This window comes from Coptis chinensis, chromosome 9 (assembly GCF_015680905.1).
Source record: "Coptis chinensis isolate HL-2020 chromosome 9, ASM1568090v1, whole genome shotgun sequence".
NCBI lineage: Eukaryota > Viridiplantae > Streptophyta > Magnoliopsida > Ranunculales > Ranunculaceae > Coptis > Coptis chinensis.
The window spans coordinates 3,760,553-3,832,641 of NC_141464.1; the positions used below are offsets into that span (position 1 = coordinate 3,760,553).

General features: G+C 37.0%; 1 protein-coding gene, 1 long non-coding RNA gene, 1 other non-coding gene and 3 pseudogenes across 4 annotated transcripts; 4 read left to right on the forward strand and 2 right to left on the reverse strand.

Moving 5' to 3' along the window:
• The first annotated feature begins 4,481 nt into the window (after positions 1 to 4,481).
• Positions 4,482 to 37,741, forward strand: LOC147474439 (uncharacterized). Its single transcript, XM_086585083.1, has 7 exons — positions 4,482 to 4,749; positions 24,428 to 24,570; positions 24,665 to 24,726; positions 24,795 to 24,855; positions 24,947 to 25,001; positions 25,083 to 25,141; positions 37,528 to 37,741. The coding sequence occupies exons 1-7, from the start codon at positions 4,482 to 4,484 to the stop codon at positions 37,732 to 37,734; spliced, it is 855 nt and encodes a 284-aa protein (XP_086441209.1). The 3' UTR covers positions 37,735 to 37,741.
• Positions 27,596 to 27,699, reverse strand: LOC147474440 (small nucleolar RNA R71). The gene has a single exon (XR_015209972.1). It is a non-coding gene; the product is annotated as a small nucleolar RNA R71 (small nucleolar RNA).
• Positions 37,742 to 38,042: 301 nt separating the features above from the next.
• On the forward strand, positions 38,043 to 41,627 carry LOC147474441 (putative 26S proteasome non-ATPase regulatory subunit 3; annotated as a pseudogene).
• A 3,161-nt stretch (positions 41,628 to 44,788) lies between these two features.
• LOC147474442 (uncharacterized) lies at positions 44,789 to 48,333 on the forward strand. Its single transcript, XR_015209133.1, has 3 exons — positions 44,789 to 44,971; positions 45,812 to 45,994; positions 48,252 to 48,333. It is a non-coding gene; the product is annotated as an uncharacterized LOC147474442 (long non-coding RNA).
• Positions 48,334 to 52,871: 4,538 nt separating this feature from the next.
• LOC147474443 (putative methyltransferase At1g29790 pseudogene) lies at positions 52,872 to 53,569 on the forward strand (annotated as a pseudogene).
• Positions 53,570 to 54,423: 854 nt separating this feature from the next.
• On the reverse strand, positions 54,424 to 57,971 carry LOC147474444 (10 kDa chaperonin, mitochondrial pseudogene; annotated as a pseudogene). Its single transcript, XR_015208386.1, has 4 exons — positions 57,386 to 57,971; positions 56,701 to 56,742; positions 56,226 to 56,563; positions 54,424 to 54,680 (listed from the first exon to the last, which is right to left on the reverse strand). The product of XR_015208386.1 is annotated as a 10 kDa chaperonin, mitochondrial pseudogene (transcript).
• Positions 57,972 to 72,089: the final 14,118 nt, after the last annotated feature.

Sequence of the window (72,089 nt, forward strand, 5' to 3'; positions counted from 1 at the left end):
GAACTTTTGGACTGCCAAAGTAAGGATGATACATACTATATACCATCCATTATTATAAATGACCCCAGATGATCGTTTGGCTCTCTAGTCCAGTGATCTGAGCATGTCGTTAAGGCCAGTTTCGTCTGTACTGCCAAATATAGATGGTACATAATATATACCATTCATTATACAGAATGTTACATACCATATACCATCCTGTTGAGCAACTAAGAATGTCGCAGTGAATAAAAGTCCAAAATCTATTACAAAAATCATGTCAGAATCTATTACAAAAATCATGGTAGTTTAAAGAAATGATCATTAGGAGCTTTAAATTGTTTAAGACTGCTTATGTAAACTCGATCTAGTAACTCTAATTTTCTTTTCTGTTGGATTAGGAAAAGTGGTAATTTCTGAGCTCATCAGTTGTGTACAAATTTTGGATTATGTAAATGGGCTCTAAAGCATGCTGGTATTGGTCCTCCACCTGTGAGGACTTACGAAGTTGTCATTTGTTAATCCTTTAAGAGTAGTTAAATACAGGGACCTAAAAATCGAATTCGAGCAATATATTGTGTACTCCAAAAACCGAGATATATCGGATATATTGATATATTAGTGGATATACATCCTTCTGTTGACCGGCTAAAATTTTTTTTTCTATGTCGATAAATTGGAAATATCATCGATTATATTAGAAATATCATTGACATATTAATAAAAATCGACCAAAAATTGGTAAAAGTCAACAATTTATATCGGATATATAGTATAAATCAGTCAATATATATCAACATATCATAAATTGTCATATATATCGGGTAAAAAAAATTCTATATTCGGTGGAGATATATCGAATATTTACATCTCTTGTACTCAAAAAAAGATATATATCGAAAATATTTATGGAATCTCGATGGTATTTTGGGCCCTGGTTTATATATCGAAAATATGGAAGGATTATCACTGAAAAAAAAGAGCACAAAAGAAAGCAAAAATAGAAAATTTCAAGAGTTTCCTTACAAAATGTAACAAATCGAAAACTGCCATAGCATGTGCATTGCATGTGTATTTTGCCCCAACCCCCTCAAGTTTAAACCAAAATCTTGCGGGACAAGCTTCTATTTAGTCCAACTCCACTACAAAACTCACACTATAGCTTCATATTTTCCAAATAACTTCATATTTGCCTGCGTTCCATCTTCTTCTGAAACCAGTTAAAAGGTTGCAATATTCAAAAAAAAACTTCCATTCAATCAAATTAAGTTAGTTCTTGAACAAAAATGGGTAAAAACAAAAGAGCAAGTGCAACTTTGGAGATGGGAAAGGGTGTCGTGGAGAGAAATCCAAACGTGAGGATGAAGAGGTGTCCTAAAGTAGATAAATTACAGAAACCATCCGCTTCTAAATCTACCAAAGCACCCACTTATAAATCTCCAAAATCATCTCATCGGTTACAGGCAAAATCTTTTATAAACTTGTTTTATTAAACTTTGAAGATTTTGTTGCATATATGGGTTGTTTTTTTAAACTTTGAAGATTTTGTTGCATATATGGGTTAAAATTTTATATAAATTTCACAAAATCCAACTTGAAATGCCATGTTCTGGAAAGAGATGTATGTGTGTTTGGTCTGCGCAAAGGAATCAAATAGCATATGTTAGAGTGTTAGACCCTTGCGTTATTTTCCTAACATTTCACAGCACATCCAAAAGGTGGTTCCAGATAAGAAATTTCGATTGGACTACTCCACTATGCTACTTAGTTGACCTTCCGGGATTGCCAATAAGGCTATGGGCTTCCTTTTGAATATACATAGAATTTAGGCCACTTATTTGACACACTCAATGCAGAATGTAGAAGTATATTGAACTCCCTTGAAGGGCATCTAGCAACTAGGTGTGCATGATTTTGATCACTCTCCCTTTTTGTGTCGGTCTTCCTTTTGAAAGGAAGGTTCATAGGCACTCAAACTTAATTGACAAGTGGAAAATACAATTTGCAATTCCTTAAGAAAATAGTCACGCGGTAGTCACTTCTCTCAAACCAGTAACAATTATACGTCTGGCCTTCTATTAATGGACTTAGCAGCCATGAAGATTTTGCTTTTGAGTGCTACCTAAAGAGCATCTTCCGTGGCCCTTAAATGTCATACAATTGTTTCCTTGTGTTATATTGTTCATTTACTGTGTGTCCCAACATTCTACACCGATATCCTGTTATAATTATTTCGCGATTGTAAACTTCTATTATACTTTGTTTATATTAGGATTTTATTCCCGTTTTTCTTTTGTCTTTGCATCCGTTTGATTTAATTATTGGTTTCATGCATTCTTATCGGCATTTGATTATTTTATGTTGCATCTTTATATGTTGTGCATGTCACAGAGCATGCGTGCATGAGTTATGTTAAATGCAACACGCTTGTAAGATTTTATTTGTGAGTTTAAGTGTCATCGATTTGTTATATGCTGTATGACGGATGATGCACCGTATATATTATGCCATGTGTATATATTATCTAATGTAGTATACAGTGTTTTTACAAAACTATCCCATGTCTTATGTTTTCTATTACATTGTTCACAACAAATATCTTATATCAGGAACTGAGAAAGGACAAATCTAGAGGGAAAGACAAAGAAAATGAGCAAGAGCAAGAGCAAGAGCAAGAGGTAGTGAGGAACAAAAAGAGAAAGGCAACTCCATTCCGGAGTGGAATGTCGTCTTTGGTGAAACTTATGGGTGAACACTCTTTTAAAAGTGCAATCAAAGAGTGTCACTTGGAAGAGATGAAGAAAACCCCTTTCTTCCCACTGTTCAAATGTTGCTATGATTCGAAGCAGACCGAGAAGATGGTTTCGAAGTCTAGTCAAGTCATCAAGACTATCATTGAAGCATTCAACGCAGAGGAGGGGTGTTTAATAATACACATAGTTAATGTGTGACTAATTCTAGAGGATGTGAGCCTGACTTTTGGGCTACCAAAGCAGGGCGAGAATGTTGTTGAAGCAGTAAGTAAACCAGACAAGAAGTTGTTGAGTGGGGATGCACTTGATTTTAAAGTGAAATACTCCAACGCTAGCATCATCACCACTTCTGAAATTTGGAGTGCACTAGAAGGAGTTGTGAAGAAAGAAGATAAGGAGTCAATAGCTTACTTTGCCAAGCTGATGGTGTTATTTATGCTCAACTCCGTCTTCTTCACAAAATCAAATTTTACTCTGGCTTTAGCATACGTGCACTACGTCTATAGTTTCGAAGAAATGAATAAGGTGTCGTGGGCAACAACAATCTCCGACCACATGATGAAGCAAATTAGAAAACATAGTGCTAAAAGCCCAATGAGCACTACTACATGTGTGGTACAACTACTTGTAAACTTTAGTGGTATTATAGGTTTTATTATTGAGTGATTGAATAATAACCGTGTTTTTTTTATTTCATTTTTTTCAATGATAGTACTGGTTCTGCGAGCATACGGTGGACTTTATCTCACCGGTCAAGGATTATGAAACGCAATATCCTAGGTGTGAAAAGTGGGATCTGAGTGTGCTCAATCACAAGTTCCCACAAGTAGTAGGTGAGGGTTTGGACAAAAAGAGTAAAGCAAAGGTAAGTTTTGTATTTGATAAGTTAGCACCTAAAGATGAGCATGTAAGTTGATAACTTGAATTGTAAATTGTAAGTCAGTTTTCTAACCCATGCACTATATAAGGGATAAAGAGAGAGAGAGTGAAATAACTCTTTCTATGTGAGAAAGTTAGAGTAAACTTTTCTACGGTTTTCTTGAGAGAGAACAAAAGAGAGATTTGTGAGTGAGAGAGATCATTCCAAGTGAGTGAAGTGAGAGATCCTTTTTGTAATCCTCTATCTTGTTCATCTAGTAAATCATTGATCTCGCCGTGTGGATGTAGGCACATTGCCGAACCACGATTAATCCTCCTCTTGTGTGAGTGGGTTCTTTACATAGTCTCTACACTAGTTTAAGCTTGTTTGTTGATATTGTTGATTGGGTTTAATGCTTGAGTTATTTGTTGGAACTTTTGTCTTGGGTGAAAGATCACTCTTTTGGTGGTTGATCTAGTTGTAGTTGCACGTTTCTGCGATCAGTCGCAACATAAATTATTATACCAATAATATGGCATTTATACCAATAATATGACATTTATCAATAAAATTATGGATTATATGTTAGTCATGATAAATAATGGGATGTAGTTGTGGAGTATGTAATTTGAACTTCTTAATTGAATTTAAGTTTCCTTTCAGGCTAAAATTCCCTTGAAAGTTAGTAAAGAGCTCAGAGATATCACCGATGATGAACAATCCTTCTAACCCGATTGTATGAACCGAAAGAGACTGAGACTACATTAGAGATATGGAGGAGAAAACTGGTAAAGCCCCGAGCTGAGAATGTGTGACTTTGGAAAAATTACCTTGAGCTGATTGAAACAAAATGAAGCAAGGAATATGATTCTGGTCAAATAGGTGGGCACATGGAAGAGGGAGGTTTGATGGATGATGATAGCCCTGGCACGAATACTCACGATGAATTCCCTGATACAAACTCCACACCGACGGAAGGATCCACCCAAATTGTGGTTAATTTGCAACAAAATGATAGTGACCCAATGATGGAAGAACCAGAAATTGAAGAGGAGAGGAAAGAAGATTATTTGGGTGAAACAGGTGCGAATGTGGGAGATGGAGGTTTGATGGATCATGACAGCCCCAACTTTGATACTCCCGCAAATGAATCTCATGGTAAATGTCTCAGTACAGACTCGATTCCAGTGGAAGTACCCACCGAAATTGTGGATTATCTGTGACAAGGAGGTGCCTGGTGATAGAAGAACCACAACTTCAAGAGGAGGGGCGACAACATCTTCAAAAAGCAGAAGGTCACCCGATTACGACGGAAGAACCTCTTATTTGGGAGGAAATGTAGAAGCGAAAAGTCACAATTAGCCCGTCTACAATGGTGAAAAGAGTGAAGGGGGAGGAGAGGAAGCAAGAAAGAAAAGAGAAAAATGATAAATACTTTTTGTTCTATACAAGAAAGCGAAAAGGAGACCATAGATAGAGAAGAAGAGGCAAGGGAGAAAACCAAATCTGTAATTAATGAAGGTACGTTGCACAACCCGCACTAATGTAGTATATATATAATCATATGAAACTAAGATGGGGAGTGTAATTGCCTTGTGTGGAAATGCTCGGACTTGGTAGAAGTTGAAATATGGGGTTAGATAAGTGATAAGAGCCCAAAACTGTAGTTTTAACCCTGTAACAATCATACTTTTAGACCAATTATGTGAGTAATAATTAAGAGTTAACACTGATTACGTGTTTTTATGCATTTAAGGTTTCAAAGTCCATTATGTGCAGAAATGTGTCACTTTAGCGAGATAAAGGAGCAAAGGTCGGTTACTAAGGAGTTCCGTGATTAAAGGCCAAGATTCAAGAAGACAAAGCCTTTCTAAAGCCCGGTCAAAAGCTGAAAAGTCGACGCGGGCAGAAATAGCACACAAGTCAGTAGAACTTCCGTAGGCCGTATCTTTGGACTCAGACCTCGGAATGGGGCCTACCTTATGTCAAAACAACCGACTCGGAAAGAGATTTCCAATGGTCCAAGACTTGACCCAATCAGAGGAGCAGAAGTAGATGAAAAGTCTGTTGAAGCCAACTGCAGCTGAAGAGGCCTTTTTGGACTGAAAGAATTGGGTTTTGGGCCTGATTCTCTGGCCCAAAACATGGCTCCAAGCCCATGCACGATTTTTGGATCTGAAAGTATAAAAACCAAAGGTTCACTCTTTGTTAATGGTAGCTAGTTAGACCTAAAACCATATAGATAATTCTAGATCTAGTTTTCAGTAGATTAATTAAGTTTTAGTTCCATTTTCAATTCTTGTTTTAGATTAAGTCTTTGAATCATTGTTCTTGATTGATTAGATAAATAAAATAGTTATTTTGTCAATTTCGATTTTTGTCATCTCAATTTATAGATCTAGTTTTAATTCTTGTTGATTATCATTTCGTAGTTAAGTAGATTGAAACATTGTTAGTTAATTTAGTTAAGTTAGAATTTTAATATGATGAGTAGTTATAATTCAATGGGAAATGATGGTTTGATGACTTAAGGCTAAAACCTCCATTAGAGGGGTTGATGAAGCCTTGATGAAAACTTAGTGGTATAGTGTAGAAGCATTGTAGAATCTATTCCACTCTAGAAGGTCGTGATTAAGCCATGAGAATGGGTGGGCGACCTCACATGCTAGTTAGTATTAGGTAGAAATGCCATGAACACTAGGGATTAGAACTCGAATTTCTTGCCGTAAGAATGTAAGAATCGAGATACAAGAATCTATGCTAGGTTATTAAGTTGGATTCGAGGTGGATTCAATTCCCCTCTAATTCTTTATCTAGATTCAAAAATAATCATATTTCCATAGCATTCGTAGTTAAATTCAACATAATCAATCAATTTCATATAGGTATCGTAGTATAACACCCTTCGTAAAACTCTCATTAGACTTAAGACCGACAAATTAGACTATAAAACATTCCATGCTAGAGAACTAGGAGTGGAACGAATTTGTTACTCTACTTTATTTCGATAGAATTGAGAGTAGAAACTTTGATAAATATAGGCTCATAAGAAAGTTTTAGTTTACTTACGTTTTGAGTTCATCGTTCATTTCGTAGGTAAATTATTCATTTTATGTTTTATCAAATGGCGCCGCTGCCATCTTAGTTGCACTTTAGCATTGTTTTCATAGTAGAATAAGTCATTTTTAAGTCCAATTAAACCCACCCACCCTTGTTTGATTTATACTGTGGTTATCCGTTTCAGCGTTGAAAAATTTAGCGACAAAATTACACTGAGCGCGATCGCGCCTATAAGGAGCATACTTGTGCCCTATAGCCTGGAACCTTGAGTGCGACCGCCCCATACCCGGCGTGACCGCCCCTAAGTTCTTTCGAATACGGCGACCCGCGCTAAGTTATTAGAACAGGAGCGCGACGCTTCTAAGCGGCGCTAAGCCAACTTTAAGCCAAATTTTCGGATTTCTACAGGTTTGTTTCGAACTTCGATTTTTTAAGTTTTTCAGTGTTCTAACTTGTTATTTACACTGAACACGCGTAAACAAGACGCTATTCATAAGCGAAGCAAGAACGCTATCAGGTATTCCTTTCTTCCATACCTCGCATCTCAAGTTAGAGGTTTATACTAAAATATCAAGATTGTTTGGAGTGTTGTCGTGTTTAGACTTAGACTTGCATGAGATTAAGGTCTGGTCGGAGAAAAACACCGAACGTAATTAACCGTCAGCGTCAACAAACAAATCTATCGAGTATACCAATCACTACACCTCTAGCTACTATTCCACCAACCACACGGACATAATGGCTGAAGAAAAGAGACTCCTCTCTCCGACTTTTACAAAGCCTTGGCGATAGCCCTAAATCTTGCATCGTTCTAGCGGACCGGTGGGGATTTTCAAATTCCCCCAAACATATTTAATTTATTACCCGTTTTCCATGGTTCAGACCATGAAAAACCTTATCAACACATGTGTAGGATTGAACAAGTCCTTACAATATTCCATCATCCTACGGTTGTGCGGAACAAATTAAACCGAGGGTATTTCCCTTCACCTTAGCCCGATAAGGGCGTCTTGGTTAACTGCCCAAGCCTAACTCGTGGACTCGTGGGCTAAACTTGTTCAAATTTGTTTATGGAACATTTTACCCACCCCTAAAGACGGATGAGATGCTTTCCAAGATTCATTTTTTCCGACAAAATCCTCATGAATCATTTTCGGAGGCTTGGAATCGTTTCACCGATCTGCTTATAGAGTGTCCACACCATAACCTAGCAAAAGACACGTTAGTACGTGCCTTTTTCAAAGGACTTCAACATCACCATAAAGAAGTCCTTGACATAATGAATGGGGGTAGTTTCCTAAGTAAAGGAGCCTTGGAGGCTTACAAATTTTTAGAAGATCAAACTAAACGTAATAACAATTGGGGGGTAGTGATGATATCCCCCGCGCTATTAGTTCTTCTTCAACAGTTAAGGCCGCCGGTATGTTTGAGATGAAACCCGATCTAGAACTAAAAAATTTAATCGAATCTCTAACTAAAAAGGTTGAGGCTATTTATGTGCAACAAAAGCCTATCCCCGTCATGAATGTTAACTCCAACCCATGTAATGTCTGTTTAAGTCATGAGCACCCTGAATCCTATTGTCCTCTTGCCTATGAACAACAACAATTAGAGCAAGACAATGTTTGCTCCATTAATAGCTATCCTATTCCTAATGCCCCATGGAGACAACATCCCAACTTTAGTTGGCGAAACAATCAACAAGTTTCACCTCCAAGGGTTAATAACCAAAATGTTAGGCAAGTGAACAACTATAATCAAGCTCCACCTAGGCAGGGACAGGGGACAAAGTCGGGAAATTATAATAATTATAACAACCAAAGCAACCCGACAAGGTTTAGCACAAGGTCGGGGTAATTATAATAGTTATAATACCAATAGAGGTATCGTTCGGTTAACAATAGTAACTATCACAACCCACCCATAAATAATCAGCGTGAGATAGTTCGGTCGCACCACTGTGACTACTACACAATCACATCCGGATCATTATAGGCGCCTTTATACAGGTTACCCAACAACTTTTCCAATCAATGACTCAATCAAACCAACAGATCTTACAATCCATAAATCAGGGCATACAACAGTTAGCCCAAGAGAAAGCCCAACCAAAAGGCGTGTTTTCAGGACAAGCTATACCAAACCCTAAAACAGCAAACACAGCCTTTGAGGTAAACGGTAATACTAGCACGCAAACTACAATCGTAGGTGATCTAAATGCCATCACCACCCTCCATTCTGGAAGTGTGGTTGATAACAAAGTAACTATGCCTATAGTTACCCCATCAGTACTCCCTACACCGGATATCGAACTAGATACCAAAATAGAAACTGAAGAGCCTACCACTGTAGAGGTACCAGTTAAACCACAACCTAAGAAACAGAAAGCCAAGGTTACACATCAAGTCGAGCCATACGCTAAAATAGAAGCGAAACCACCGTTCCTCAAAAATTAGCCATGCTAACCGGGGATACCAACTTGAGGGGATTAGGAACGTTTTCAAAAATCTAACGATAAGCCTTCCTTTTCTCGAAGCTATTAAAAAGCTACCTAATCACGCTAAGTTTCTTAAAGAGTTGTGCACTACTAGGCGTAAGACCAACATACCTAAAGACGCCTTTCTAACTGAACAATTCCCAACTTTATCCGAAAATAATGGAATTGTTAAGTACAAGGACCCTGGTCGTCCTACTGTAAAATGCACCTTAGGAGATTCCCACACGACGACCGCGTTATTAGACCTGGGGGAGAGTGTTAACTTACTCCCCTATTATTTGTATAAACAAATAGGTCTACAGGAAATGCAACCTACAAAAATAACATTGCAATTAGCGGACAGGTCAATTAAGTATCCTAAGGGTGTAGTGGAAAATGTGCTTGTTAAGGTTCAGGATTTCTACTATCCTGCTGATTTTGTTATCCTCGATACAGAAGTCGCTAACGACTCTGTACCAATCATCTTAGGGTGCCCCTTCTTAGCAACTGCCAATGCACTTATAAATTGCCGCGATGGTAAGATGTCCTTATCTTTTAGCCATCTTACAGTTGAGGTAAATGTTTTTAAAATGATGAAACAATTACCAGATTCGTCTATAGATGGGGAGGTTAGCATGATCGAGAGCTTAGCTCAAGATTATTTTAACAACACGTTTCCTGAAAACAATATGTACAAATTCCTTTCTTTTGGAACTTCAGATTTTGTAAATGACTCCTACTTAGAGGAAGTCAACACCATCCTTGAGTCCACACCAATTGTAGACCGCCCGGTTGCTCCACATATTGAGTATGAAGACTTGCTACCTAAGCAAGTATTCATTATGCAAAATGAAGACCCAACGAAAAACATCTATTAATTTTCCTTCCACGATTGCTTAAACCTCTTCCCCCAGAATTAAAATATATTCAACTTGATCCGGATGGTAGTCATCCGGTAATTATATCTTCTTTGTTATCTAAGAATGAAGAGACACGTTTAATCCGGGTGATTAGGGAACATCGATCTGCGATTGGTTGGTCCCTAGCCGACATTAAGGGAATTGACCCTAATGTTTGCACTCATCGTATCCATTTGGAGGATAACGCGAAGATTTTCGCGAACCTCGGCCCGCTTGAACCCCGCCATGAAAGAGGTGGTTAGGGAAGAAGTCTTATGATTACTCGATCGCGGGTATCATATACCCAATCTCTGATAGCGAATGGGTAAGCCCCATTCATGTAGTTCCTAAGAAATCGGGAGTTACCATGGTGCGTAGCGGGAAGGGTTACTATGTTATCACACAAGGTCCTATGAAATGGAGGATCTGTATTGATTACATGACGTTTAAATGCTATGACACGAAAGGATCACTTTCCTTTACCTTTTATAGATCAAATGCTCGAGCGCCTAGCTGGTCATGCTTTTTTTTATTGTTTTACGGATGGCTACTCGGGCTATTTTCAGATTATTATTGATATTGATGACCAAGAAAAGACTACCTTCACATGTCCCTTTGGAACGTATGCCTATAAACGAATGCCTTTTGGCCTTTGTAATGCTCCCCGGTACCTTCCGGTGTGTATGCTTCATATATTTAATGACATGGTAAGCTTTATGGAAGTTTTCATGGATTATTTTTCTATCTATGGAGACTCCTTCACGGATATTTGTCTAACTTTGTCTAAGGTTTCTTTGACACGGTGTGAAGAAAAGAGCCTCGTTTTTAAATTGGGAAAAGTGTCATTTCATGGTGAAAAGGGCATAGTACTAGGTCACATCGTATCTAGTGATGGCATCGAAGTAGATAAAGCCAAACCCGGATAAGATAGCGACCCTACCTAAACCACGGATTGTCCGTGATATTAGAGCCTTTCTAGGCATGCGCAGGTTTTATAGGCGGTTTATTAAAGACTTCTCGAAAATAGCTAGGCCCTTAACTAATCTTCTTTTGAAAGATGCAATCTTTGATTTTAATTTTAAGCAGACGTTGGGCTTTTGAAACTTTAAAAGCTGCCCTAACCTCTGCACCAATTATACTGACCTCTTGATTAGTCTAAACCTTTCGAACTCATGTGTGATGCTAGTGAGTATGCAGTTAGTGCGATCTTGGGACAAAACTAGATAATAAGTCCACTATTATTTATTATGCTAGTAAAACCTTAAACGATGCTCAACGGAAATTATTCAACTACAGAAAAAGAATTCTTAGCTGTCATTTATGCTTTAGATAAGTTTCGTCCTTATTTGGTTGGTTCTCAAACTTTAGTTTACACGGACCATGCAACCCTTAAGTACCTTCTTGCAAAGAAGGATGCTAAGCAGAGATTAATCCGTTGGATCCTTCTCCTACAAGAGTTCACATTAGAAATAAAAGACAAAAGAGGGGTCGAAAACGTAGTTGCCGACCACTTATCTAGACTCACAAACGACGATCAGAGTGATTCTGAGTCCATACCGGACTCTTTTCCTGATGAGCATCTGTATGCGATTTTTTCAGCACCATGGTATGCTGACATTGTAAATTATTTAGGGCCTGATGTTATGCCTTATAATTGGTCAAGAAATGAACGTAAGAAGTTCTTGGCCAGAGTTAAGTTATACTACTGGGATGAGCCATACCTTTTTAAGTATTGTGCGGATCAGATTATTCGTCGTTGTATTCCCCAGTGGGAATATAATGAAGTTCTATCATTCTGCCATGACAAAGAGTGTGGTGGCCATTTTAGTGGGATGAAAACAGCCGCTAAAGTGCTTCAATGTGGATTTTATTGGCCTACCCTTTTTAAGGATTCCCAAGTGCATTGCAAGACGTGTATTCGTTGCCAACAACTTGGGCGAATCACGAAGCGTAATATGATGCCATTAAATCCAATCTTGATAGTAGAAATTTTTGACGTTTGGGGCATTGATTTCATGGGTCCTTTCCTGATTTCCCACGGTTTCATTTATATTCTAGTTGCCGTGGACTACGTGTCTAAATGGATAGAGACCCTAGCTTGCCGTAGCAATGACCATAAGACCGTTGTATTTTTTATTAAAGAATATATTTTCTGTCGATTTGGCATTCCTAAAGCCATCATTAGTGATGGTGGAACACATTTTTGTAACAGAGTTGTTGCATCCCTAGTGAAAAAGTATGGAGTTACACACAAAGTAGCAACTCCTTATCATCCACAAACTAGCGGACAAGTAGAATTTTCTAATAGGGAAATTAAAAAGATTTTAGTAACAACTGTAAACCCCGATAGGAAAGATCGGGTCAAGCGTCTATCGGATGTCTTATGGAAGTATAAAACTGCTTTCAAAACTCCTATAGGTATGTCTCCCTTTAGACTTGTATTTGGGAAACCATGTCATTTGCCCGTTGAATTAGAGCACCGTGCTCTGTGGGCTATAAAAAGCCTTAACTTCAATATTGATGAGGCAGGTGTCAAACGCAAGTTGCAATTGAATAAGCTTGAAGAAATCCGTAGCGATTCTTACGATCTTGCGAAGGATTATAAAGCTAACATGAAACGTGTTCATGATAAACAAATCTTGCGCAAAGAGTTTGTGGTCGGTCAAAAGGTCTTGTTTTACAACTCCCGTCTACATATTTTCCCAGGAAAACTAAAACCTCGTTCGTCTGGCCTTTTTCTGGTTACTGAAGTCATCCCTTATGGGGCAATCACCTTGGTAAATCCAAATGACAACAGTACCTTTCAAGTTAATGGTCAACGGTTAAAACATTTTCACGAACTTCTGTCCCCTGATGTAGAGGAAGTCCTTTTATAGGACCCTGTCTATGAGGATTGACCTTTGTCATTGGTGTACTTCCTTTCACTTCCATATAGTGGTAAGTGCACCATTTAGGTAACCGGGCCCTCCATATGGAGTGTGTGGCTGTAAGTACCAGATCCTAAGTCCACGGTTAACATAATTCACGTTTTCTACTTTTGCATGTTTTCTCAGTTTTTGAGTCATGTTCCTCTATGGGGTGAATTATGTATTTTTTGTTTTTCGTTTTTCTTATAATAAACTAATAAAAAAAAATAAAAAAAAATAATAAAAAAAAATTCTTAATCATAGAAATAGCAATCCAACATGTCTTGGGAATCTGACTTTAAACGACCCGCGTTAGAAGAAATTTTGTGTTTAAAAATTTGTTTGGGGGTGGGCAATCGGTCTTTCCATCTGGATTGCTCGAACTTTCCATTTGTGTTGCTTAGGCCCATTACTTGTAGTTCAGTTGGGTTGACGTAATCTAAACTTAGATTTCCTTCGTTCGCATAACTTACGTCACACACGCACTTCGAGGCGTTTTTCCACCCTCTTATACCTCACCCATGGTTGGAATTGAGTGTTTTATGGATCATTGGATTGGAAATTCTCTACTGATCATTTCTATAACTCATTCGCCAAGATCGGGCCAGTAACGAAGCGGCAAATTGAATTTGAAATTGCGCGAAAAATCGGAAAATTTCAGAATTCAAATTGGGCTTGGGCCCAAACCCGCGCGACGCACGCATCGCGTCTCCTTCAAAAAAAAAAAAAAAAAAAACGCACAGTTCTTTCCCTTTCAATCCCGCCGGTTACCAAGTTTAAATCAAACCTTGAACACCAAAATAAAAAAAAAAAAATAGAGAGAGAGAGAGAAGAAAACCTAACTACACCCACACCAAGATATTCAAATCCAACTAAAATCCTCTCCAAACCATTACCACCACCAACCTAACTCCGAAAAACAGCCACCAATTCAAGTAACCACCACCACCACCGTTATTTTTAGTTGTTTTTCTTCAAACTCGCCTCCCCCACAGTCTACAAAACCATTAGTTGTCTCAGAAACTTCAATGGCACTACGACGAAGAATTTTGCCGGAGCACGCGTTTGCTTCCGACAGCTTCGCGCCATTTTACGACGCGGAGATGATTAGGAGGCATTGGAACAATTTGTGGTACTTTCGACCGAGGAGTTCTATCACTATGATTTGGTAGAACAGTTTTATAAGAAGCGAGAATTAGAGGGGGATAGGATTTTCATAAAGGTAGCAGGAACGAGGAGGGAAGTAACGAGACAGTTGTTGGCTGAACTGTTAGGAATTACGCTTGAAAGCAACCTGGTAATGACAATTCAGGAATCCCGATATATTTGGAGTTCCGCTTTGATGAAGGATACTTGTCGTGGAGGGTGAATACAATCCGACATCTCATTCGTCCATGATCGACCACGAGAACCAATCAACGGGTTGTAGCTCGGTGGATTGGTAGGAACGCCCTCGGGAAAGACAAAGTCGGTGATATCGCCTGCAATGTCCGCGACGTTCTCGGATTTTGCAAACAAATAAGTATAATTTCTGCATCCTCGATTTAATGTTTAATGTGATTCGAGGAGTGGGGAAGAGCTTGGCCTCTTTCCGTATTGATCACTAAGATCATGCTCTCCTTTAGAGCTGTCGCAAGATCTGCTCCTATTAAGATCAAATTGCATTCTAATGCAAGTATCTATATGGATTGCATCCAAGAGACTTGGCCGTTGTCTGAAGAAAAAATGGTTGAGTCGGAGGATGAAAGGGAGGATATGACATGTATGGATGACGATGCATTAGATAAATGTAGTTCTAATTTAGAACACATGCAAGTATTGCAAACTGCCTTGCGTTGTGTTTATGGTATTTGTGAAGATATCCGAGATAGACAGATTGTAGTTCGAAAGAAGCAAAGCGAACCTTCGATGAGACTTGAAATGCTCGAAGGGTTCGGGGACGATATTTTGTCTAACATGGAGACTATCCACCAACATCAACAAGCCCAGTATGCAGTACTCCGGACTGAGATGGAAGCACAGCGCTTGTTCCGAATAGAGATGCTACGACGCATGCCACCCATGGAGGACTCTGTTTCAGCCGAGTCCGACAGGCATGAGCGTCGTCGCCAAAGGACAGATGGTTCAAGCCATTCTCCATGCCAGGACCAATCTCCATCTCAGGGCCCATCTTCATCACATGGCTAGGTGTTCACCATCAGTTGTGTTCACTGTTATTTCATGGTTTTGATTGTTTTATTAGTTGGATTTTAATTAAGTAGTTAAATTTAAATATTAATGTGTTTGTTTTATGTTGTTTGGATTTAAATTTTATTTTTAATATAATTGGTTAATTTCGAGTACTGCTTGTTTTTATCATTAATCCCACCTTCCCGACTTGTTTGGGGGTGGTAATATTTATACCGAGCATAATTCGTTATATGATCATCTGCGGTAAAGTTGTCTTGGAGGAAAGGTTGAGAATTTGGCCGATATCGGCATATCTATGATTTGTGTGGTGGTAGCATGAAATCTAGGAGAGTTTAGAAGTTACTATTCTAAATCCAGTATAAAAGATACCAGGATTTTTAGAAAATCAAGAAGATGGTTTGTTTCCGTTTTCGGGTTTGGAATCTTTCTATTTCCGGAAATTGCCTTTAAACAATTTGGCAACTTGCCGATTCGTTTTAAAGCAGTAACCTATTTAAACCCCTTCATTCTACACTAACAAACCACACTACACCCCACCATCATCCCTCACCTTTCACTCCAAGTTTTTCCTTCTTTTTCCTCCAAACTTACGTTTCAAAGACTTACGCGCCGCCTCGGCTGCCGAGCATAATACACTTCCGAAAGTTTTCGAAAGTTTACTCGAGAGCGCGACCTATTTGGAAGCGACTTCAGCAAACACTGTTATTGCAAAAACCCACGAGCGACCGCTTCTAAGCGAAAGCGTGCACACCGCCTTATACAGGAACGCGGAAAATTCAAATTTTCAGAGGATCATTCCGGGATTTTTTGGAACTGTTCAAAGAGTAGTTGAGATGACATCTCCTATAGTCATACCAACAGTCTTTTCGAAGATGTGTTAGCAATCGAGACCTATGGACATTGGTTCCGAACCACGGGATCCTGCGATTAGGATGGCATCATCTACCGGTAAGTGATGACGATTCATATTCACCACGACTTCATCGCTTATTTCTATGACCACGTTAAATTCTATTGTAATCGGGATGGAGAACAAGAATTCTCCGTCGTAGTCGATGACACGACACATCAATTCAATAAAAATGTGGTCACTTTAGTTTCGTGGATTACCAATACGATCCTCGTTCACACATGGGCATATATGACCGATAATGCATACCTTTATGATTATACATATTTCCATGAGTATTATGGGGAGGGTATTTTCGAGTAATGGACCAGGCGATATAGCATTGCCCTTGGTAGCCTTTTCAGAATAACGTCCGTATTTTTTATATCGTATTTTTATAATTATTAATTAATTAAATTATTTATTTTCAAAATTAAATTGACCGACTCGGGATATGTGGGCCGGTTTTGGGCCGAAGTTCGTGTTGGGCTTGGGTTTGGACCCAAGTATATAAACACTTTTCTAGAAAATAGGGTTAAGAGAATAATAAAATATTAAAAATGGAGGCAGAGATGAAATTTGGATTTTACGGAGGGTGGAGGACGGCTCGGACTCGGAGAAATTCGTAGGAGCTGTTCATACAGGTGAGTAGCTATTTTGCTATTTCACCGAACTTATGGTTTTCTGTGTATTGATATTGTTCATTATCCATTGTATTGGACTTCGTGCCATTGGTTTTATTAAATTTTGTTTAATTTCGGATTTGTATTAAGAGTTTAAACTGTCGAAACTTTGGTAAAATTGGTTTTTTTGAACTGTTAAAGCTTCGGAAGCTTGAAACTCCCACAGACGCTAATGGCGTCGACTGTCGTTTTGTGTGTTTTTAAATTTGTCGGCTTGAATGGGTTATTGTTGTGTTATTTGGTTTGGAACTTCAAGGGCCTTGAATGGCGGTCGGATCGAGGGGCGACCACGCATCTTATCTGGCGGTTGGGCTGTTTTTGGATTGGGGGTTGTCTTGGTTGGGTGAGAATGGATGAGTGGGGGTTTGAGTGAGTGCTGGAGGTTGGTTGTTGGTGAATGGACGAGCTGCCAAAGCTTTGAGGGAAGCTTTAATGGCGCCGAACGTTTTACTGTGTTACTGAACGATGCGTTTTTGTCTTGATTTTTCATTGTTTTGAACGATTTTGGTTATTGTTGTTTGGGGTTTGATGAATGGCGGTTGAGGGGGCTGTCGATTGGAGCTTGGAGCAAGCTTTAATGGCAGTCCGAAATTTGTAGATCTAGATTGGTGAAGTTTGGTTTTTTATCTTTTGAGATTGTTGCCTTTGTTAATGTTAGTGGGTTTTTCATTTGGAGTAAAACCGCCTAGTTTAATGGGGTGGTTGTGTGGAGGTTGGTGGTGGCCGGATTTGGGCTGCTGTTGGTGGAGGAGAAGATGAACAGTAACAAACCGATTTTGGGCTTGGGCCAAATCGGTTGGGCCAAAAACATTAGTTTGGTTGGGCCGGTTTTTAGTTAAGTTGTTGGGCCGAAATGTTTTATTGGCTTGGCCGAAATTTCAATAGTGGTTGGACCGAAATTTCAGTTTAGTGTTAGTTGTGGGCCGAGTTCTATTCCGGATTTGGGCCAAACTAATTAGCTGTTTTGGGCCAGTTCAGTCTAAAGTTTTTGGGCCCGTTTCTAATATTGTTTGGGACCAGTCCATTGGACTTAAAATAGATCTAAGTGGATCTCTAAATGTTTAAACTTTCGGGTTCTAAGGTTTGGGCTTGGCCAGTTGGGTCCGAACCATGACCTTGGTCATGAGCCCATGAGCCATGCACCTTTGACCTTAGCCATGAACCATGGCTATGACCCTGAACCTGTCGAACACGGAAACGACAGTTTGACTTTGACAATGATGAATTGACTTTGACCAGGACCTGTTGACTTTGACCAGGACAGTTTGACTTTGACCAGGACATGTTGACTTTGACTTTGACTAGGACATGTTGACTTTGACTTTGACCATGACATGTTGAGTTTGACCTTGACCATGATGGGTTGACATTTGACCGTTGACTTTGACCGTTGACTGTTGACTTTGACTGTTGACCGTTGACTTTGACCATTGACTGGGAATGTTGACTTTTCCAGTTTTTCACATATTTGATTATATGGATAAATATAGTAATAAAATATTGTTGAGATTGTATAACTTGGTTGGTCCTTATCTAATTTAGATTTGATGTGAGTAGTGTGTAAAACATATATATATTGGGCTTTGATTGTGGACTGTGGACTATTTATTTGTACTACGTTTTATGTGTATATTATATGGACACATATAGTAATAAAATGCTGTGGAAGCTTGTATAATTTGGTGGTCATTATCTAAGAAAGATTTGACCTTGATGTTGTGTATTTTTGACACGTGATGATATTGATATGTTAGGAGACATTATATTCCTAATACGTTATAATAAAGATGTATGCGATACGTTGAAGCATTGTGACATGATATAATATGTTGGGGTATATATATTAATGTAATATTTTTGGAGGAATGTATATAAACGCTCCATTGTTATATATGTGAGATGCTACTATGAGGTAGCATAGTATTGGTGAATATTTGCCCACGGGAGTGTGGTGTAGTGCAATAATATATTGGCACGTGAAAGAATGAAAGTGACTATGAGATATAATTTAGATGTTTCTAGATATTATGGCTTAGTGCAATAACGTAATTGACCTGCACGCGATGTAGTGGAATGTTTATGAGTCATTAATGTATGACACCTGAATAAATTACATAACGAAAATCCTAGAACCTGACTACCACAACTCATGTGATTGGCCCTTCCGTTTGATTAATCCGAATGGCCTTCGGCGCCCCTTCCGGGCGTTTCGATTAATCTGAATGGCCTTCGGTGCCTTCCGGCGCGTTCAATAAAATTTGAATGGCCCTCTCCGGCGAGCCGAATAGTAACTTTTGATTATTCCGTCAAAAAATAGAACGATGATGCGCAATATTTTTATGCCGAATAGTGGCAGTACTTACATAATTGCTTTCGTGTGAGGATTTACCTGGTGTGCGGCATCCCGCTCAGGGTGGTTACGCACGGAGTGGTTCATTATGTAAGGGGAGGCATGTGGATGTACATGTTCGGCGTTGGGTAGCGATTGTGGTAGCCAGGGAAACTAGGTAAGACATAGATACGACGTGATTTTAGGGACACACAAAGAAAGTCTAAACTAATATAATTATGGTAATATGTTGGTAAATGATATATCTCTAGATAGATGATTGTATATGTTTGGATGGTTAGTAGTTTAGTTATAACCTAAGGCGCCTCGTGGAGGAACTAAATGCCTTATTTATGATGCGTATAGTTTGTTGTGTGGTTAGTGGGAAGTTAAGGCGCCTCAGGGAAGGAACTACCTGCCTAGATTATTGTACTTAAAGATGTTGTATTAGTCGTTGAAAGTTAAGGCGCCTCGGTGGAGGAACTAACTGCCGTATGGAGTATGTATATATTTGTATAAGTATATGTTGTTTTTAGAGCTACTCACACCAGCATTTTTATAATGCTGACCCGATTTGCATGTTTGCTTATCGGGTGTGTTCATTCAATGAACATAGTTGATAAGTTTTGACAGGTTTAGTGTTGAAGAAGGTCGGCTGCTGCTTGTGGTTTGCGTTATCGTTGCATCTCAGGATTTGTTTTGTTTTCCCTTGAGGTGATATAGAATTTCAGTCTAGACAATGTTTTTGTATTTTCATTTGTAAATTTTATTAAAGAGTTATTGAAAGGAGAGTTGTAACCTAATCTTATTTGTGAATCTTTGTCATGAAGAAGATTTTTGTATAATAGAAATTTTTATTGGTTTTTAATTATCCGCATATTTTAAACTGTTTATGGGTTTTTGGAAGTGGAGAGTGCGTCACACCTCGGAGATTGAAGAGTCGGGGACAAATAATGTTTTTCCGAATTCTGTCGAAATTCGGGGTGTGACACTTTCCCTAAATGGAGGCACCACCATGTTATTCATCCTGATGAATATTTTGGGGAATGGCGAGTTCATTTCGCAAACGATGATCGCTGGTGACATTTTCCTCGCTTTATGAGGGGCGCCACCGATATGACATTCCCCGAAGTTTTAGTCGCTAGTCTTAAGAGAGAGCCCAAACCATGAGGCGTAAGTATCTTCTTATGCCTATTTTGGTAAGCCGCGATCACGCGTAGTTGTTGTTTACGTGATTCTCGTGCACAATTCACGATTGGAAAAGGGTTGAAGTCATGAGACCCACCAATTGGGTGGTTCGCTCATTCGCGAATAATAACTTGGCCGGGATGGCGGGTCAGGTGACCTCAATTGGTCGCCCGTACATCCCATCGGACATAATAACACTTTAAAGGTTAGCATTAGTAGATGATAAATGGCGGCAAGCTTGGCAAGTTATAATGGGGTGGCGGGATCGCGAAGGAACCTCATCTCTTTACCGAGGAGGAGGACGTTTAAGCGGGGAGATAAGGTAAGTTTTAGTTTTGTTATTATGCGCTTATGTCCCAAGCAAATTTAATTGTTAACCCCATAATGGGTGGAACTCTTATAGAGTTGCGTCAGTATTTTTATTTCCTATATTAGTATGTTCTAACCTTGTTTTGCAGGTGTCCCAGAATTTCACGCGTTTCCATGATATTTTTCTACCCTCTTTATTTAAATGCTTTGAGGACAAAGCATGCTTCTTGTTTGGGGGGGGGGGGCATAGAAACACGTGTAATTAAGGCATCTATTAGGATATAGAGTACTTATTCTGAAAGCTAGGCTAGAGTACTTATTCTATAAATCCTGTGAGAATATAGCCTAAAGCCTTATATGAGCGAAACATTTGAGAAATGACACAAGGGAGAAGTAAAATCCGGATAGAGAAATCACACGTCCACTTGCTTGATCACTATGCCATATCTTAAGCGAGAATTTAGGCCCTCTTTGGATCGATATAGCCAGAAATTCAAACCTATGAATTATTTTTCGCTAGTCGCCCCTCTGAGCCTTTCTTTAGCCTTTCATAACCCACAAATCCTTTACCCTGTTACAAAAACAAAAAAAAAATAAATAAAAAAAAAAATCAACCTACCCAATCTAGAATAAGTCTGAGAATAGAATGAGGAAGAAAGAAGAAGAGAAAAACCGGTGTAAACAAAAGTTAGTTAATTGCTTCAGAAAATAAAGAAAAGAAGTTTCCATCCAAAGAAAATAAAAATAAAAATAGAAATAAAATAAAAACTCCGAAAAAATAGAATAAAAGGAGTTAAAAGCCAAAAAAAAAAGAAAAAAATATGGCTAAGGATGGAAACAAAGTGTAGAAGCAAAAGTAAATAACAAGGTTTTCTCTAAGTTACATAATATGAAGACTCTACTATCTCGGACTTGTCCTTTGAATATCCATTTCCTTCCTTCTTAAACCATCTCCTAATCCCCACAACACCTAATAAAGACCTCTAGCTCAATTAGGAATAGGTTAGTGTGATAGTAAGTGGCAGATGTGTTTGATCGACTCCGCTTCCTTGTTGTCGTTGAGATTGTAAGGTAAAGTGTGCCCCACCGCATTAATCGGAGTAAATAAACTTGAGTGGAAAAATCAGAGTGGTTTTGTCTTGACATTTATGTGAGGACCTACTTAAGGACGCTTATTTCGAAGTTTTCAAAACGAACACGCTAGGCATTTCATAGTATTACTCATAGTACTTATATTCAGTATCATAGATGATTGATTATTATGCATATATTAGCTTAGGTTTTAACTTGGTTATTCTTATTCATTTGCTAGTGAGATGTATAGATAGTTGGGACATGAATGAGGAAACAATAGTTTAATTTCTTAGTCGTTCTAGTATAGTTGAAGTTTGTGAGTACCTTTATTGGAAAACTCTCACGAGGTTATAACTTCGTCCACTAGGGAATTCCTAGTGGTTTAAGGCCTTGTTGTATATGGTCAATGCAATCTCACTCTCAGTAAACGAGTAGTTAGAACTCCATTTTGGTCACTTATTCTAATTTTTCATCTTTGCTTGAGGACAAGAAAAATGCTGTTTGGGGGTGGTTTGATAAGAGCCCAAAACTGTAGTTTTAACCCTGTAACAGTCATACTTTTAGACCAATTATGTGAGTAATAATTAAGAGTTAACACTAATTACGTGTTTTTATGCATTTCAGGTTTCAAAGTCCATTATGTACAGAAATATGCCACTTTAGCGAGATAAAGGAGCAAAGGTCGGTTACTAAGGAGTTCCATGATTAAAGGCCAAGATTCAAGAAGACAAAGCCTTTCTAAAGCCCGGTCAAAAGCTGAAAAGTCGACGCGGGCAGAAACAACACACAAGTCAGCAGAACTTCCGAAGGCTGTATCTTTGGACTCAGACCTCGGAATGGGGCCTACCTTATGTCAAAACGACCGGCTCAGAAAGCGATTTCCAATGGTCCAAGCCTTGACCTAATCAGAGGAGCAGAAGTGGACGAAAAGTCTATTGAAGCCAACTGCAGCTGAAGAAGCCTTTTTGGACTGAAAGAATTGGGTTTTGGGCCTGATTCTCTGGCCCAAAACATGGCTCCAAGCCCATGCACGATTTTTGGATCTGAAAGTATAAAAACCAAAGCTTCACTCTTTGTTAATGGTAGCTAGTTAGACCTAAAACCATATAGATAATTCTAGATCTAGTTTTCAGTAGATTAATTAAGTTTTAGTTCTATTTCAATTCTTCTTGTTTTAGATTAAGTCTTTGAATCATTGTTCTTGATTGATTAGATAAATAAAATAGTTATTTTGTCAATTTCGATTTTTGTCATCTCAATTTATAGATCTAGTTTTAATTCTTGTTGATTATCATTTCGTAGTTAAGTAGATTGAAACATTGTTAGTTAATTTAGTTAAGTTAGAATTTTAATATGATGAGTAGTTATAATTCAATGGGAAATGATGGTTTGATGACTCAAGGATAAAACCTCCATTAGAGGGGTTGATGAAGCATTGATGAAAAGTTAGTGGTATAGTGTAGAAGTATTGTAGAATCTATTCCACTCTAGAAGGTCGTGATTCGCCATGAGAATGGGTGGACGACCTTACATGCTAGTTAGTATTCGGTAGAAATGCCATGAACACTAGGGATTAGAACTCGAATTTCTTGCCGTAAAGAACGTAAGAATTGAGATACAAGAATCTATGCTAGGTTATTAAGTTGGATTCGAGGTGGATTCAATTCCCTCTAATCCTTTATCTAGATTAAAAAACAATCATATTTCCATAGCATTCATAGTTAAATTCAACATAATCAATTTCATATAGGTATCGTAGTATAACACCCTTCGTAAAGCTCTCATTAGACTTAAGACCGACAAATTAGACTATAAAACATTCCATGCTAGAGAACTAGGAGTGGAACTAATTTGTTACTCCACTTTATTTCGATAGAATTGAGAGTAGAAACTTTGATAAATATAGGCTCATAAGAAAGTTTTAGTTTACTTATGTTTTGAGTTCATCGTTCATTTCGTAGGTAAACTATTCATTTTATGTTTTATCAATAAGGATGGATATTTTATCTGTATGTGGGTGGTTAGTGAGATCTTGGGGGTGTTCTAACATCGATCCATCGTAGTAGAGCATTGTCCAATGCATTGATGCATTTATCAATGGTTGGATGGAAGAATAACTAGGAAAACTGAAATAGTAGACCCCTTGAGCAGGTTAATTTTTATGTTTTTTATTTCCTTGAGCGTGGTATATCTAGGAAAACTACAAAATGAGCCTGCCTTAGAAGTTTAAGGTGTCTCATGACAGATTTGTTAGTCTAGTTGTCCTTGTATGCTGAAGCTTAAGCTTAAGATGTCTTTTGTAGGCAACACATCAGATGTCTAAAACAACAATGTAGGGGCATATAATTGTTAATTGCAGGTGGCATATGTAGCAGTATGACTGGTGCTTACCAGCTATAACTTGTTTGGGATCTACTCTCATATTAACACCTATTTTTTCCTTCAAACATGTCCCCTCTCCCATGTTTGCTCGAACTATATATTCCATTTCAGTTTGTGCACTTGCAACTGAATATAGATCTTAAACATTGGTATTTATATTAAGAATCGAATTGATTGCTCGCTAATCTTCTGCACCACCTATGCTTTGGAAAAAATTACATATTTGCTTTATTCATTTTACTAGGTGTTTATATATTTTACAGTCAAATATCACGTCGATGCTTTACTTTTACTTTGATTCTTATATATAATTTGTCCATGTGTTGCTTACTTGGTTACCTTGTATATGGGTGCATTTACTAGCTATTTTATATCAAGTTATATTTGAGTGTCACCACCTCTTTTCAATTGCAGAACTCAAGTTTGCCGGTGTGTTAATGATGGGAGCTAGGACCAATAGAAAGATCAACTGTACCTAAATTACCTACTAATGGTGCACGTGGTGTTGGTCCTACACTTATTCATGATCTTAATGTACCTTATAAGCCCACTGAAGAGTATGAAATGCCCACTGCCAAGATGCTCTATCTACCAGTAACGACCTTAAAGTTAATTTTATTTATGATTTTTTAGTTAGTTTTAGGTTGTTAGTTGATTGGGAATTTGGGTTTTGGGTTTTGGATTTTAGACGCCATTACAGACTCCAATGCAAACGCCGTTACCAGGGATGGTTCATACGCCCCTGGAATGGTACAAACGCTGTTGCCAGAAAGTGGGGAGAATTCGATGTATCAACTTCCCACACCTAGTGATTATAGTATTGGACATGAGAGTGTTACTCTGAATGAGGTGAAACCTTGGATGCCTAGTCCGTATATGGTCAGTTTTTAAAGCTATTGATGTGGGCATTTTTGTTAGTAGTTTCTAGCATTGACCATTAAGATTTGAAATTCATTTATTGTTTGTGCAGCAAGCACCTTCTCCTTGGATGAACCAAAGGCCTTTTGGAGTAGACGTTAATGTCGGTGAGTTTAGTGGCATTGGCCAAGGATAGAGCATATATCTATCTTCAAGCTATTGGTAGTAATTAGGTTTGAATCTTGTAGCTTATGTCAAAGGGTGGGAGGAAGGGGAGAGAGGGAGTCCTCCTCAACCCACGACGCAGGTTATACTCTTTCTTTAAATATGTTTATTTGTTTTCTTTTGGGGTAGGGCTTGGTTATTGATAAGAGCCCAAAACTGTAGTTTTAACCCCTTAATAATCATACTTTTAGACCAATTATGTGAGTAATAATTAAGAGTTAACACTGATTACGTGTTTTTATGCATTTCAGGCTTCAAAGTCCATTATGTGCAGAAATGTGCCACTTTAGCAAGATAAAGGAGCAAAAGTCAGCAGAACTTCTGAAGGCCGTATCTTTGGACTCAGACCTCGGAATGGGGCCTACCTTATGTCAAAACGACCGGCTCGGAAAGAGATTTCCAATGGGCTAAGCCTTGATCCAATCAGAGGAGCAAAAGTGGATGAAAAGTCTGTTGAAGCCAACTGCAGCTGAAGAGGCCTTTTTGGACTGAAAGAATTGGGTTTTGGGCCTGATTCTCTGGCCCAAAACATGGCTCCAAGCCCATGCACGATTTTTGGATCTGGATGTATAAAAACAAAAGCTTAGCTATTTGTTAATGGTAGTTAGTTAATGGTAGATAATTAGACCTAGAAATAGATTAGATTAGTAGCCTCCATTAATAAATTCTAGATCTAGTTTTTCATGTAGATTAATTAAGTTTAGTTCCATTTCAATTATTGTATTAGATTAAACCTTTGAATCTTGTTCTTCATTTTGATTAGATCAATAAAGTAGTATTTTTATCAATTTCGATTTTTGTCATTTCCATTTCTAGATCCAATTTCAATTCCTGTCCTTATTGCATTTTAGTCATTAAATTAGATTTAATTATTGTTTAATTAAGTAAATTTCAATTCTTTATATCATGTTTAGTTTAAATTTAATCGGAAATGATTGCGTAATGATTCTCGGCTAAACCTCCATTAGAGGGGGTTGAGAAGCCTTGATGAAAGCTTGATTCCGACTATCGTAGAATCGTCATAATTTCCTTTCCACTCTAGAAACGATTAGTTCACCATGAGAATGGGTTTAATCGTTCACATGCTAGTTATGAATTGGTAAGAATGCCATGTGTAATTAGGGATTAGGAAGAACCAATTGTTCTGCGAAGCGATTCAATTCGGATTACTTACGATTAAATTCGTTAATAGGATTAAGTCGAAGTTGAGGTGGAATCAATCCCCTCTAACTCCTTATCATCGAATCAACGTAGCATTCCCTTAGTTATTTTGATAACCGACTAGTTGCATTTTTTGTGGGTAGTTGCATCGTAGTCTAGTTGCCTCATTCGTAAATCTCTCATTAACTTTAAGTAGAGTACTTACACGTGAGAACATAGCATACGGAAGGACTAGGAGTGGAACGAATCACTCTACTCCACTATATCTCATAGACTTGAGAGTAGAAACTTTGATAAACGAATAGCATCCTAAATAGTTTAGTTTTACTTACGTTTTGAGTTCATCGTTCATTTCGTAGGTAAGACTATTCATTTTAATCGTTTATCAAATGGCTACCGCCATCTTAGTTTCACTTTTCGTATTGTTTTCGTAGTATTAGTCTTGTTCTTAAAGTCCCATTTCACCCACCCACCATTGTTTGATTCATCGCGTGGTTGTCCATTTTCAGAGTTGAAAAATTCGGGTAAAAATTACACCTTGATGCCTCCTTCCTTGAGCCACCTAACTCATGGACATAGAGCGACCGCTAAAACACTGTAATTTGAAAAAATTACTTTTTATTTGGCGTGCCACGCGGTTAAATTTTTGGATTTCGGCCGGTTTTATTTCGAACTTTGCTCTTTCATATTTTTCAGTGTTCTAACTCGCTATATACAACGAACAAAGCGTAAACAAGACGCTATTCATAAGCGAAAGCAAGGACCAATCAGGTACTCCTTTCTTCCACACCTCGCATCTCTCGTTAGAGGTTTATACTAGTATATCGAATTGTTTGGAGTGTTGGCGTGTTTAGCTAAGTTTGGTCTTAGCCTTGTATGAGGTTAAGGTGCGGCGAACAAAACACCGAACGTAAATACACAACAACATCAACAATCAAGTCTATCTAGTTTACCACACACTACACCTCTAGCTACTATTTCAAATACACCACCTGATATAATGGCGGAAGAAAGAGAGACTCCTCTCTCTGACTTCTACAAAGCTTTGAGCGATAGCCCCAAATCTTGCATCGTTCTAGCAGACCCAGCGGGGGATTTCCGAATCCCTCCAAATATTTTTAATTTGTTACCCGTTTTTCATGGATTAGACCATGAAAAACCTTATCAGCACATGCGTAGGATTGAACAAGTCCTAACAACATTCCACCATCCTACGGTTGGTACAGAACAAATTAAATTAAGGGTATTCCCTTTCACCTTAGCTGATAAGGCGGCGTCTTGGTTAACTGCCCAAACGCCTAATTCTGTGGACTCGTGGGCTAAACTTGTTCAGCTCTTTATGGAACATTTTTACCCACCCCTAAAGACGGATGAAATGCTTTCCAAGATTCATTTTTTTCGACAAAATCCTCATGAATCATTTTCAGAGGCTTGGAATCGTTTCACCGATCTCCTTATAGAGTGTCCACATCATAACTTAGCGAAAGACACGTTAGTTCGTGCCTTTTTCAAAGGACTTCTACACCACCATAAAGAAGTCCTTGACATAATGAATGGGGGTAGTTTCTTAAGCAAAGGAGCTTCGGAGGCTTATAAATTTTTAGAGGACCAAACTAAGCGAAATAACAACTGGGGGGGTAGTGACGATTACTCCCGCTCCGCTAGTTCTTCTTCCACAGTTAAGGCTACCAGTATGTTTGAGGTTAAATCAGATCCTGAGCTTAAAACTCTAATTGAATCCCTCACAAAAAAGGTAGAGGCCATTTCACAGACAACAAAAGCCAATCCCCGTCATGAATGTAAATTCAAATCCATGTAGTTTCTGTTGGAGCCCTGAGCATCCCGACTCACACTGTCCTATTGCCTATGAACAAGCTTGTTCCATTAATAGTGAACCTAACGCCCCTTGGAGACAAAATCCCAACTTCGGTTGGAGAAATAACCAAAACGTCACACCTCAAGGGTACAATAATCAATATGTTAGGCCTACGCACAGCTTTAACCAAACCCCACTACGACAAGGACAGGGTCAGGGGAATTTTAATAATTATAACAACCAAGTGCAACCTCGACAAGGTCAAGCACAAGGTCAAAATAGTTATAATAATTTTAATGCTAATAGAGGTATCGTTCCGATAAATAATAACTACCAAAATCCACCCATAAATAATTCATGTGAAATAGTTCCAGTCACACCACCCGTGACCACTACATCCACACAACCGGATCGTCTTGACACCTTCATACAAGTGAGCCAAAAACTTTTCCAAACCATGGCTCAATCTAACCAACAACTTCTACAATCCGTTAATAATTTAACCAAACAGTTGGCTCAAGATAAAGCCCAACCCAAAGGTGTGTTTCCAGGTAACAAAATATCTAATCCTAAAACAACAATACAGCCTTTGAGGTAACCAATAATACTAGTAATGAGTATGAAAATGTAGGTGAGCTAAAGGCCATCACCACCCCTCCGATTCGGTAGAGTGGTTGATAACAAAGTAACTATGCCTATAGTTACCCCACCAGTAGCCCCTACACCTGCTATATTACTAGATACCGAAATAGAAACTGAAGAGCCTACCACTGTAGAGGTACCAGTTACAACACAACCTAAGAAACAGGACACCACGGTTAAACACCCAGGTAATACCATTGCTAAATATAGACAGAAACCACCGTTTCCACAAAAATTAGCCAAGTTAACTAGGGATACAAATTACGAGGAGATTAGGGATGTTTTCAAGAATCTAACTATAAACCTTCCCTTCCTCGAAGCTATAAAAAAGCTACCACACCATGCTAAGTTTCTTAAGGAATTGTGTACTACTAGGCGTAAGACCAATATACCAAAAGACGCCTTTTAACGTAACAATTTCCAACTCTATCGGAACATAATGGAATTGTTAAGTACAAGGACCCTGGTCGTCCTACTGTATAATGCACCTTAGGAGATTCCTATACGACGACCGCGTTATTAGACTTGGGGGCTAGTGTCAACTTACTCCCGTTTTATTTGTATAGACAAATAGGTCTAGACGAGATGCAACCCACTAGAATGACGTTGCAATTAGCTGATCGGTCTATTAAGTATCCTAAGGGTGTCGTCGAAAATGTTCTGGTAAAATTCAGGATTTTTACTATCCGGCTGATTTTGTCATCCTCGACACAGAAGTTCGTTAATGACTCGGTCCCGATCATCTTAGGGCGTCCTTTTCTGGCAACTGCCAATGCGCTCATTAATTGCCGTGATGGTTCAATGTCCATGTCTTTTGGCCATCTTGCTGTTGAAGTCAATGTTTTTAAAACAAAGACACAGTTACCCGATTCGTCTATGGATGGAGAGGTTAGCATGATCGAGAGCTTTGCTCGAGATTATTTCAACAACACGTTCCATGATAATCATATGCCCAAATTTCTTTCCTTTGGAAGATCATACTCCAACAATTCCATCCCTACACTAGCCGATACACATATTACGGATGAGGAGGAGATAGATGACTTTCTCAAAGATATAAAGAACTATCATAGTAACGAGGATATGACCAATCTAGATGAGCAATTCGAGGAGTTTCTTCGAGCAGGTGATGAATCACCCTATCAAGAACTACTTTGCACAACATCCACCTCGATTCCCCTCCTTCCACCCTTTCAAAGGAATCTCGAGTTTGCACTCGATCCTGTTGTTTTTCTTTCGTGCTTCATAATTTTTTAAATCCACCGAAAGTGAACAACTACTCTGAAGGACAAACCATTTGACACCTTCATTTTCAAAATTGAGACAGTCCCTACACACACAATGAATGAGTTTTTGCTTAAAACCACATCCTCATTGCTTATGGGCTATCTTTCTACAACTTATCCATATCCACCATATTCTCCACAACCATTCACTTTTCCACACTTATTTACTAGAACACCCACTCATTCAAAAATGAAAAAGAAGGGGCATGCTAGGTTACGTAATAAGGTTATCCGACTTAAGCTTTCATTTCACTAGGTTGAGTCATAGGAAATCTTGGTGCTTGATTGTGTTTAGATATGTTTTCTGGGATATTTATTTATGGAATGATCCACAACTATTTCGGTTGTTGATATATGATAAACTGCATGTTCATACATACATCTAGATAAAGTCTCGAGTATCTGACTATAAACGACTCAACTTTTGTGTTTGGTGCATTTCCTTTCATTTTCATATATTGGTGAGTACACCATTAAGGTAACTGGGCCCTCCCTATGGAGTGTGTGGCTGTAAGTACCGGATCCTAAGTCCACGGTTAAACATAATTCACGTTTTCCACTCTTGCATGTTTTCTCGGATTTTTTAGTTATGTTTCTCTATGGGGTGAATTATGTCTTTATTGTTTATAGTTTTTCTTTTTAAAATTAAATATATATATATATATAAAGCATAGTAACCTAGGAAGTCTCGGGAATCTGACTTTAAAAGACCATCGCTAAAACAAATTTTCTAAGCCGTTGTAAAAAATTTGTTTGGGGGTGGGGTGTTCGTGTTTCCGTACTAAATATTTATGTCCCATTAGAGTTGCTTAGGCCGTTTTATTGTATTACGATTCGGGTTGACATAATCCATGAATTTGGATTTCAATTGTTCGCATAACGTAACGTCATGCACGCACTCCGAGGCGTTTTCCACTATCTTATATGTCATCCACGGTCGGAATGGAGTGTTTTATGGATGATTGGATTGGAAATTCTCTCCTGATCATTTCCATATCTCATTCGCAAAAATCGGACCGGTAACAAAGCGCCAATTTTGATTTGAAGTTCGCGAAAAATCGGAAAAAAAATACACAAAAATTCGATTTTGGGCTTGGGCCCAACCAGCTGAGGGCAAGACGCCGCGCTTTTACCTCCACCACCGGTCAGCGTTTCTTCTTCCTCCATTCCGCCATTAACGCCCAAAAGCTTGAAACAAATAAAAAATATAATAAAAAGAAAACCTAAATTAACCCACGCCCCCAAATCAAATCCCAACCCAAATCAATTCCAAACACCACCGACGACCACCACTACCGATTTCCATCACTAAAACCACCCAAAATTCAAAATTTTAGTCTTTGCGCACCACCTTTCGACCACCACCACCATTTGCATCAACCGGTCTATTAAAATCCCACCACCACATCACATTCAAACCCCCACTACATTCCAAACTTCCAATGGCTCAACAACGCCGAATTTTGCCGGAGCAAGCTTTTACCGCCGACCACTTCGCGCCGTTTTACGGTGTGAGATGATCACTTTCGAGACTAGAGTAGCTTGTGGTACTTCGACCGAGGCTTATTACCACGAGGACTTAGTCCGACGGTTCTACGATCTGAGGGAGTTGGAAGGGACTAGGATTTTTTGTAGTTGTGTTTAAGAAGAGGAAGGAAGTGACGATCGGTTGTTGGTTGAGATTCTAGGCATTACGCCTAGAATCCATCCGATGTCACCTGCAGGAGTCCCAAAGATAATGGGGTAGAACCATTGATGCACGAGACAGTTATTGGAGGGGACTACAATGCGAGATCGCATTGTGTTCGACAGGCTTCCCTGAGGACCAACCAACGGCTACTTTCGGTGGATTGGTGGAACGCCCGGAGGAAGGGAAGGTCGGGCGATATCGGCCTGAAGTGCCTCCATATCTTATGGATACTCCAGGAGCGGAAGTATGATTTCTGCATCTTAGAGTTTTTACTGAGCATGATTAGGGGAGTAGGGAGGACTGTTGCCCCTCTCCCTGTGTTGATAACAAAGATCATGCTCAAGTTGAGAGCAGCTCAGGCGACTGATCGGACATACATCACTCTCCACCGTAACCCTCGCATCTATAAGGAGTGTGTCCAAGGGTTTGGAGATTGGCTGAGGATAGAGAAGAAGAAGAAGAAAAGGATGGAGGAGCTGAGAATGCCGAGGAGGCTGGGGGACATCAGGATGCCTCCGAGGATGAGGAGGACTTGACCTGTTTTGACGCGGATGCCTTGGAGAGTCTTTGGGCGGATCGTAACGCATGGCTGTGATCCATCGAGGCATGCATTAAGCTGAACACTATCTGTGAAGACCTCCGGACTCGACAGCAACGATGCATCACAACCGAGCTCCGTGTTACCAGAGAGAGAGGGCGAGAGGGGGGAACAGAGATGGAGCCGAGCTAGAAGCTCAAGCGCGGCCACGGATGAGATGTCGACTCGATTCCCACCTCGGGGACTCTCCTTCCGAGGACACACCATCCAGCACGAGCGTCGTCGCCGGCGGGCTAATGGTGCCGGCTCTTCAGAGCTCGGGGGAAGCGATCTCGGAGCATGTTCCCTCCGCGCCACGGTTCGGAGTAGCTAGGGATAGTATAGTTTGATGTTATTTGTTATTTGTAATTTCATTATTGTTATTTATTTTAATGCAAGTTTATTTCCGTAATTTGAATTTTGTAGTGTAATGTACTCCGAATGAAATTTTTAATATAAGGGGTTATTTTCAGTATGAGTGGTTGTTTCATATTGATCCCACCTTCCCAACTTGTTTGGGGGTGGTTTTATCAATTCAAGCATTATTTGAATAACCATCGTGTTAGAATTTATTGCGGAGTCAAGGTGAAAATATGGCCGTGTAGGCATATCTATGATTGAATATCATTGTAGGATGAAATCTAGATTAAATAGGTACATTCTATCATAAAATCAACCTAAAAGATACTGGGTTTGAATTAGAATCAAGGATATGAGTTGTTTCCGTTTTTGGGTTTGGAAATTTTAGGATTTCTGAAAACTGCCGTAATTAGTTTTGGCAACTTCCCGATCCATTTTAGCAACTTTAAACCTATATAAACTTGATACAATCTATCCTCACAACTCACACTACACATAAACTCCATCACTCACCTTTCACTCCCGCGATTCCCTCGTTTCGGCTCATTTTCTGAGTTTCTGCAACTCCGAGCGCACTCACGCCCTATCAGAGCGCACTCGCGCCCTAACTAACGTGGACCAGAAAATTTCCAATTTTTCGCGCGTAGTATCCGGATCATTCGCAGCTATTCCAAAGCATAATTTTGAGATGACATCTCCAACATTGATACCGGAACAGTCTTTCGAAGATTTGTTCCAAAGCACTACTTATGGTGCTTGGTTTTCGAAGCGATCATCACATTTGTGGGGAGCCGCTTTATGGTAAGACCGGATGTACTTTATTCTCCAACACTAGCATCTTATTTTTACGATAACTGCATTTTCTTTGAAAGACCAGATGGAGAACAAGTGTTCTCCATCAACATTGATAATGAACCAATGGAAATTACCAGGTTCTTGCTAGCATTTGTTCTTGGACTTGCTATGCCCGCTGAAATACAAGACCCATGGTGCTATTGGGTCGATAATATGTATGTCTACACTTACGAGTTTTTGCATGAGTCGTATGGCGCGGGCATTTTCCGTATTGAGGACCAAGGGGAATATAACGTAGCCTTTGGTAGCCTGTCCATTAACATAGGAACTGTTATATTTTGGATCATGCTAAACATTTTAGGGGAATGGCGTTTTTCTTCTGTGAATGATGCCACTTGCAGCGTCTTCCTTGCTTTAGCCACGGGACGTATGTGTCATGACCTTCCCCGAACCTTGATGTCTAGTTTAGCTCGATCCCATAGCATGAGGCATAAGTACCTTCTTATGCCCGTTCTAGTTTCTCGTATTATGCTATGTTTCTTTCCTATTTTTTGTACACGCTTCACGGATTGGATTCATGTCGATTAATCGCATCACGACCCACCAATAGTATTATTCGATCTTTTCCGCAATGACTTGGCAAGGGTGGAGGATACAACCCCATCTGGTTGCACCCTACACCCCGTCCGGACCAAGTGGCTCTTAATAGGTTAGCAATCATAGATGATAAATGGCGGGAAGCCCGGCAAATTATCATGGCATGGCAGACGAAGGAACCTCACTTCTTTATGGAAGAAGAGGATGAGTAAGATGATGAGTAAATGGGGGGATAAGGTAAGTTTTCATTCTAGTTAGTAATGCGCTTATGTCCCAAGCAATTTCATTCTTGTTAACCCCATAATGGGTAGAACTTCGTATAGAGTTGTGTCAGTTTTTATTTCCTATATTAGTACGTTCTAACTTTGTTTTGCAGATATTATTGAATTTCACGCGTTTCAATGGTATTTTTCCTACCCTCTTTATTTAAATGCTTTGAGGACAAAGCATGCTTTTTTGTTTGGGGGGGGGGGGGGCATAGAAACACGTGTAATTAAGGCATCTGTTAGGATATAGATAGGTATAATATGCATTTGTTTTCTAGTTAAAATTTCAAAATTTCAAAAATATAAATAAATAAGTTATGCTATACACTTAGGAATATTGGTATTGTTTTCTTTCTCCATGCTCTTAACAATCTAGAAGTCTCCGTGAGCTTTGCATCGATCGAATAATTGTTAGAAACTTAGGTTAATATATAGGTAATAATCTTTGCATCTATCTATAAATATATTACATGAGTATCTATGATTGTTAGCAGTAAGTTTCTGAAATCTAGGCTAGAGTACTTTCTACAAATCCTGTGAGAATATAGCCTAAAGCCTTATATGAGCGAAAACATTTGAGAAATGACACAAGGGAGAAGTAAAATCCGGATAGAGATATCACACGTCCACTTGCTTGATCACTATGCCATATCCTAAGCGAGAATTTAGGCCCTCTTTGGATCGATATAGCCAGAAATTCAAACCTAAGAATTATTTTCGCTAATTAGTAAGCCTCGAGCCTTTCTTTAGCCTTTTATAAACCACAATCCCTTTACCCTGTTACAAAACAAAAACATAATAATATATATATATATATATATATATATAAATAAATAAATCAACCTACCCAATTTAGAATAAGTCTGAGAATAGAATGAGGAAGAAAGAAGAAGAGAAAAACCTGTGTAAACAAAAGTTAGTTAATTGCTTCAGAAAATAAAGAAAAGAAGTTTCCATCCAAAGAAAAGAAAAATAAAAACTCCAAAAAAATAAAATAAAAGGGAGTCAAAAGCCAAAGAAAAAAAAAATATATGGCTAAGGATGGAAACAAAGTGTAGAAGCAAAAGTAAATAACAAGGTTTTCTCTAAGTTACATAATATGAAGACTCTATTATCTCAGACTTGTCCTTTTTGAATATCCATTTCCTTCCTTCTTAAACCATGTCCTAATCCCCGTAACACCTAATAAAGACCTCTAGCTCAATTAGGAATAGGTTAGTGTGATAGTAAGTGGCATATTTGTTTGATCGACTCCGGCTTCCTTGTTGTCATTGAGATTGTAAGGTAAAGTGTGCCCACTGCACACTGGAGTAGCGGAACTTGAGTGGAAAAATCAGAGTGTTGTATCTTGACTATTATTGTGAGAACCTACTTAAGGACGCTATTCCGAGTTTCAGAAATGGACCTGCTAGACATTTCATCGTATTACTCATTGTATATATGTTTATTCGTAGATGATTGATTATTATGCATATATTAGCTTAGGTTTCGACTTGATTACTCTATATGCATTGCTAATGAGAGGTATAGTTAATTTAGAGCATGAATAAGGAAACAATAGTTTTATTTCTTAGTCGTTGTAGTATAGATGAAGTTTGTGAGTACCTTCATTGGAAAAAACTCGTCCACTAAGGAATTCCTAGTGGTTTAAGGCCTTGTTGCATATGGTCAATACAATCGCACTCGGCGAAACGAGAAGTAGATAGAACTCCATTTTTGGTCACTTATGTTAATTTCTCATCTTTGCTTGAGGACAAGCAAAATGCTGTTTGGGGTGGTTTGATAAGAGCCCAAAACTGTAGTTTTAACCCCTTAATAATCATACTTTTAGACCAATTATATGAGTAATAATTAAGAGTTAACATTGATTACGTGTTTTTATGCATTTCAGGCTTCAAAGTCCATTATGTGCAGAAATGTGCCACTTTAGCAAGATAAAGGAGCAAAAGTTAGCAGAACTTTCGAAGGCCGTATCTTTGGACTAAGACCTCGGAATGGGGCCTACCTTATGTCAAAACGACCGGCTCGGAAAGAGCTTTCCAATGGTCTATACCTTGATCCAATCAGAGGAGCAGAACTGAACAAAAAGTCTGTTGAAGCCAACTGCAGCTGAAGAGGCCTTTTTGGACTGAAAGAATTGGGTTTTGGGCCTGATTCTCTGGCCCAAAACATGGCTCCAAGCCCATGCACGATTTTTGGATCTGGATGTATAAAAACAAAAGCTTAGCTCTTTGTTAATGGTAGTTAGTTAATGGTAGATAATTAGACCTAGAAATAGATTAGATTAGTAGCCTCCATTAATAAATTCTAGATCTAGTTTTTCATGTAGATTAATTAAGTTTAGTTCCATTTCAATTATTGTATTAGATTAAACCTTTGAATCTTGTTCTTCATTTTGATTAGATCAATAAAGTAGTATTTTTATCAATTTCGATTTTTGTCATTTCCATTTCTAGATCCAATTTCATTCACATCCTTATTGCATTTTAGTCATTAAATTAGATTTCATTATTGTTTAATTAAGTAAATTTCAATTCTTTATATCATGTTTAGTTTAAATTTAATCGAAATGATTAGTAATGATTCTCGGCTAAACCTCCATTAGAGGGGTTGAGAAGCCTTGATGAAAGCTTGATTCGACTATCGTAGAATCGTCATAATTTCCTTTCCACTCTAGAAACGATTAGTTCACCATGAGAATGGGTTTAATCGTTCACATGCTAGTTATGAATTGGTAGGAATGCCATGTGTAATTAGGGATTAGGAAGAACCAATTGTTCTACGAAGTAGTTCAATTCGGATTACGACGATTCGTCGTTAATAGGATTAAGTCGAGTTGAGGTGGAATCAATCCCCCTCTAACTCCTTATCATCGAATCAACGTAGCATTCCCTTAGTTATTTTGATAACCGACTAGTTGCATTTTTTGTGGGTAGTTGCATCGTAGTCTAATTGCCTCATTCGTAAATCTCTCATTGACTTTAAGTAGAGTACTTACACGTGAGAACATAGCATACGGAAAGGACTAGGAGTGGAACGAATCACTCTACTCCACTATATCTCATAGACTTGAGAGTAGAAACTTTGATAAACGAATAACATCCTAAATAGTTTAGTTTTACTTACGTTTTGAGTTCATCGTTCATTTCATAGGTATGACTATTCATTTTAATCGTTTATCAGTTATGTTTTGAAGGAAACATAAACTTGTATGTGTTAATTCTGATGAATGTAATCTAGAAGTCATTGCGATTCTAAATTATAGATAATAAATCCAGGATTTCTTTATGATGTCTTATGGCAAGCGGAAACGTGAGGATTTCGCTCCTCATTTTCATGGGGGTGGATATATACCGCAACAAGATGGGGCTGGGGATGGCGCATATGATGTTTTTCAAACAGAGGTACTTGTTTATTACCTTTGCCATAACATTTATACTGTCTTCATTCTTATTAAAGTAGATCTCATGGGTTCCTCCGTATGAATGTTGTGTTTTGTTCAAGTTAATAATATCTGCTTGAACCTAGCATTGTTAAATTCAGCAGTGTTTTATTTACGGTTATATCATTGAATTGCATGTGCAATTAGTGTTAGAAATAAACGAAATATCTACAAAGTACTACTGAAGATAACACTGATATTCTTACATGAACTGCAATAATACTATTACTCGAACTTTAAGAGCGTTTGTTCTTGTTACATGTTAGCATAGGCATAGAGCTAGGGATTGTCAAGAGAATAATAATGCTACTATTGATGCTAATAGTAATAATGGAGGTTATGTGACTCGCGATGTTTCTTGTACTCATTACTGCGGGAATCCTGGCCATAGAGCTAGTGAGTGCACTGCAAAGGAAAGTGTTGATGGCCAAGGCGAAGGTTGTTATAACTGTGGCGATTTTGGTCACTTTGCCAGAGACTGTAATAATAATAATTGCAGGGGAAGAGGCATGTGTTATTTTTGTGGTGGGTATGGCCATCTGGGTAGGAAGTGTTTTAATGAGAACAGTGGCAGTGCTAGACGCAATGGTGGCAGCACAAGTGGCGGAAACCAATGCTACAACTGTAAGGAGGCTGATGGCCACTATGCAAGAGACTGTCCCAATGCAGCTGCAACCTTAGCAACAAATTAATTGAACTCGATTTAGAGGTTGAGGGGTAAACAAATACCTTGTGGTTGTCCCAATTTTCTATATCATATAGCGGTTTACTATTGTTTTGATAGTTTTGGTAATGAGACACCACTCTTTAAATTCTTTGTTTTTTTTTGTCTAATTGGGGTTACTATTGATTAATTAGTTTTTTTAGGGAGAGTGAAGAACAATTGTTGGTGTGTCAATCAATGGTGGATTATTCTTATATTAATATTCCCATAATGATATTGTTTTTTAGTACAATCAGTTTACTTTGTTTTTTCTTAGTTAGTGGAAGTTTACTATCTCGTGTTCTGCCCTTTTGTGTATGTTTATCTTTTCGTTGTGGAGTATTGGTGTTTTTCACCACTCTAGTACGTTATTTGTTTGGAATAGGAAAAAGAGACCATAAAGGAATGAGAATGAAATAGAGGGAATATAGGAAGTTTTCCTTATAGATTAGCAGTACAATTTACCCAATTTATTCCCAAAATTTTGCTATGAGAGATTGAGAGTTGGAAAATAATGTAGGAAGGTGCTATTCGACTTTTACTAATTTTAATTAGAAGCAATGTTGAATTGGAAACAAAGACTTGGGTGGGAAATATTGAAATCAGAAAGTAGGTTGGAAAGGACTGGCTAGAAGTACAAGAAACCGAAACAAGTTACTTGCCCAACGATAGGGTCTTTTTTGGCACATAGCTCATGGTTATTGAATGCACCAATATTCGTCGTCAAGTAATACTGAAATAAAGTTTTCTCTGTTCCTGTTTTCATACTTTATCAACTCATAGAACCTTGTTGTTGAACTTTTTTTTTCCCCGATATTAACCTTGTTGTTGAACTTTAAACTGTATTGTAAGTGAATAGAAAAGGTGGTCAAACTTCGATGGTTAGGTTTTGGAACTTTAAAGACCTTTTGGAACTCATAGAACCCCTTTTTCTCTACAGTTCGCAAAATTGTTCGTGCAATTCGTTTCACCATTGCTTTGAGAAACAAGTTGAAACCATCTCTTCTTCATGCATTCCTTAATTATGCTTTGATTCTCGGTTCTGAAGCCCATACTCGTTTGTCAGCTTATCTTCCAAAGGTATCTTTATTTCTTCCCTTCGTTTTCTTGTGTATTATTTTCACGCATGCTTAATTAGTATATATGTTATGCAATGTCAAGTAGGAAAACTCCACAGCTATATCTTAGTGAGTCCACGGAGTGTATAGATTATTACAATTGGAGATTAACACGTTTAGTTATGACACTCTCTTAAACACATTTATATGTACAACTTCTTATGGCAAGGTTTACATCTTTGTTAACCATCAGTCAAGTTTCCTGCATCTTCACATGCATATTTGCATGCCGTTTTATAGTCTCACTGCTTACATACTTTAGGGATGTGACGGAAACAAAGACATGCTTTGCAATATTGGACAATTACTTGTGGTATTTCTTGGATATCACCTTGGAAGGATTTAGATAAGGCATGTGTCTAGACGATTATCCGTTTGTGCTTATCAATGATGCATAGACCAGATTGGATTTTGAAGAGTACAAGAGGGGTAACTAAGTGGGTGCCCACATTTCTTCTGACTAGGAAGGCTTAAGAAAAACTTTTTTCTTGACCAATAAAGAATGAGGCGCTTCAAATTATCGGTATATATATTTGGAATATCATTTTGGGAAAGGGAAATATATAATACCTAATAGTTAACATCTCACAAGATCATTTCTCATAACTACTTTGACTGAACTGGTATTTCCAAGTGACCTTAGACAAAACTGTTATAAACAAGCCTTGGAAATTTGTTGCAGGCCCTCTACTAACTGTTAAGCTCAAATTTATAGTTTGATATATATTGTTATGTTGCAGGATGATGAGCAGGATATGGAAGTCGATACTGCAACATCCGCAACTTCAGTGAAGCAATCCTTGCCTTAGCTCGAGATTTATTACTACTTGCTTGTATTGATTTTTCTAATTGATCAGAAGAGGTTGAGTGAGGTGAAAATTTGCAACTCTTCCAATTTTTTAAGTTAAACTCATTATGTTTCATTTCTTTTCTGTTTTTGTTTCCTGAAATTATTTCAGTTTGTTTCTCGTGTTTCAGTTTTGCCCAACTATCTTATTTTTTCGCGGCTGGCCAGTTTAGTTTTCTTCCAGGCTAAAGCTTGTTCTTCAGCAAGCATTGGTCGCTTAAGGAATTAAATGCATGAGAACAGTTGATGTTTTAGCATCCAGAATGTTCTTCTATTACTCACTCAGTTACGAATTAACGGGTGATCTTGCTGAAATTCGAGGGTAAGTTATATACAAGTGAGCCTTTATATTTAATTTTTAATTGCTGTAGCATACATGATCCACAATTGTTGATGTTTTCCCCCATCTCCTCAAACTTGGACACTTGGTTGCTTTTTTCTCACCAGAAACCTTCTTGCCTTGCATCGGATTGCTACATTGCGCCATGATGAGTTGGGTCAGGTGTGTATATTAGTAATAGCTGCTATTTTGGTGAAGCACCTTAGAGTATATCACTAAGATTTTGGTGGTGATGCAGGACACACTTCTGAACCTACTACTTTGCAATTACCTCCATTACAATCTATATGATCAGGCAAAAAAGCTTAGATCAAAGGCACCGCATTTTGAAGCACACTCAAATCAGCAGGTAATTTCTAATTCCTCAACCCGTATATTCCTTTTGAGATTCCTGAGATGGTGGTCATGCAATATGGTCTTTGTGTTACAAGTTGTCTGGGATTTACTTTTTGTTTTAGTAATGCATTTGATCTATTTGTTAGAAATATAATGAAAATGAAGTTTGCGAGTTGAAGGATACTGCAACCGATGTGGCTGATTTGCTGTTGTGGACACTGTATGAACCATGTATAGGATGTCATTTTTGTTGAGATTCTTATTGAGCTACGTTTATTTTCATTAACGTTATTGTTGAATTGGTAGTGTTCTACCATTTCCATTGGTCACAACCAAGGGACTTACGGCTGTAGTGATATAACAACTTGTTCTGTCATTTCTTATGGAGCCTGCTGAGTGTCTTCTCTCGCTGATTAGTTATACACTCCATCAAGCATTGTTTATTTTCTTCTATGAGGGTGTTATAAACCATCATGTTTGTGAAACAATTTTGCAGAATGTGATTGATGGTGATTTATGCGAGCAGTTTTCAACACTGTCTCCTGTTGAGCAGAAGAAGATTGCTAATGAGCTAGATAGAAGAACACCATAGGAGATATTGAAGAAAATCGAGGATGTCCAAAACAAGATCATCTGAATAGGCTTCTGTGTATGCTTGCAAAACTCGAAGAGATGAGAATTATCACATGATACCACTATGTAGAGTTCTGTTACAAAACAATCAGATATAAACTTTTGTGTAGACAAAAAAGTTCAAGCGGAGATAATTCCTTTCATCATTGTAGAGTTTGCTATATGAAAGCATAAACCAGTTTTACTTCTGTTGAAGATGAGAACTTCTAATTTACATAATATAGTTATATTTGGCTGAAAAAGATCATTGAGCTTGATTTGTTTAGAATATCATTCGGATATTTTTGTGTAGACAATTCAGACAAATGTGTTGTACACTCATGGGCGAACAATGTCAACACCCAATATGTTCATCTTTAAATGGCCATCTTCAGCTCATGGGCTCAGGCTTTGATTGGGCTCTGACCAAGATCCTTATTTCCTACAAAAATAAAAACTTTCTAATACTAATTCTGCAGGTAATATCTATCCAATTCACAACATAGAGAAAAAAAATATAATCAATCAATGAGAAAAAAACAAAACAAAAACTTGAACTTGAACCCAAAACCATATTTGAGGATTTGAAGTTTCTTTTTCATGATTTAACATTTGTAAATTGATTATTGTCCACATCATGATAAAATAAAGATGGGAGCGAGGATCTATGGTACAAAACAATAAAATATAAACTAAAAGAATTCGAAATTAATACAATGATGAATGATTCATCTTCTTCAAAATTTAAAAGTTGAATTTGAACTCTTAATATTTGCCCAATGTTCAAACTTGAATATTTAAATTGATGTTGAACTCATAAGTTTTTATCTCCCAAATTCCTACAAAAGTTAATTATAAAAGAGGGATTCTAGCATGCGCTGGCTGTACCGGTACGCATGGCTAAGACAACCTAGATCTAGTATCTTGCCATGCAATACAGCCTCACCTTTTGCTGGTGGAGGGCCCAGATTACATGTGTACCCATAATCCAACGTACTCTAGATTTTGCCTATACAAAATATAAACAAACAAAATTCAAAAATATTAGAGTTAGAGTCTTGAAATTATGCTTCTCAACGGGGGTTGGGTCAACAGCTTTTGATACGGTGTGGGTCTGGCGGGTTGCAAGTTAGGTTTTAGCATATAATCTACACCCATAGCCCGACTGCATAGAAATGATGTAGGGTCGGTGCGGGTTTGGGTGGCGGGTGAAGACCGGATCCCCTACCGGGTGATGGGTCAACAGTTTTTTATTACACTCCTAACTGTGGGTGTTGAAAAATCTATAATTAGGGAGTTCAATGCAAACACAGCTGTGAAAGTGGATAGAGAGTTAAAACAGTTATCAAGTGCCTTGGTTTAGGGGATCCCGACTACTATAAACCCTTATAAAATCCACAATCACGAGTACTTCTCAGTTCGCAAAATCGTTTGTACAAAGCAAGCATGGGCTACAAACCATCTTGAGATTTGCGCTAAGTGACAGCAGGTCTCTGAAAAATCCATTGATCCAACAAATTTTGTGAGGTTTTGCATTTCTTACTGCTAAATAAGTTGGCAAAGATGGTGAAGAGGATGAGTTGGCAAGTATATTGAGGTACTACTTGTTTTTGTTCATATAGTTTTTTTTTTGGTAACTCATATACTTAAGTTTGATGGAAGCTCATTTTACAAAACTTTACCATATCTTCAAAGGTGCTAGTTTTTCTAACGTTTGTATTTTTCACTCTCAATATACTTGAATATTGTATAGTTTGAGTTTAGGAGTATTTTGGTATGCAGCAGATTAATATATCGTGGGGTATGACTTTGTTTTGGTGACAGTAGTTAATGTTATTGCATAAAGTTTGTGTTTTTATTTGTTCCAAAATCATGACAATACTTAATTCTTTGTTTTTTATAAAAGGCAAGCAGGAAAAATCTCAACTTTTTGAGATTAACCCGTTTATTTTGATATTGGCTCACGTAAAAAAACACACACTATAGCTTGCATCTTTATTAGTATGTATCATGATATAGGTCGTTTGTTGTCATAACAATTAGCATATAAGCTGCAATTAGTGTATAAGCATGATTCCAGTGGTTTTGAGTTTACCACCAAACTAGTTAGATTAATGCTAATGCCAAACTAATTATTGTGTGGCTCATTTTGTAATATTTTGTATGTTATGCAGCTTAATGTCAGACGGATGATACAATTTATGCATACTTTGTTGTCTGCTCTTGGCGATGTTAATTACACAATAGGAAGTTCCATGATAGCCCCATGGGTAAAACATTTAATTTAAGATTTATTAGAGCTCTTTATAATTTCCATTTGTTTTTGAACTTTCCCGAGTATTGAGATCATATAAAGTTAAAGTCAATGAAATTGGTCCACCAGTCGAAATTGCCCAAAGGATCACATTTGAAGAGAAAGTAACTGAATGAAATAAGTTTCACCTACAAGAGTTGGTGGATAAGAAGTAAGAACCACCCAGATCTGAAAGCAACGTGGCATGACTAGTGAAATTATAGCCAGTGGCATTATGTCCACTGACTATAACAAGTCATGCCACGGTGCTTTCAGGTCTCGGTCGTTCTTACTTCTTGTCCACCAACTCTTGTAGGTGAAACTTATTTCGTTCAGTTACTCTCTCTTCAAATGTGATTCTTTGGGCAATTTCGACTGGCCGACCAATTTCATTCACTTTAACCTTACATGATCTTAATACTTAGGAAAGTTCTTAAACAAATGGAAATTATAAAGAGCTCTCTTTATAATTGGATATCTAGTGAGATAGGTGGTTAAGCAGTGTTTCTCTTCTTTTAGCAAGCCTAAACATTTATGATATGGAATTGAAAGGATGTCGAGCCAAAAGTTACAGATCGATCTTATTGTAAATGGAACTTAGGTGATACCAGAAATCATACAAGAGGTGATTGAGCTTGCAGGGTTCGATGCAACTTCCTTAGGCCACCTGCTGCAAATGAAGAAGACCACCTATATGGCAGGGTTCGGTGTTAATACAAACTATATGGCATAATGCTTAGCTATCGTCGAGATTGCTATACAAGGAATTATATTGTCTGCAGGAGATCTTAATTGTAGCCAGTGGCATTATTGTTGAGGATTCGATATTTGTTCTCCCTCCTTTCTCTTCTCATGTGGTCGGTACAAGTTTCATGGTTCCTTGCTGGAGATTGTGAGATTTGATTGAATTAGGCTTGAATGTTGATAGAATATTGTCCATTCATTCAAATCTAGATCGATGGAAATCGCAGAGCTTTGAATGGATCCATATATAAGATTTTCGATTCTCAAAAGAGTTCAATTTGCTCAAGGTAACAACTTTATATACCGATTTATTGAAATTGGGTTTTTAGCTTATGGGGTTGGTTACACTTCGAATTATCAGATCAAAGAAGTATCTTTTATGGTTATTAGTTGTTTGATTTGAAAACAAATTTAGATTTGTGTTTGATCTGTTTAATTTTTGTGACGTTACATGATTTTTTAGAATTAGATGAATGTTACTTCTTTTCATGAGTTATTCGAAATTTGCTAGTGTTACTCAATGTGTGATGCATGTTGGATATTCTAGATTAGATAAATTGTTGTAAATATTCTACTATAATTTATCATGTTGGGTTCAGTGATGAGTTTTGGGGATTTAATTGTGTTCAAGATAATTACTTGATTTGCTTTGCTTTGTATGACATTCTGAGTTTTGTATGAAGTTTATTTCATTTAATGTCTTTTATACCAACTTCAATTTGAGAAGTGTTCACTTTTAATGGTGATAGAATAAGAGAAAAAAAATGAATGGTATAAAGGGGTCTTTTGGTTTACACCTTTGTTGTTCCCGTGTTATTGGTAAGAGTCAAATGGAATCTCACCATTCACATAAACTTAGGATCATCATGTAAGATACCATGTCAGGTGCATTCTTCTGGAGTAATAAATCGATGTTGATGCAAGGATAAATCTGTTTGAGGTATTGGATAAAATTCTTCTACTTAGTTTCAATTTAACCTTCCTAAAAGTTAAGTGAGATTAGAATTATATTAGTATTATCTTGTCAAAAAGAGGAAAAGACAAAAAAATATATTAGGACTAACTTGAAAGCAACTCAGATAACCTGTGATGTAATGGTGTTATTTTCCTTTTTGTCAATGTTGTAGTGCAACATAAGGGTTCTTGGAGGGCTTGTTTCGGCTCATATTCTTGCAACTGATTCTAGAAATAAGTTAGCTCCAGGAGCATACGATAACTAATTACTAAATTTGGCGGAAGATCTAGGGCAACGATTCTTACATGCATTTGATACCCCCACTGGATTACCTTATGCATGGATCAATCTAAAGGTACCATCCAAAAACATGCTTCATAGAGGTCATTTTACCTTTTAAGTTTTAAGAGACATCATCTTTTTAAGGTACCTGCAGTAATCTTGACATAATGTGCCAGTGCCTTTGCTCTACCTTTAGTGTGCATGAACTTGGTGGCTCTCTCTTTTTTTTTTTAGAAAAAATTGTTTTGAAAGTTTGCTTTCATGGTTAATGTAAATCTGATTCTAAATGGGGTTACTAATATAAACATTTACAATTATACCTGATAAACTGTATTTCTAGTTTTCTATCGAGGTGAAGGTTTTTTTATATAAGTAGATTCCAACAGTGAAAATGGAGATGCACATCGTTTTGGTAATTAAGCTTAGGGGTAAACTAAGTTGGAAGTTAGAAATTAAAAGAATACAACTACATATATGGGGTAACTTTCTTTATAGAATGACACTATCATTGACTAGCTGAAGTATTAGAGATAATATTGAGATCATTGGTGAAAAGATTAGAAATGATTGAAATAAGGGAACCATATGTATATCTTTATTAAGGATACATGGGCAATCAGCTGATGTGTTATGGGTAGGTATTGCAAATACTAATTGCAGCACTAGTGAGGAGGAGGATACAGATGCTAGATAGACAGGTCAACTTAAATTACCGACATCAGATGTTATGGGCCTCAAATAGTTGTTGTAAGGAAGTAGTGCTGATGGGTATAATTACTTCACCGCTGCTAATAATCCAAGTATTTTCCGAGTAGGGTAGCGACAAATTGATGTGAGAAAGTAGTCATGTTTGTTTATGCAAACTGTGTAAAAGGAAAGGAATCTTTTAAAATGATATTAATAATAATAGACAAAGTCAAAGTAATCTTTCCTTGTTTAACTGTTTTCTTTTTAACTCCATACTTTTCAATTCCACTGTTGGATTCCATAGGGAAACCACTCTTTTCCTCATAAACAAACAAGAGAAAACTATGGAAAAGGTGAACCACTTCCTTCTTTTCCATTCCTTTCCTTGCCTTTTCACCGTTTAGTTAGCATTTTATGAAAGTTTTCTTCTAAACAAGAAATGTCAGGAGCATGGTCTTTTAAGGCCTCACCACATTTTAATCCTTGTGCTTGCAAATATGGCTTTTCCTTTCTTTTTTGTTTTTTTCCTGTTCCTTGGTCATTGTTGAAGTTTTAAAATACAAAATCCTTTTTATCTGCTGCTAGGTTATTAGTCTTAGAAGATAAAGTGGCTTCTCTTATAAAAAGCATTTTCCTAGTTTCCAATTCACCCTTAAAAGCCTTCTATCTTACCCTCGATCCTCGTTTAGTCTTCCATCCTCTCCCGAGAAAGTAAGAAACCTGATTTTAGGTTATTATATGGTAATCTATAATTAACAATAAAAATTCAAATATGTTGAAATTAGTTTAGCACTCTTCCATGTTTGTATATATATATATATAGCGATGGGCAATATGTGAGGGATTTATTATACCCAAAATATGAACATAACACTTGAAAAGTAGTAATTCTAAAAATTGGATGGACTTGGCTGGGTGGTGTGCTTCGCGCTTTGCTGCTGCTACCGCTTCTTTGGGTGTTGCTAGTGCGCCGCCGCTGCGTCCCCTCTTGCTTTGTGTTGTTATTGTTGCCTTTACGCCGCTGTGTGCCTGCTTGCCTGCTTGCTGCTGCCGCTGGTGTGAGAATTAAGAGTATTGAGAGTTACATGGTTTTGAAGTGAGTTATAAACCACGACTTGATGCTTGGGAAAAACCACGATTTAAACCAGCAATTGTCGCATGGGGCCTTGGGCATTTAAGGCAAACTACTCATGAGCATGGTTTGGGTTTAGGGCAGACAAGGGTATGGTGTTATTAGAATTGGGCATGATCTGCTAAAAGTCTGCACATGTTTAGTTGTTGCTTGAATATAGTCAGAAGTGACATCTCATTCTATTCATGTTTTTGAATCTCTAGATAAGTATGCAGTTGATCATGTTGTGTAGTATGTTCATACTATGTAAATCGAGATTATTCCTAAAGGTTATCACTTAGAACTTATATAATTTGGTATTGAGATGATGTAAATGGCATAAATTTGGTATTGAGGTAATAGGCACAAATTGTCTATTGTTATTGGATGGTTTCAAGTTTAGTTGTTTCATTGACGATACTTAGTGTAGTGGGTGTTTGTGGTTGGCTATGTTTACGGATTTCAAGCTTTGGTTTTACTTGATTTTGGTTTTGTTAGATATTGTTCTTCTAATCCTTTATTTTTTGGTCAGGATGCTAAAGGAGATAATGTGTATCTAAGCTTTTGGAAGGGATACGTGTTACTGATTGTCAATGTTGCTTCTCAAGGTATTTCATATTCTTATTTATTTATGTATTAAGAAATTTAAAAGTGTACAACTTGATTCTACCAATACTTTGGATGACATCTGTGAAAGTTCTATATTTTAAAATCGAGTTGTGTTTGTAAATTCAGACTTTTGGTGACACACATCTACTAAGGAAGTCCCGATAGATCTAGTGGCTACAATGTGTTGATTGGGTTTGGTTAGTTGCACAAGGTATATATTTCTTATTGCAAAATTTAGGTTCAGTTCGGGGCTTACCACTCCAATCTGTAGATTAGTTTGTCATTGAATGTTCACTACTGAAAATGTTTTTATTGTAATTTGGAGGGTTCTTCTATTCTTCAAGGCAACATGCCAATTAATTGAAATGGTTCAAGTGCAGTAGTTCTCTCATCTATACTAGGTCTAATTCTTCGCTTATAATTTGTTTGTTACGTGGATGCATGCAGTGGGTATTATCATCAAAGGAAATGAACTTCCCATACCCACTTGGATTGACTCTACTACACATGGTGTTTTCATCTGTATTGTGTTTTTTGTTAACTAAAGTTTTCAAGGTACATTTATTTATATATTGTATTTACATACTAGTTTTTGTTTATAGGATTCTGCTTAACTTAATTGTGTTATTACAGATTATGAAGGTTGAAGAGGGAATGACTTTAGATATGTAAGCATCAAACAAATCCTTTTTCATTATTACAGTTGTTTAGAAATGTTTGTTCCATGTTAGAATGTAGTTTAAGATAATAAGCACTGGAAATCGGTCGGGATTAATTGCATATAATGGACCGATTATATAGAATAAGATTTTTGTTATCCGATAATTGATATGAAAGGGTAGTTTCATGAATTGAATTCTAATTTTGGTGTTCGGGATACACTACTTGAGTTATCCCAATTGGTGCAATGTTTGTGATGACGCTTCGGTCGGGGAACACTTGCATATATGTATATTTCATTTGCATTCGCACAAATGTTGAAAGTTATCGCGATGCTTTCTCCAAACTCAACTACCCCTCAGATAGCTATGTGCCTATATCTGTAATGTAACGATGTCAATTGCAAGTATGTGTAGAACTTTCTTTCATAAGTTTGATTTCCAGCTCTTATGTGAAAAGCTGCCTCCATGACAAAATATTGTTTTCTCGCGATTGCTTTCTATGCCTCTTTATCCCATGGATATTTCTAGAGCTGCCAAAATGAATGCGAATGGGCCATGGAGTTTTCAACCTCTTTGTCGACCCTCAATTCCTTCGTGACTTTTTGCCTTGAATCTATCGGTGTTCCTTGTCATCTCACACACAAGTGCATTGACTAATCATGTCGCGGGGAGTTGTCAAGGAAGGATTGGGTGGTCTTGTTTCGCGACGACACAAAGCTAACTGTTATAAACCTATTTGGTTATGGAATTTGTAAGTAACTGCAAAAACCCTTTTTAATATTGTGGGGATACTAGTATAATATAATGGAGTTAAAACTTCAGTTTCTTTTAGGTAACAATTACTACTCATTTTTAGGGCTGCTTGACACAAGGGTGATTTTGTGTCATAACACAAATTCTGAAGTTAATCATCTTTTGGGATGTGCTTGTGACCTTAAAATTCACCCTGATGTTCAATTAAGCTTAGTTTTAGTCTGGCATACCTGGATCTAAGTTTGAGTTGCACTCGAGTATGTGATAAGCTTGGCATTTAATAAAAAGAAAAGCAAGTGTTCTTGTAATGAATTGTTATTTTTTTCTTAGGTTTTTTATGGTGTCTTATTGTAGTATTTTAGTTGTCATTGCGGATAAGAAGCCATTGAACTTCAAACTCTTGAACTTGTTGGTTAAACCATTGATGGAGATGAGCATGGACACTTCGTACTTTGCAGCAATTTGTGTTCGGCGACACATACATCAAACCAGAACTCAATTTTGTGAGGTACTTTCCAGCTTAAATAAAACAACTTCCTTGTACTAGTTTTTTTTACTAATGCACATACATCTTGCAGTGACGAGTTCTTGGCCTTCTATGAAGACATTATTTCTTTTTCGGGGATATGGTCCATGATATTTCCATGCTCGATTTCCATCATGTTGTCATGACACCAGCGGTCTTATTGATGTCGCAGTATCCGATGCATTGTCTAATAACACGTGGGAATGACATTGCCATTGGATCTTTCTTGTGCTCCATGGTTCTACTGTGTCGCTAGATAGTTGCGAAGTTTCTGCCGAAGTTGTCATATTTCTTGAATCCTACTAATGTCAACATTGGAGGCAGAACCCAGATCACTTCAACATTCCCAAATATGATCTAACCCAAGTCAATGAATTTCTCCTTGCATTGAAAAAAAAATATTACTTGGAGTTCACTTTGCTGCACATTTTAACAACTTATTGAACCGGGCTTCTTTATGCTCAACAGACCTTTTCCGTCCCCCCACCTCTATGGGCAGTTTTATAGATGATTTAAAAAAGTGACTAATTCTTATTGTCAAACAATTTTACTATCTTTCATAACTCAAGGTGCTTAAGCTGTGGATGAGGTTACTTGGTTTCATCTTTCCGAGGTGTCGGGCTTTTGCTTGAAGTGCGATTACATTATTACCTCTAATACTAGCTCACTATACAAGTATACAAATATATTTTCTTTCTTTTTTTTTTGGTGGTTGTCTCAAGCTTTTTTCACACTGTAACTTCTATTTTTCTGAGGGTAAAAAACGGATGTATTATTCCATTGTCTGAACTATGTGCTTAATGTATTCATTACCTGCAGGGTTGGCATGCTTATTGTCTCATCTAAAGCGATAGATGGGGAATGTAGTATGTTACATCTATAATTCAGCATGTAAGTAATAAACCATGCATGTGATATTTGAAGCACCTAACAATTCTTCATGTATAATAGTGTTTCACAAAAACACTTACGTAAAAAGGATAACAAAGTTATAGGGGTGTTTGCTAAAATGCTACCAAATCTTTAAATTATCATTTCACAGATGCTATCTGAAGTTAGTTCTTATTTCTTAAAAGGCTCTTCATATATGGACTACTACTTGTGCATTTTATTACTTACACATGTTTGTTGACGTTTAAATACTTCTTTGAGTACATTGCAAATTAGATATGAATCTTACTGTTAGCATTTTTGCAATTGCAGAGTTCACCACATTGAAGCAGTGGGGTACTAATGTCGATAGATTCGAGGGAGGATTTTTGAGTCCAATGGAAGAATTGAATGCTCAACAACGGTTCAATAGACATTAACATTTTAGGAGTACTAAGTGATGAAAAGGATAATTGTAGTGATGCATTGAACTTCACATCTTTTAAACATATAATGCTTGTAATGATACTTTTGTACTTGGAATGTAAGAAGTATGATTTCTTTTTATTGAACTTGTCAAATTTTTTTGTTGATTAAGATGTGTTTGAATGTTTTATGTCTCTTTAGATATGGTGTTTAATAAATTATAAAATAGGATTTCAGGATAAAATCTAACTAATTTCAAAATCAAGCTTTACATCAGCAATAACTTTCTGCAACACATAAAAGGGTGGCCAAAGGTTGATTCATAGTACCACAGCTGCAACTATTTGCAACGCTTGAAAGCGTTGGTAAAGGCATAAGCATTTGGCACACAATGAAAGTGTTGCAAAAGTAGAGTCTTTGTCTTTTGCAACGGTTAAAGCGTTGCTAATATATTTTATATTAAATAATATTTATTTGGAGGACGGGTGGAAAATCAATTGCTACGCTTATAAGACATTAGCAACGCTACCATGCATAGCAAGTGCTTATGACTTTTGCTACGCTTAAAAGTGTTGCAAATTCTCTTCCGCGTCGCCATCAACAGCAACGTCCCCACGACGCTTTTGAAAGCATTGCAAAAGATCTTTTGCTACGATTTTTCAATTTTCTTATCAATTGTAGTGATTTAAATTGATGTTCAATTCATTAGTTTTTTATCTTCCAAAATCGTACAAAAGTTAAAAGAAAATATAATTCATATTCAAAAATATTAGAGTTAGAGTCTTGAAATTGTGCGGATCAATGGGGTTGGGTCAACGGCTTTTGATACGGTGTGGGTCGAGCAGCTTGACGGGTCGAGTTTGAGCATATAACCTACACCCATAGCCCGCCCCGTAAGAAACGATGGCGGGCGATGTGGGTTTGGGCTGCGGCTGAAAACCGAGTCCCCTACCGGGTGATGGGTCAATGGTTTTTTATTACACTCCTAACTGTGGGCGTTGAAAATCTATAATTAGGTAGTTCAATGCAAACACACGGTTGTGAAAGAGGATAGGGAGTTAAAACAGTTATCAAGTGACTTGGTTTAGGGGATCCCGACTCTTATAAAATCCAAAATCACGAGTACAAATCAATTCGCACAATTGTTCGTACAAAGCAAGCATGGGCTGCAAACCATCTCGAGATTTGCACTAAGAAACTAGTTTGGGCTGCAATAGTAATCGGTCTTGTACAAGTTCTTTAATCCTTAGAGAAATTGATTTATCTCAAAAGAAACTAGCCCAGATGGAAAAGGAAGTTCTTGGGTATGAAGACAGATTGTGTTGGTTGTTTTGATTTGGTTAATGGAGCTGAAAAGTATAGATTTGTTAAGGCTAAAAGTAAGAATGATTTTCTTGTCCATGATGATCGATATGGATTTGGGGAGTGGGGGAATTAGAATAGGACTAGATATTGGTGGTGGGTCTGGGTCCTTTGCGGCGATGATGCATGGCAGAGAAAAATGTGACTGTTGTAACATCGACATTGAATGTTGATGCCCCTTTTAATGAGTTCATTGCTGCAAGGGGGCTATTTCCTATGTTCTTTAGTTTAGATTAGAGGTTCCCCTTTTACGACAATGTGTTTGATCTAGTTCATCCTGTCGATAGTTTAGGAGAAGGGGGCCATCAAGAGAAAATGGAGTTTTTGATGTTTGATATTGATCGGGTTTTAAGAGCCGGAGGCTTGTTTTGGTTGGATAACTTTCATTGTGTAGACGAGGAGAAGAAGATGAGTCTAACACGGGTAATTGGGCGATTTGGATATAAGAAGTTGAAATGGGTGGTAGGAGAAAAAATTGTTTCTTCTGGAAAGTCTCAGGTTTACTTGTCTGCTGTTCTTCAGAAGCCTGTAAGAGTACAATCGCACTAAGTTTGCTCTGACTGGTTTTAGGTATGGATGCTATTGTATTTTATATCTCTTCTCACACAATATGTGTGAATTATTTGCCTTAACATCTGCATGAATTTTGTATGTTGAATAAGTGAAGTGCAAGTTGTTTCCTTGCCATATTGCGAATTGGCAGTGGAGGGAGATTTTGTAATTTATTGTTGTTAAACTACAAGAAACATGGTCTTTGGCAACAAAAATAAATGTCGCTAAAAATTGCAGGAACGTTGCTAATTGGATTTGGCGATGCTTTTTGGAGTGTCGTGTCATCGTCGCTAATGATATAGTCGGCAAAGATATATAGCGACGATTTTTTATCGTTGCCAAATATGAGATCTTCACCGACGATTTTCATTAATCCCTTACTTCATTGTCGACGATCTTCATTGTCACCAAAACTTCATTTTCGTCGCTAATTCATTTTCCTGTTTTAGATAGAATAACGTCACAAAATATATGCTTTTTGCAATGTCTTCAAAATCGTCACCATTAATCCCTTACTAACGACGTTTCTATTGTTGGCAAAGCTCTAAAATATTTGAAAATTTTAACATCATTAGCGATGTTATAATCATCGCTACAGGTACAATTTTTTTTTTTAAAATTTGTGTTATTAGCAATATTTTTATTGTCGTTAAAGATAAAAGTAATTTGAATTCTATCGTCGATAAAGAAAAAAAAAAATTTTTTTTTGAAATTTTGGTGTTATAAGCAACATTCTGATTGTCGCTGGAAGCAAAAAAAAAAATCTAATTGTTGTATTCATTTCCGACGTTACATGCGCTTCAGAGGACTATTTTTATCACTAATATCGTTGCTAATTGTGCACCACTTGTACAAATTATTTTCACTTGTCCCCACTCTTTCCTATTTAAAAAATAAGCCTAAATTAAAGAAAACAATTATAACATCAATTATTTTATAATATATAATAAACAACAATTTTTAATAAATAAAAATGAGCCAATTCACTCATTTAGAAACTAATTCTAAACTCATCTTATAAAAGTAACATAAACCATTCAAAACATCCCTCAAGTAGCTTGCAAATGAAATATCTTCATTAAAAAACAAAAAAGTGACAAAATAGTATATAGATTCATCTGACGCCTCTTCTGCAATTCCAAACCGCCATTTCTTCACAAAAAAATAATACCAAAGCACTCCTCTTTTGACGTATGATTATCTACACACAAAAATGTTATCTATTAGACCACAAAAAAAAAATGATAAACCAAAAATATAATAGTTTCATCACGCCAAAATTAAAATCCAATGAACTATTAATAATTACGTTAAGTTTAAGATGTATCCAAAGAAGTGGTGCTTGAAACATGGGCCAATCACTATTTCAAGAACTTTCAGCTATGCCTTATTCGGATATAAGACGATGATATGTATCACCAACAGTCCAACAACCCCAACAATGGCTCAACCTTCTTGTGTACCTACAAGCTACACTACAAGAAATCTGCTCCAAATACATATATAACCAACAATCTGGTACCCAATAAAACGACCACCTATATGGTGAGGGTCTGGGTCATGACTACTCCCACATCGACTAACCATAGTTCGAACTCCCTCAGCTTGTATAGGTACAACTGTGGAAAGGCCAGAGAGAATATCAGATAGCATGGGAACCATCTCCTTCTATGATGAAGGGCAGTACACACTAAAACAATCAATATTATCTAATCCTCACTACACACCAGTGCACACATAGAGTCAAATAACTATTTTAAAAGTACTAAGTGCTATTTAGAGAGTAAAGACCTTAGCAAAAAAAATAAAAATAAAAAAATATATATATAGCAGACTGGATGCAGAACAACTTGGACAGCAACAAATTCAGATGACTAAGGAACAACTAAGGTTAGCAACAAATGGGTCTAGTACGATAATTTAACTGTCGCAAAGTTTTTTAACTATCAAAATTAATAATGTTTAACTTTTAGATAGAAGCATTAGGCACAATTATTGCCTCATATCGCTTAATGTTAGCTGGCACAGTGACATAATGCCCGCATATACCAAAACAACTTCCTACTTAGAAGTTCAAAGGAATGTGTTATTGCTCATGCATGTCTTGTCACAGACTAACTGAATCAGTCATAATGAAGAGCCAAAAAACAAAACCGTCTGGAGGAGAAAACAGAACAGAGCATATATTTCCATTGTTTATTTTTTATTCTTTTCATGTGTTGATTCAGTTGGTTTGTTAAAAAACTGCTAGCGGAAATCTGGTTTGGGGGTGTTGCAGAACATTATTCATCTGATCTTCAAGGCATTTTGTCATGAGAATTAGAATTATTTTCTCAGGTGGTCCTTCTGATGCAAGTTTAACACCTTCTGGGAGACCACTTACATGGGGGGAATGGTTAGTAGGTCTGGCCAAGTAAACTTTTGTTGTGGAAATTGTGATTGCTAAGACATGTATATATATATATATATATAGAGGTGAGAAAGTCTATTGTTAAGTATGATTTATGGCTCAATATTTTCCACGCCATAACCCAACCTTTGTTCAGTAGTCACTACACGTAAGTACAAACTATAACAATCAATATCTAATCCTCATAGGCTAATATAACAAAAAATTGGCTTTGTCACAGCTATACCAATAAGGTATGTGTATTCTCTTGCATGACACATAACGCAACAATGATCATAAAACCCAATAAAACAACACCAACACAGATCATAAAACATTTAAGTTCATAAATCATACCACATTTAAGGAGTACCACCAAGCTTCTCCATGAGATAGTCCAACTGGCGTTGCTATTGTTAAAATTGTGACTTGTGTGCTGCTTGTGTTTCTTCAGCCGTTACCTTCCATGCTCGCAACTCTTCAAGCTAAGACTCTGCCTCGTCTGCCCTTGACTGATCCACATCTGGATGCCCATATCCAGCCACACGTTTACGGGGTGGGGGTGCCTCGCCATGTCAGCAAGACCCCGTTTATAACCAAGTCTTACACCCAAGACTTTTATCAAAGATCTCTTCTTCAGTCAAACAATTAGAACCTTCCAGTGTAGGTTGATTTTGGAGTTCTATCATTCTCTCCTAAAAAGAAAACAAATAGATATAAATATCTCACAAAACTACAATTTAGCTAACTTAAAAAGTAAGTATGAGTCAATTACATAATTATTTTCTGTTTCAGGAGAAACTTAGCCTTTTTTAACTTAAATGATTCTTACGATATAGTGCGATTATCCCAGCCTCTTGTCGGGATCATCAGGCTGTGTCATTTTAAAAGACAGACAAAATCCCAAACTTAGTACTAGAATAAGACATAAAAAATATTTCTAATATCTAAAATTAATCATTTAATTGTACCATGTCAGCATGGATCCGTAGAAAAGATTTTGAACCAGCACAGTGGTTGACGACGAGGCATGAGCGGCTATATTGGTTATGCATATCGAATAGTAATAATTTTAAACAAAAGATTTATGTTTATAGACCCATATATATAATAAGCTTTTCAGTCCTAAACCTTGTAAGTTTTGTCAAATAGGAAACCAAGTAGAATTAGAACCAATAATACAAGAAGTTTTCTTCCAAATCAGTAGTAACTTCTAATTTCAAATTGATTAGCTAAGAAGAAGATATCACTGTTGGTACACGTACACTCTTTAATGCGTCGATTTCTCGTCCCCATTATTTACAATTACTCAAAGTCGCTCAATTTTTCACTATAGCATAAATATGAAATTAAGAAAATATCTAGAGGTTGAACGAATGGGGTTATATGGGTGGTTGAATTAATTAATTGGGTGTGATTGAATTTCTTCCGCACCAGATTTACAACTAATAAATCTAACCTTCATTCACGAAAGAAAGAGAGAAATTGTAGAGAGAAGAAGGATAGAAAGGACGTACCTTGTCGATTTGATTTCGCGAGAGGGGAGAGACGGCTTACTTAAAGAAAATATTTCATCACATTGAATCAGAAATGAACATATAGAAGATCTAATTCGACAAGCGTTTCTTCATGAATTGCATTCAGAGTTTAACAATCACTTAAACCAGCCCTATCCCATACTAACATTGCCAGAATAACAAAATATCCTTCTCAGCCGACAAACTGCATATCAATCATGCAGTGTTCCCAATATGTCGCCATCTCGGAAGAGATATACTCTTTGTCACCAAGCTTTACTTCCATTCCTCCATAATCAGGTAAAAGGACAGTGTCTCCTTCCTTCACGCTAACAGGAATGATATTTCCATCCCTGGAAGGGGCTCCTGGACCAACAGAAACAACTTTTCCAGGGTTCAGCTTGGTGGTTTTTTCAGGAAGTAAGATTCCAGAACTAGTCTTTGATGGAGGAATGATTTTCTCAACCAAAACACGGTTCAAAGAAGGGATCAAATGCTTTGCCATGCTTAACAACAACTTCTCTCTTCTAACAAGATATGAAAAAGATGGCGAGAGATTGAGAAAAGTGGGCAAACTTTCGTGAGAGGGGAGAGACGGCTTACTTCTTCCAAAGTAATAACTAGGTTTTCTTTTTCTGTTCCATCTTATTTTTTCTATTTCTGTTTCTAAATTTCGCGAAAACATGAGCGCTAATTTTAGGCGGGATACAGAAATATTTTTGGAACCAAATCATTTTGGTAACTTAGGTAAGGATGAATTCTAAGCCCACCAGAATTATTTGGCGATGATGATAGCGTGATTAGTGTCCCCAATCATTTTTTGGTTTTACCATTTTAAACAACATTATTACCGTCGAAAAAAAAAATGTTGACAAAAATAATTACTAGGGACGATTACCAATAACGTCGGAGATAAGTCATTGTTAACCACGCTAAAATCGTCGTTAGTGCTCAACCATTTTTGCCAACGCTCTTTTCATCAAGAAAAAAACTTATTTAATTTTATTAAGCCATTTGGCAACGTAAAACTCGTCGCCAAGGCTCTCTTTTTAGAGTAAACCAAACTGCAATTGACGAAGTTGAGAAACGTCGCTAAAGCTGATAATTAATGGCGTTTTTGCAGTGCCGCTAAATATTTCGTCACTAAAAACCCCGTTTCTTGTAGGTAATATAATGACAGTAGTGGTTAATTATAGTAGTAGGATTATCTTGTACCATTAAGCTCTTTCAATGAAAACACACTGGCAACAAGACATCTGCCCCGTAGATGTTGTGCTTCATATTGGGAAAATGGGGTTTAGATCATTGAGCAAGTATATTAAGGTACTAATAGTTATTTTTTCAGTTCCATGTTGCATAAGCCGACGGAGTTTTGGTGACATTCATTAAGGTTATTGCATAAATTTTGTGTTTTTATTTATTCTAGAATCATGACAATACTTAATTTTTTGTTTTTTATGACTGTCAAGCAGGGAAAAATCTTAACTTTTTTAGATTAACCCATTTATTTCGATATTGGCTCTTGAAAAAAAACACACACTATAGCTTGCATCTTTATTAGTATGTATCATGATAGAGGCCGTTTGTTGTCAGAACAATTAGCGTATAAGCTGCAATTAGTGTATAAGCATATCTCTGGTGGTTTTGAGTTTACCACCAAACTGGTTAGATTAATGCTAATGCCAGACTAATTATTGTGTGACTCATTTTGTAATATTTTGTATGTTATGTAGCTTAAAGTCAGACAGATGATACAAGTTATGCATACTTTGTTGCGTGCTCTTCGCGATGTTAATTACACAATGGGAAGTTCCACGACAGGCCAATGGGTAAAACGTTTAATTTAAGATTTATTAAAGCTCTTTATAATTTCTACTTGCTTAAGAACTTTCCAGAGTATTGAGATCCCATAAGGTTGAAGTGAATGAAATTAGTCTGCCACTCGAAATAGCCCAAAGTATTACATTTGAAGAGAAATGGCCGAAGCGAAATAAGGTTCACCTACAAGAGTTGGTTCGATAGAAGTAAGAACCATTACTGTGGCATGACTAGTGAAATTATAGCCGGTGGCATTATGTCCACTGACTATAATATCACAAGTCATGCGACGGTGGTGGTTCTTACTTCTTATCGACCAACTCTTGTAGGTGAGCCTTATTTCGTGCAGTTACTTTCTCTTCAAATGTAATACTTTGGGCAATTTCCAGTGGCAGACCAATTTCATTCACTTCAACCTTATGGGATCTCAATACCGAAGAAAGTTCTGAAACAAGTGAAAATTATAAAGACCTCTAATAAATCTTAAATTAAAGGATGCTATATGCTAGCTATACTTTGAGAGTGTCGAGATTGCAGTACAAAGAATTATATTGTCTTCAGGAGATCTGAATTGTAGCCAGTGGCATTATCGTCGAGAATGTAGGAGATTGATGTAGTTTTAGGTACTTGTGACTTGTAAGGGAGATCTATTGTCTGTGTTTAATGTTTACTTTATAACCCTAATCTACAATATCTACAAATTATTATATTGTTACTTGTCTCTATGTATAATTTCTATAGATATTGGATCATTTGTACTGTTGATGTAAAAAGTTTTGACTGGCGTATTTCTTCGAAGTCAAGACTTAATTAATCAAGATATAAGCTCCTGATGGTCTCCTTATTGTACCGAGTGCTGACTCTCACTTTGGAATCAATATTTGTTGTTATTCTTGCTATGTTCATAGTGGACTGTAAATGTTTTATATACATGTCAACAATGAGTTCAGCAGTAGTAGATGGTAATAACATGAGTAGGAATAGTTGTTGAAGCATCTCCACTACCCACAGAACAATCGGCTAGAAGACACTCTCTGGCAAATGTTTGCTGGAATACGTGGTGGTATATCAAAGATTCAATTTGATGAACTTCCTTCCTTGCTAAAGTGCAGTATTTGATTACTAGAGACCAGATTCTCAAGGCTTTGGCATCTCCACCTTGTTTTGAATTTGTTACTTATTGTGGTTTGAAAGAGGGTTTAAAATCAAAGCTGGAAAAGTTGTCTCACCTCCCCAGGTTGTTGATTACTTTGTCGCACTACCCCTTTGCTAGTTTTGGATATGTGTATGTGGCAAAGAGAGCAACAACTATGTCTTCTGAGTCCCCCTTTATGTATCATGGTAAGCTTCCATGGCTATATAAATGGGAGGCTTATACTAGCACTTATTTTAGATATGATTGAATGGAAGTGGTACCTGATGGAGGCCTATGGGTTACAATCTCACTTCATTAGTGTATGCTGCCATCTTTTCCCCTTTCTTTATTTCTATTCTTTATTTTACACTTAAACTCTTGTAATCTCCTACCCCTTTTCCCATACTTAATATAATTCTGAGCTCACTCGGCAAAAACAGACGCCAAAATCTATAGTGCGTAGGCTTGTGAAACGGATAACTACTTAGGTAAGACATCAGGCCATTAGCCATTCAGCAAATATTTATGACCACTCAACTTGAAACTTATCTACATCTATCGATGGTGAAAGACTTAGAATCACTTTAAACGATTTGGGAAGACCACTCGTATTCACTCTAAACGACTTTGTTAGACTTCTTCAAGTTGTTCTAAACGATCTCTTCAGATCGTTTGGATCTATAGACCAATGATATGAGCAGGTCGTTACGCCCACTTTCGTCTGTACATGGTATATAGTATATGTACATGGTATATGGTATGTAGCATCCCAAATAATGGATGGTATATAGTATGTATCATCCTTACTTTGGTAGACCAAAACTTCCAATAAGAATGGTGAGAACCAAGTGATAATGGTGATCAAAAAGATGGTATATGGAATGTAGCATTCCAAATAGGGATGGTATATAGTATGTATCATCCTTACTTTGGTAGACCGTCACCTACTACTGTGGTCATGTTGTTTGCTCTTTTGAGCGTGCGTCACACGTGATTACAAGTAAAACTAAACTCTAATATCTAACTTATAATAAGGACCATGTACTAACAATGACATTATTATCTGGGTCAAATACTAACTTATGTTTAAGAGTGAGAAAGGACGATGGTTTAAACAATGTGTATCTTTCAATCCTCTTGTTTCGATCTTCTGCAACTCTTCCTTATGTTCTCTAAGTTTTGCAAGTTTTACTTCCAGTTCCATAGTATATGCCTTGTAGATAATCAAAAAACAATAAGATACCAGAAGAATTGTTTAGAAAACACATGCATAGAAGAAGGAAACTAGAAATATTGTTTTGAAAACACATGCATGGAAGAAGGAAACTAGAAAAATTGTTTTGAAAACAAATGCATAGAAGAAGCACTATGGTGTCGTGAGTATCTCACTACAAAGTAAGTCATCACAAAAGAAATAAATATGCATCTTTCAAGTAGGATCCTTGAACATGTTATCCAAATCAAGGACATACATAAAGGTTCATATAATCTTTACATGTTCGGTCCGCCCATTATATATGAGGTGGCCTGGAATGATGGAACATATTAAGCTTTTACTTAGCTTGAACATTGAATGACAAATCTACTTTCTGGAATTATACCCACAATCTTTTCCTCAGATACACGTTCTTGAGTCCCACAGAGATTCAATATATACACTTGTAAAACATTCATCGATCAAAAACTGTGTCGTGAAAATATGAACCCTAGCACGATTAAAATAAACAAACAAGAAAAATATTTACTCTAACAGAAAATCCTATAGATCCTAAAATAATTATAGTGTCTGATGCTGGTGATATGTTGTTTAGTTTCTTATCTATCATACATATTGCTATTTCTAGCGCAAAAGATGCAACTGAAGGCGGTGCTTTGTATTTATTCTCCACTGAGAGAATTGGTTTATGCAACATATATATTAGCCAATTTCAAGGCAATTTATTGTAGAACGTGAAAAAAACTTTCCTCAATATGGGAATCAAATTCCATCTGAATGGTCAATTAGAACTCTCAAGTAAAGAATAGTCCTATTTGTCAAAAAGGCATATATTAGAGTTTAGTCTTACTTGTAAGCACGTGTGACGCCATGCTCAAAAGAGCAAACGACATGACCATAGTCAACTAAGTTGACTGATGGTCAAGTAACAGAAGTATGACCAAAACCTAATATTTCAACATTTATGGACCAAAGTTTAATTTCATAATAATAGTAGGACCAATGTCTAAAACCCAAATTAATAAAGGGAAGAAAATATCTATGCTATCAATATCGGTTATATCGGCCGATTAATCACTGATGAATTGCGTATCGCTTGTAACCCAATTAGTTTTTACCGATTTTTAAACTTTTCTCATTGAACCGATTTAATCACTGAATTAACTGATTAATTGGCTGAGATGACCGATTTCTCACTAAAATGAGAAAAATATTTATTGAAAATATCGGTTCCCTACCAAAAAAAAGTACGTAAAATAAACAAATTGGATTATTTAAATCGTATTAATAAAATGGAACCTAATGAACACACAAAGCTAAGAAGTGTTTATCGATTTTCTCCTCTTAACAAATGTTAAATATACAAATTATTGTATGAGAATATAGCTTTCTCTCTCCTTATTCCTTTAAATATTTAACATAATTGTTGTGTTTGGCATCTATGTAGTACTCTAAAATTGAATTGAGTTGGTTAGATATGATTATGACAATTTGATATTTTTTGTTGTATCTCGGATAACTATTTAGAAATATCTTGTATGATTATATTATACGAAAATCTACGGTGTCCAGATTCATGTGTACCGGTGCAGTAGGCGTACTCTAGAACTGCTATTATATTATTATATATTTTGAAAGTGTTAAATATATACATCCGATATAATCGATTAAATCGCCGATTAATCACTGATTAATCGCATATCACCGATTTTAACCGCTTAGGAAAATAGGAATTAAACATTCCAAAATCTATTAACATTACCCAAAAATCGAAATCTACTGTGGGCATTGAAAATTGGTTATTAGGGGATAGTAGAAATCAAATGCAAATGCACGGCTGTGAAAGTGGATAGGTTGGGAGTTAAAACAGTTATCAAGTGGCCGGTTTTAGGGGATCCTGACTCATAAAAAACCCCACAAATATCTGTTCGTGCGTACTCTATCTGCAGGTATAATAGTTCGTACCAATGCAAGCATGGGCTGCAAACCATATAGAGATTTGCGCCAAGTGACATCTGGTAGACTTTGACAAATCCATTTTTGTGAGGTGCATCAGTTCATTTCGGAAAATAATTAAGTTGACAAAGATGGTGAAGAGGATGAGTAGGTTATTTAACTTTGTTCTTGTTCATATAGTTTTAGTTGTTGGTAACTCATATACTTAAGTTTGGCATCTCATTTTACAAAGGGAAACATAACCATATCTTCAAAGGTGCTACCTTTTCTAAAGTTTGTATTTTTCACTCTCAATATACTTGAAAATTGTATAGTTTGGGTTAAGGAGTGTCTTGTATAAGGATGAATGTGTTTTGGTATGATATATGGTGCACAATGGTATGGTTTTGTTCAGATCTGCCCAAGCATAGAAAGGTCATCTTTGTTTTGGTGACAGTAGTTAAGGTGATTGCATAAAGTTTGTGTTTTTATTTATCATGACAGAGGTCGTCTAGTCTACTTTGGTAGTGAAAATTTTAATTTGATTCATTAACAATTCAAACATAGAGAATTAGTGTAGTATTTATACATGAGGTTAGGTGAGTTAGTTATACTAACTAATTTTTGTTACAAACGGTCTCTTCTTCTAGAACGTTTGATATGTTTCCGACATCTATTAGTATTTTGCATAATACATAATATGTAGGAAAGTGTAAATATATGTTTTTGGTTGTTAACTATTTTTAGAGGTGTTGACGGACCGTAGTTGGTCTTTGGCTTTAAGTAGAAGAGGTACTAATCGGATGATATGTTATATTTGGTTTGATTTGAGAAGAAGAAAAGAGTAGTTTTTGGTGGATTTTTAGGAAGTTATTAGTTTTGAGGAAATTTGAGCAGTAAAGGAATTGAGTGATGGTAAATCTTTTTTTTGAAAGGCAAGCAATGAAAAATCTTAACTTTAAGAGATTAACCCATTTATTTCGATATTGGCTCCTGAAAAAAAACACATTATAGCTTGCATCTTTGTTAGTATGTAACTATGTATCATGATAGAGGCCGTTTGTTGTTATGGGTTTTTCATAAAGCTGTTTCTTTGCTAGTTCTTTATTTTTCATGTCTATTATAAACAATGACCTTGTGTTCTCTGTTGTTTTATATACGAAAATCCCAGATTCAGAAAAATCCAAAGTTGAACCAAGTTTATCGTACAACATATATGACGCTATTAACTCTCTGAAGAGGGAGTTAAGCATTTTACGGGCCGAGGTCCAAGATATTAAAAGTACACTCACACCATCTCTAAGTCAAGTAGTGGAAGATGTTGGTGCGCTTTCTATTTCTATGAATAGATTGAAGAAGATGTTAGCAGATGAAATCGATAATACCTGAAGTAGGGGAAGAGTTCTAGATGAGGATGATATTGATATCTCCGTTCTGCCTTTCGACAATGAAGAAGATTTATGTACACCACCTTTAAAGAAAGGCAAGGTTCTATTCTTTTCTCCAGTGACCCCCAAAGATAATAAGGTAACTTCAACTAGAATATAGAAGCATACCCTTCAATTAGCGTATAAGCTGCAATTAGTGTATAATTTGGGTTGCATTGTAGTTTGTAGTTAGCCGTGACATTGAAGACAAGCCATATACGGATATAGATCCAAAGTGGCTAGAACCTCATTGGTTGCTAACAACTGACGAAGAAAAAGTCTTCCGCTGGATATTCTCTTCTATTGCCAAACCCGGGTAAGCAGTCCCATTGAAATGCCTACATGTTATTTTGTTACCTCATCCACCAATTAATACTATTCTTTCTTGTCACAGGGAATTCATTGCAAGCTTTCCTACGTGGCACGAGTCCCGATCTACATTTAAATGTTTGTTAAGAACTAGTGAAGTGTCGCTTTTCGTATGTTACTATCATCGTAGTGTTTGATTTCATAAATTTAATATTGTTTATCAAATATAAGACGTTACTAATATGTTATTTGTTATAGTTTGGGTTTCATTGGTGTGCCTATATGAATGCACAACAAAAGCGCAGGTTTATGGGTAAGGACTACTATTATTCGGCGCTTATGAACACACATATGAAGGTATCAAGCTGAATCTTTTATGTTCTAAACCATAAGTTAAATTATGAGACAGTGAATCAATAACTAGGAGGATTTCAAACAAGAGACATTCTATGCATCCATCATTGTTTAGGAGTTCCAATTAAGTTTTGTAGGAATGGAGCACTGATCCATTGAAACTTGCTGCTACAACAAAAGCAATTAAGTTAGATTCAGACATAAGACAATATCGGAGAGTAAGATGATTTTGTCATGAATCATACGTTCTATAATGTAGGTTGGGTTTGAACCATGGGAACTAATTCGATTGTTATTGTGTAGTGGTACATACCGATATTGAAAGATCATCATTGGTGGTTATACGTTATTGACCCCAAGGATCGCACCGTAGTTGTGATGGACTCACTGTCAACGTTGGCTAGTAATATCTCCGGTGGTCTTCCATTTACCACCAAACTGGTTATATTAATGCTAATGCCAAACTAATTATTGTGTGGCTCATTTTGCAATATTTTGTATGTTTTGTAGCTTAATGTCAGACGGATGTTACATGTTACATATCATCATTCTGACATGAGGTTATATCGTATATATCATCCATTTTTACACTTTATGCTTATGCTTTATTTTTTGTTTGCTTAGGTTTCCTATATGCATACTTTGTTGCGTGCTCTTGGCGATGCTCATGCCACAGATTCTCCAGTCACAGATTGGATAATTACACAATGGGAAACTCCACGACAGGCCAATGGGTAAAACGTTTAATTTCAAATTTATTAGAATTTTACCATCTAGAGTGACTAAAATGGAATTTCTCTATGTAGGTATGACTGCGGGGTGTCCACCTGTAAGTTCATGGAGTTTTGGAATGGGTAACAGTTGGACTACAATTTCACCCAGCTAGACATTCCATACTTTAGACATCAAATGACACTTTCAATGGTGATGTCCGAATATAATGAAGCGAAACCAGATTTGAACCAGATTTGTCAGAATATATTTTGGGAGTTTGAAACATAGTTTTGTGCAGTTGAAGTGATCTATGATATTACTATTTCAAATTCACCATGAATTTTGTTTTGTAAGTATTTTGTAAGTGATCCAGGAGATTTTGGAATGAATGTATTATTACTGTTGTTGATACATACAGCTGTCTTGAGTATAATGTATGCAATGTATTATGAACAAGTTGTCAATTATGATATATATATATATATATATATATATATATAAGACAGGCCAATGGGTAAAACGTTTAATTTCAAATTTATTAGAATTTTACCATCTAGAGTGACTAAAATGGAATTTCTCTATGTAGGTATGACTACGGGGTGTTCACCTGTAAGTTCATGGAGTTTTGGAATGGGCAACAGTTGGACTACAACTTCACCCAGCTAGACATTCCATACTTTAGACATCAAATGACACTTTCAATGGTGATGTCCGAATATAATGAAGCGAAACCAGATTTGAACCAGATTTGTCAGAATATATTTTGGGAGTTTGAAACATAGTTTTGTGCAGTTGAAGTGATCTATGATATTACTATTTCAAATTCACCGTGAATTTTGTTTTGTAAGTGATCTAGGAGATTTTGGAATGAATGTATTATTACTGTTGTTGATACATACAGCTATCTTGAGTATAATGTATGCAATGTATTATGAACAAGTTGTCAATTATGATATATATATATATATATCTCGAAATGGCTTGTCACTTGTGGGAGCTCCATTGACGTACTTTTGAGTGAGAAGGCTTGTTCTTGATCCTAGTTAACTAGTAAATTGCATGTCTAATATGTACACTTTATAGATGCCAAAAACTACTGTGCGCAGGCTCGTGAAACGGATAACTATATATGTAAGACATCAGGCCATTAGCCATTCAGCAAATATTTATGACCACTCACCTTGAAACTCATCTACCTCTATCAATGATGGAAGACCGCTCAGAATCACTTTAAACAATCTGGGAAGACTGCTCGGATTCACTCTAAACGCCATCGTCAAACTGCTGCAAGTTGTTCTAAACGATCTCTTCAGATCGTTTGGATCTATAGACCAGTGATCTAAGGAGGTCGTTAAGGCCAGTTTCGTCTGTGCATGATATATAGTATATGTATATGGTATGTAGCATCCCAAATAATGGATGGTATATAGTATGTATTATCCTTACTTTGGCAAACCAAAACTTCCAGTAAAAATGGTGAGAACCAAGTGATAATGGGGCTCAAAAGGATGGTATATAGTATGTATCATCCTTACTTTGGTAGACCAAAAAGATATTATATGCTATACTTTGGCAGTTCATTTGATGATCTACAACATTATCAAAAATCGTTTAGAATGTAATTAAATTCATAATAACTTTTGAATTCATAACAACTTTTGACAAGGTTACACTTAGTCAATTGAGCTGATTTATTAGGTGTTCTTCATCATGTGATATATCTCTCTACAAAAAATTTGCCCTCAATTCATATCGAAGGTCAACTTTTAAGAGTGGAGTAACTTTGGAGTCATTATAAGGTGGAGTTAATATAACCATTCCCGTCAACAAAAGGATATATATCCACCTATATATCTCGGTTTATGGAGTACATGATATATTGCTCGAATTCGATATTTTCGTCCTTGCCCCAAACTGATTTAAAAAAAAAAAAAACAATATAACACTACACAAAGGCAGCATAAAATTAACCAAAACCTAGTGTTAGATGAGTGCATAGTAAACCAAGTGCGATGAGTGCATAATGATGGAGTTCTCATTCAGAGAAAAAAATATAGTGCGTAGTTTCCAAAAATGAAGTCCAGAGTTTAGTTCATGATAAAAATGATCCATAATAAACCAAGTGCAGAATATTATACAACTGCCATTAAACTACTAAGTTGTATTCCTGATAATACTGTCATAGAAATACACTTGCCAAATAGTAAACAATGAGTTCTATGTATTCATGATGATAACAAACTGTTTGGTAAAGGAAATTGCAAAATGTTAGCAGGTGCCAACTAGGTAAGTTGGTAAAATCTTTGAGTGATGATACCAGAGGTCTGGGGGTCGAACCCCGCCAGCTTCAAAGAGTTACTGATCTCATTTAAAACAGGCTTGGCAAAAAAAAAAAAAAAAAGTGCGAAATGTTAAAATGGCCACTGAATCAACCCAAGTGCCAAACCATAATAAAATAAAATAAGTTAACAAATGACCTAGTAAATCATCTTGGAATAATTCATAAGACAACAATAGTGCTACAAAGAATTTTATCAGGAGTACATAATAACATTCTCCCAACATTAAAAGGAAGAAGATACACGTGTCCCTTTAACTCAAACCATCCTCTCTCTAAGGTTCGTTATAGCTCACCTGAAAAATTATATAAAAAATCGTCAACGTGAGAACTAACTGCAAAAATCAAGATCTATTGTTGAGCTAAATTAGATAGAACGGCGATGGGAACATGATGGAATACCTGATTAACAGCACATTCAAACTACTCCTCGTCACCATCTGCTTCACTCTCAACTTCCTCACTGTCAGCATCGACTTCACTCTCAACTTCCTCACTGTCACCATCTGCTTCTATCTTACCATCCTTATTATCATTAACATCTTCCTTCATATTCATATCTACTTGGACCCTCTTCTGCCACTCGTCTTCCTCAGGAGCCTCCGGACCCTCATAATCGGATGGGATATAGTCTGAACGCCATTGAAAGGAACTGTATGTATTGAGTTCCAAGGAGGACAAAAAGTTTGTGCATATCATCTTCAAGTATTCTACCACCAAGTCCAATTGGGATTTTGTATCCAACGCTAGCCGGGACAAGTATTTTGTTTGGGCAGCATTAGGGACTATTGGGTAATCGTTATCACTATATTGTTCGTGGAAGGAAATGTCTGTACTGAGTTCCAAGGAGGAGGGCGGAAAGTTTGGGTATGTCTTCCTCAAGTATTCTACCACTATGTCCAGTTCGGATTTTATACTCTGCGTTAGCCGGTAAATGTCTTTTATTTTGGCAACAATCACTTCTATCGGGGAGTTGTCATCACTATCTTGTTCGTACACAGGCCTACTTGTCATCCCGAAATAGCCAGTCGGCTAATAGGGGAATCCTGCTCAATATACATATAATGGGGAGGAACACCAACGCCTGTGATGATTTTGCTGATAAGAATGCCATGAGGCATACATATATTCTTTTTGCTTCTACCAGAATGCTCCATAATGTTATGCCAGATTATAGTTCCCAAGTTGAGTTTATCCCCTTTCCGCATTGTATTGATCAGATAAAGCCCAAAGTCGTTGATGTGGTTAAAATGACCACATTTTGGCAAGATAGTTGAGAATAATATCCGATGGAGAATACGAAACCACGGCTTCATCCTAGTTGATGGCAGACTGTTTTCATAAGACCCCACTCCAACAAACTTGGCAATAAAATCTTTGTAATGGTGTTGAAAATTGACCTTTAATGGATAAAGAAGATGAACGTCTCCTCGAGAAACCTGAAGGGTTGACGCGATGCTTGCCGGAGTAACTACAATATCTTTCCCCCCGACTTTTGTTTTGAAAATGAGGTTATGCATTTCCACTCCATGAATTTTTGCGTAAAATAACTTGACCAAATGGGGGTATGTCACTCCCTATATTTTCATCAAGTTTTGCCAGTTCATCCTCTCGATCCATTTGGTCATAATATTGTCACCGATCTCATCAAGCAAAACCTCACGTTCCAAGGCCAACGGTCTATTATTACAAATCTCTTCTATGCATGTTGCATAAGCCGACGGAGATACAAAATCTTTATGAGAAACCCCGTAAATGTTCACAGTCGGGCCCCTATTACGAATGGACTGAGAAGGCCTCTTTCGCTTCGGCGCCATAATACTATATTTAGTTCTGAAGAACCTAAATTGGAAACCGGGTCAAGAAGACTACATCAGTAACAATTTAATTAGTTTGCTCAGTAAGTGCAATGTGAATAGAGCTTAAATTTAGATCTACCAATGTTTGACATAATACTTGGTTCCACTTCCAATTAAGTATTTTATTTCATGAGCAAGTATCAAACTTGTTGGGGTTAACTAAATAACTAGTGACTAGTATTTGACAATTTAACAAGTTCTAAGTCTACACAATATACTCAAAGTAGAATTTAACACTAAATATAGTTTTTATGTCATTATGTAGAAATCCGAATAGAGGCTCAGTCTATTATGAGTAGAAGAGAAGGCATACCTGAATCAAAGTCAAATTGTATGTTAAGAGATGGTGACGCATGGGTCCGAACGTAATTGTATGTGTTTTAGGTATTTGGTCGAGAAGGCCTGAGCACCCATTTTTCTTAAGGTTTCATGGCAGCAGCTAGCAAATGAAGAAGACAAGGCACCAAATAGAAGAAGCCCAAATTGGAAGCCTAGTCCTAACCGACACGAGATATAAATAATTGTGTTGAAAAATAAATTTTCATATTTCGAATGAAATATATTGGAGTATTATACCCTATTTCGCCCACTCCCAATCTCGCGCACTCATCTCGCGCACTCCATCTCGAGATCTAAGGGCCCAAATTAAAACAAACCAAAATCCAAACAATTCGCTCCCAAAAACAAGAGTACTAAAAAACAAACCAACCTCGAGAAACTAAATAACTAAATAAATCGAAACCTTCGCTCCCATTGTACCCACTCTACATCGAAATTCTCAAACTTGCAATACTCAAACCAGAACCAGAACCAAATCGATAGGGGTGCTTGTAAACTTACAATATTGGGTTTGTTTATCAGCTTCACAAGTCGAAGAAATACAATCACGCTTTTCGGGTTTTTTTAAAAAAAAAACTCTATTTGCCCCTTCTTCATTTTGTTTGAATTATATTAGTGTTATAGAATGTGTATGGAATGCTCTAAAATGATATTTGTTGAAATGGGATTGACTTAATTTAAGGCTAGAATGAATTATGAACTAGAATTTGCAACTCTAGGCTGTAGATGGCTCAGAGTCTGGAAGCTTTGTACTCACGCCTGTCTTACTAAGAGAGCATTTAGATTATAATGCATTTGACTTTGATTTGGTCTATGGGTGTTTTACACTTTACCAGGCTGATTATATTACAACAAAGCCATTGATGTGCATTACTACAACGTCTATGTTAATCAGATGCTCTCCTCGTTGGGTTTTATTAACTAAGGCATGTTAATTTTTTTGCTAACTTCATATAGAATTAGGAATCTGGTTTAAGTTGTAGAATAACTTTTATATTGGTACATTAAACCATTTTCGATTTGGAGTGGTTTACTTTTTTTTATTTGGAATGGTTATGTTTGTTTGTTCTTTGATTTGGAGTGGTTATGTTCGTTTTTGTTTGTTGTCATTTTCCAAAGACGACAACTATTTTTTAAATGACCTTGTTACTAATACTTGTTTATTACTTTTTTTTGTAGTAATAATGGCTTCTCGATCAAAGAATGTCAAGAATGTAGCAAAAACTATCTACATAGGTGCGAAGAAATTGCTTAGTGGCG

What these genes read in the sequence shown, in the direction of transcription:
- LOC147474439 (XM_086585083.1), top strand. Translation starts at nt 4,482, where the DNA reads ATGGAAGAGGGAGGTTTGATGGATGATGATAGCCCTGGCACGAATACT. An exon ending in TCCCGCAAATGAATCTCATG is followed by an intron (nt 4,750 to 24,427) that starts GTAAATGTCTCA and finishes GATGGGAGCTAG; the next exon opens with GACCAATAGAAAGATCAACT. An exon ending in TGGAGTAGACGTTAATGTCG is followed by an intron (nt 25,002 to 25,082) that starts GTGAGTTTAGTG and finishes TGAATCTTGTAG; the next exon opens with CTTATGTCAAAGGGTGGGAG.